We start from the raw sequence: 60,948 nt of genomic DNA on the forward strand, positions 1-60,948 counted from the left end.
GCGAGGTGGAAGAACGGTGTGCTCCCAGCAGCACAAACGGTCCAGAGCCAGAACAGTTCGGACCCAAGGACCCCGCCGACACCCCCCCAGGTGGCCGTGACCAACCGAGTCTGTGAAAGAAGAAACCATCATGTGAGTCCACCACTCCACACACAGAGAGACCACTCAAAGGTGTACATAAACAGCAAACACTTCCTGGCTTAATCACCAATCAGCTTCCCACCCTGCAGGCATGGAACACCCAGTTCAATTCTCCACTGCAGTGGAAGCTGATTAAACGACTAACATAACAGCTCAATATAATAAGGTGTGAGGGACACCACATTTACTGACTGTACTCATGTTAGTCACAAAACCTAAAGTACCTCAGGAAGTGTGCTGACGAGCGTGAGACCTCACCCCCTCCTCTTTCACAGACCATGGCATCAAACCTGGTACTGTCTCTGCATCCATGATGATGAGATGGTTCTCTAGACGTCAATCTCACCCGTTTGGTCACAAGGTCGAGTCTCTGGCAAATACACACTGTGTACTCCAGACTTAAATGCAACCATGCCCCAATCCATATAGATGCACCACAGCTGTGAGTCCTGACGAGCTGCACATGACCAGTCTCAGGTGATCAGGGTGAGGTCCTAATAACTCAGCCACACAGCCACTCAGTTCTGAACGCATGCCACCTGGAAGGAAAAACAAAAGACAGAAAACAGAGGACAGAAACAAAAGCCAGCCAGGCACCCCAGCCACAACATTTTCACATCATGTGGTCCTCAGAAAGAGAGTTTAGGTGCATTTGAGTGGAAAATAGTGTTAGTTGTTGACCGTCGCAGAGGATCAGCTGTTTTTAACGAGCAGATACGGAGCAGCTCAGCTCAGAATTCTAAATAAAGGAGGAAAAAAGCATAAAAATGTCTTTGTAAAGCTCAGTGCAGGTGTGCTGCTGTCACCGCGCTTTAAGAGGTAAGGACGAGTCGTAGCTGCTGCAGAAAACTGTGGATGAAAAGCTCACAGCTCGCTTAAAGTGGGCAGCTCAGTCGAACCTCCTGCCCACGGACCAAGTTTAATGCTGCTATCGACCCACAATGCAAAAATAATAGTAACGCACAGTGACATGGAGAAGTAATTTTAATCTGATTACTGATTTGGAAAGATTAACACATTAGATTACTCGTTACTAAGAAAAGTGGTCAGATTAGAGTAACGCGTTACTAAGTATGCATTACCAGCATCACTGCTGAAGACAGTTAAATAGCGATGGGAATCAAGCTAATATTAATATGTTATGTTATATTATTCTAAATTACATACCCGGCCATGCAGGTGCAGTTCGCTGTCAGGATGCAGTTGTTTTTGTTGTTAACAGTGACCCAGACTTTGTACATTTTAGTTCTCTTCTCTTGTCTATGCACCTCAGTCTTAGCCACAAAGTTTTCAATGCTGTAATCATGTAACAGTATGTCCTGAACATGGTTGTCTGTTACATAGCTGCAGGCATCCAGTGTCTTGTAGGATTTCAGGCTCTCCAGGGAATAGAGACTTGGTCTATCAATCAGGTTAGAATGGATGTCTGGCCACTGAAGTTTGGGCCATTTTTTCTCATCATTTATCCACTCACCAGCATGTAACGCGTATAGGTCATTACGGCCCAGTTTCACTGGGGTTTTTTTCGTCCTCCCGTCACAAAGTGATTAAAATTTTGATTACTTTTTTTTTAAACTCAGTATTACTAACCCTAATCCCAACCCTAACCTTAACCATAACCTAACCCTACTCCTTCCTCTAACCATAACCACCCCGACCCCCCCCCCCCCCCCCAATGCACGTTTAATTACGTGCACCCATCATGGAATGAATTAGAAAAAATTGGTGCTCCCATGACAACTTTTTGCACTTTTCGTGACAATATGACAAACCAGTAGATTAATGTATACGAGGGATGTTAGAAAAGTATCGGACCTTTTTATTTTTTTCAAAAACTATATGGATTTGAATCACATGCGATTACATCAGACAAGCTTGAACCCTCGTGGGCATGCGAGAGTTTTTTCACGCCTGTTGGTTACGTCATTCGCCTGTGGGCTGGCTTTGAGTGAGGAGTGGTCCACCCCTCCCGTCGGAATCTCTTTGTCTGAGAACTTCCTGAGAGACTGATGCTTTGCTTGATCAAAATTTTTTCCAAAACTGTGAGGCACATCGAAGTGGACATCATTCGAGAAATTCAGCTGGTTTTCTGTGAAAATTTTAACGGCTGATGAGAGATTATGGACTGTTGCTGTCGCTTTAAGGACTGCCCACTGAGCGGGACATCGCAACACGCCATGAGCCGCCGCTGTCTGCCTGTTTCGAGCTGAAAACTTCCAAATTTAACCCTTTGTTGACCCAGGACGTCGTGAGAGAACAGAGAACTTTCAGAAGAGGTCGGGATCAGCAGTTTATCCGGACATTCCACTGTTAAAGGAGATGTTATTAATGAAAGACGTGCGGACGGGTCCGCGCATCGGGACGCAGCCGGCGCCGCACGCCACCACAGGAAAAACACCTCCGTTGGAAGCCTTAAGGACAAGTTGGAACATGTCCAGCTGTTAAACAATTTCCCAGATACTCACTCAACTGAAAGCCATCAAAAGCCGCCTGGTTTTTACAAATGGTTATCAACACGGAGGTGTTTTTCCTGTGCCGCTGCACCGCACCGGCTGCGTCCCGACGTGCGGACCCGTCCGCACGTCTTTCATTAATAAAATCTCCTTTAACAGTGGAATGTCCAGATAAACTGCTGATCCCGACCTCTTCTGAAAGTTCTCTGTTCTCTCACGATGTCCTGGGTCAACAGAGGCTTAAATTTGGAAGCTTTCAGCTCGAAACAGGCAGACAGCGGCGGTTCAGGGCGCGTTGCAACGTCCCGCTCCGTGGGCAGTCCTTAAAGCGACAGCAACAATCCATAATCTCTCATCAGTTGTTAAAATTTTCACAGAAAACCAGCTGAATTTCTCGAATGATGTCCACTTTGATGTGCCTCACAGTTTTGGAAAAAATTTTGATCAAGCAAAGCGTCAGTCTCTCAGGAAGTTCTCAGACAAAGAGATTCCGACGGGAGGGGTGGACCACTCCTCACTCAAAGCCAGCCCACAGGCGAATGACGTAACTGACAGGCGTGAAAAAACTCACGCATGCGCACGAGGGTTCAAGGTTGTCTGATGTAATCGCACGTGATTCAAATCCATATAGTTTTTGAAAAAATAAAAAGGTACATTAGTTTTATCACAGACCTCGTATTTCGTGCTGCTGAATCACGACATGCCATGAGACTGGGTTAGGTCATTAAGACGTGTCCCATTCACTAATGTTAATTTATTAGCATAACTTATTTTATCACTCGGTGATAAACAGCTGTAGTACGCTGACAACAATGCTAGCTAACATTAAAACAGCAGCAAAATAACCACGGATAACCATGACAACCACTGAGACAGTTTAAGGGCCGCTTCACACATAGTGTGAAGCTTGGTCAAAGTGCGCATGAAGCAGGAATCATGTGCAAAATGTGTAAAAATCCTCCCTGCCTCAAAAGCCTTGTACACCTGTTGCTATAACTATTTGCGCACACCAGCAGCTGAAAGACAGAGTGTGCACTGTGTGAGCCCGTTGAACCCTCTCGCGGCAGGTGTTGGCCAAATTCCAGGTGACATGCACAAACATCTAACACCGCTCGTTTGGCACTTAGAAAATGTGTGGCCATTCGCAGCATTAGCACGACAACAGTCTGCAGACAATCATTGTCATGCTGGCAGTGAAATTTGTCTGAGTGCCCCATGAGTGTGGTTTTGTTGTGTACGCTAAACTGACAGGAGGTGTGGCCACCGACAGAAGCAGCTGTGGAGATCTGTGGATCTGGACATCCCAGCTGGACAACACGTACTGTGTTTGGACAGACATGGACTAACAACTGCCCACTGTGACGTGCATGTGTCTGCTTGCTGTCATCACGTGGACATACATAAAAACTGTCAAGGAAGGTTGAAATCCCTCTCTGCTTACTGATATTAAGTTTTGTAATCAATAATCTAAGTGATGTATTTTGTGACCAAGAAATGCAGTGAAAAATGTTTTAAAGATTAAAATGTTTATGATTAAGGAGAATTGATTAAAGTTGTGGTTAAAATGATTGAAGATGATTTTTATAATGAAGATATCAAGAGAATGCTGTGATTAAGATTATCAAAGTAAAATGAAATGGTTAAGAATTGAGAAGAATTTCTGATGAAAAAATGTTAAAGTAATGCTGTAGGATGTGTAATTGTTGAATGTCTGTGCTACTGATATTGAAGAGGAAGTTGGGTACTTTCCAGTGGAGCGGAGAATGTTTGGTACTTTCCACTGTGACAAAGAAATGATGTAATCTCGTGACTGTCAACATGACCAGACATGTCCAGCAAAAGAGTAAGAAGGGGAGGAGAGTCAGTTCAACTTACACATATACATATTAGGAGAAGAATGTGAGCAGGTGAGAGCGTGCACACCCATTGAAACATGGGGTATATAACGAAAAAAACAGGAAGGATCGGGGTTAGTCTTCTGCCTTCCTCTGCCTGGACCTACTGGGAGGATCAACCACACCTACCAAGCAGACTCCGGAACAAATGAATTCAACTGAAAGGAGAGAGGATCTGAGCACTTTTCATCACAAAAAAGAGACTTCATACTCCACTTTGGCTGAGCTAAATGCTAAAGAGGAATCAGCAATAGGAGATAACCATCTACCCCCACCCTCAGCCAGAAGATAAATGTTCGATATGGAGACTCTCAGGCTCAAGCTGGCGAGGAACATTCTAGCCCAGGTTACACATAGACGGTTTTGTCGGCGGGTAGTACGTAGACTGAAGTTCACGGTAGTTCCAGCTGTTTTCACGGTGGAAAGGGGTGGAGCATTTCGCAGGCGTTTTGAGCGCCATACTAGCTGCAAATACGCAGATAAAACGCCGCTAAATCCGCCAAATAAAGTGGCGTTTTGATGCCGTAGCATCCAGCACACGTCAGGCAACGGGGGTTAATACCCAATTCTATCCTTTACAATCGCAGGTTAAGACGCGCGTGAGAACGGCGGTGTTCTGCTGCCGCCGATAATGCCCTGTGTATCGCTGGATTTATCCAGGCAAATCCTGCGTTACTCCAGGAACTTTTGCATATAGGCACCACCCCCAGAGTATAATAGGCTGAAGCAGCTGTCACTGCAGGGGGAGGGAACTCATCTCTCATCTCTCCTTTCCTTTTCCCCTCCTCAACGTGTTGCTCGTCTCCACTACAGCGCTCTCCTCTGCTTCTGAACCAGACCTCTTGGTAAGTCCTTGCCGCTGCCAATTTTCTTTTAGGAGGCATACTGGAGCTTCTCTGCAAAAATATCTGGAGCTGGCCGCGAGTGAGAGGCCTGCATGCAGCGCGCTAGCGTTTTTGTATTGACCGCCGCCTATCGGCCGTTTGGAACGCCGTTAACCGGGAGGTGGCGTTTAGAACGGCGTACTGTCCGCTAGCGCCTCCGTTTTGTCTGCCTCTGTCGCTGGTTAAAACGCCTTTGAGGACGCCGATGTGGGCTCTATCGCCGTTTTACAAGCCATTGATTAGGGATACAACGCCGGCCGCCAATTACGGCGGTGTAAACTGCGGCACTACAGGAAGGGGTAGGATGAAACGGCGATTAAAAAGTATCAAACGCCGTTGTTCGAGTTGTCTCTGTCGTCACGCGAATTCTCCGGGAGCGCTCCCGGAATTATTCGACATGTTGAATAATTTTTTCGACGATTCCCGGTAAAGCCGGAACTAAGCCGGCGTTGACACTGGCGTTTGATCCTTAAGACGGCCAAAAACTCTTCCGGGACGCTTCCGGGAGCTCTTACCATCTTTGTGTAAACGGGGCTTAAGACTTTGTACAAAGTTTAGTGTGCCATCGAAGGATTAAAGGATAAAAAGATTGCAAGGCCAAGTAGTCTTCCCCTCTTTTCTGCATTCAGACTTTGGATTACAAATCAAGTTAAGTTTCCTTTGGATCGGACATTCAACTTCAGCTATTTACGCTGGTGGCAAGGAGAATGAAGTTGTCTGGCCGTTAGTGATCGAATATAGGTGAGACAGAGGCAGAGGCAAGATAACGTGGTCCACAATTTTAATTTTTTACTATATTTGTTTTTTCCAAAAAAAAAAAAAAAAAAAAAAAAAGAAGAAAGTGCATAAAGTACAAAGTACCCAAAGAGGTGGGTGGAGTAGTCTCTTTCCCAGCAGCCCCCCAGAGTGATCTTCCAGGCGCCTTTTTATCTGGTCTGGCTTATTGGGTTGAACCATTAGAATCTAAAAAGGTCAGAGCTGAAAAAACTAACTCACAAAACCTGTTTGAAAAACCTCCATAACTTTAACTAAACCAAACCCATTTAAAAGCCTACCATCATAAAACCCTGTACATAAAACCCTGAAACCAAACACCCCTGCTAACTAAAATCCATAAGCCAATAAACCCCTTAACCTGTCTCCCCCCTCACATTCTCCTGCCCTGGTCTGGCCCGGAACCTTAATCATGGGGACGTGTGTCTGGTGTGACCTCTTTGCCACCTGGACACAAGACAGAAGGTAAGGGAGACAGATTACAGCTATTCACTAAAACCCCACAATACACATCAAGACATAGTGATGGGATGATGACACCTCAAGGAGTGTATTGACACAATACACAAACTGTGTCGGCACTGTGTTGGTCGCTCAATAGTGACCCCTGCAGTAGTCACTAGTAAGATGGAAAAGTTACCGTGCTGCAAACGCAATATCAGCCTGTGAAATGGTTAATCACCAGTCCTCTATTTAAAATATGATCTCATCATTGCATAATTTAATGTGCTCAATTTGTGTGTCGAGTTAAGCTGTTCATGAGAAGAGTTTAAAATTTGCTTAAAACCTTGTTTGTGTAAATGCTAAACTGATTTGGTTTGTAAAATATAGCAAATATGTCTGTAATAAAATTCAGAGTTAAAATTTGTAACTTGTGTATGGAAAATTGTTAAAGCATATGAAATAAAAGACTGAAAATAGATTCATTTATGCATTTTTATTGAAGAACAAAGGTTTCTGAAGTGTCTTTGCTCCAAGGCAATTTCTCCTCTTACACACCAGTTCCCCTGCCTTAGAAAAAACTCTTTCACAGGGTACAGATGAAGATGGTGAGCGTAAACATTTCAGTGTGAGTTGATAAAGGTGTGGATATGTTTTCTGGTTATTCTTCCAGTATTGTAAAGGAGTACAAACATATCTAATTGGAAAAATAACAGTAAACAATGCTGAAAGGAGAAAAAGATTTCTCTTATTTGGCATCAAAAGATCAAAATTATTTTACACTGGGGAAACGTCTTTGAATGTGCCATGAAGTCAGTGGAGCAAGGTGAGGGCAAGCAAAAATCCACCAGCAAAACTCCATCCAACAAATCCGCAACATGTCGATACAGTTTGTTTCCAGGGCCCACTGCCTCCAAATCTAAACAATGGGTGAAAGAAAGACATTATTCAATCAAATTTATATTTCTTTAAAACCAATCATGTGCAAATTATTCAAATGTGCAAAAAGTTGTTAAAGTGCTGAGTGCAGTCCATTGTGCAAATGTGCATCAAAGTGCTTAGTGAACAGAGTAAATGTGCAAGTGTGAAATCACTTAATAACAAATTGGCTATTTGTTACATTTCCCCCCCTCCTATCAAAAGGCCATCCTTATACTTCTGCCAGTCTTGAGAGGCAATTGGCCACAATGTTGGTCTTCCCTGGTTTGTACTGGACCGTGAAGTTGTAGGGTTGCAGGGCAAGGTACCATCCTGCAATACGAGTATTTGCCTCTCTCATTCGATGCAGCCATTGAAGCACCCGATGATCCGTCTCCAGGAGGAAGTGACACCCCAGCAGATAGTAGCGCAAAGAATCAATGGCCCATTTCATCGCCAAACACTCCTTCTCCACCGCCGAGTATCTTGTTTCCCGGTCCAACAGCTGCCGACTCAGGAACACGACTGGTCTTCTTTCTCCATCTTTTACCTGAAGGAGCACTGCCCCCGGTCCCACCCCTGAGGCATCAGTTTGAAGGATGAAGGGCTGGTCAAAGTCTGGGTTTTGAAGTACAGGTCGAGTACCGATGGCGTCTTTCAAATCCTTGAAAGCTCTATCACAGTCCTCTGTCCAACGAACATTGTTTGGGGCAGAGTTCTTAGTTAGGTCATTAAGGACCTTTGTTCGGTCAGTAAACCAAGGGATAAACTTTCTGTACCATCCCACAAGTCCGATAAACCCCCTCACTTTCCTTTTTGTAGTAGGCACCGGAAAGGAGTGAATGGCCTCCATCTTATGGACCTATGGCCTGATTTTCCCAAAGCCAATAGTGTACCCCAAGTACTCTACTTCCCTGTGCACCACAGCACACTTGCGAGGGTTGATGGTCAATCCTGCGGCCCAAATTCTCTGTAGGACCTCCTGGAGATGATGGAGATGTTCCTCCCAGGACCGACTGTATACCACAACATCATCCAAGTAAGCTGCCGCAAATTCATTCACATCTCGGAGCACATGGTCCATGAGCCTCTGAAAAGTGGCTGGAGCCCCCTGCAGACCAAAGGGCATCACCCGGAAGTGGTACAAGCCGACAGGTGTTTTAAAAGCTGTTAGTTCCTGAGCTTCAGGAGCCAAAGCAAGCTGCCAATAGCCCTTTGACAGATCCAAGGTTGTAATGAAGGAGGCACTCCCCACTCGTTCCAAGAGATCATCAATGCGTGGCATCGGGTAAGGGTCAAAGTTCGAGGTGGAATTCAAATATCTGAAATCAATACAGAAACAAAGAGAGCCATCCTTCTTTGGCACAAGCACAACAGGGCTACACCATTCACTGTTAGAGACCTCAATAATTCCAAGCTCTAGCATCAGTTGAATTTCTTTTATTAGTTCTGTAACCAACCGCTGAGGGATCCGGTAGCTCCTCTGTCTCACTGGAGCATCCTTTTTGAGCCGGATATGGTGTTGAACCAGGGCGGTAAAACTGGGAGTCTCCTGGAAAAGATCTGGGTCAAGAAGAGGGCATATATCATCCCACTGAGAAGGAGAGAGCTGCGACAAGTCAGTGGCAACAGGATTGGTAACTGAGACCGGAAAAAACTTTTCTGTCACCTCATCATCCTTCACCGCATGAACCAACAACTGCTGAGAAGGTTCTTGGCGAACAATGAATTGTTTCAGCAGATTGACATGGAAAAGTTGGTGCTTTTTAAGTCTCTCTGGCATGTAAAGTTCATAAGTAACATCACCAACACGTTTTGTAATCTCATACGGCCCATGCCACTTAGCCAACAACTTATTTTCACTGGTCGGTAAGAGCAAAAGTACCTTTTGGCCTGGTGTGAAAATTCGGTCCTTTGCCTTCCCATCGTACCAGGTTTTCTGTGTTGTTTGAGCCGCTTTAAGATTCTCCTGGCCAATGTCGCCATCGCCTCAATCCTCTCCCTCATCTTCAACACATACGCCACAATGTTGTCTCCGTCTGTCTCCTTTTGCTCCCAATGCTCCTTCAGCAAGTCCAAGGGTCCCCTCACCTGGCGTCCATATAACAACTCAAAACCGGTTGATGCCTGTGGGACCTCCCAGTAAGCAAAGAGCAGATATGGCAACCACTGGTCCCAGTCCTTGCCTGTAGAGAAGACAAACCTACGCAACATATTTTTAAGCGTCTGGTTGTACCTCTCCACTAAACCGTCCCTTTGAGGGTGATATGATGTGGTCCTAATACCCCTGACACCTAACAGCTGATAAACTTGTTGAAGGAGGTTGGACAAAAAAAAATTAGTGCCACAGTAAGTAAGTATCTCCTTAACCACACCCACCCTGGAGAACAGTTGCAAGAGACAATTGGCAACCTGTTTAGCCTTAATAGATGTAAGGGGAAAGGCCTCTGGGTAGTGTGTAGCATAATCTGACACGACCAAAATGTTGCCCACTGAGCTCCTCTCCAAAGGGCCTACAATGTCCATACCAATTCTCTCAAAAGGAGTACCTATAATTGGTAAAGGATGAAGCGGGGCCTGAGCTACTCTTTTGCCCGATGTTAGCTGGCACATCTCGCAAGAACTACAAAATCTGGAGACCTGTGAGTACATTCCCGGCCAAACAAACCGGCTCCCAATCCGCCGGAGTGTTATCTGAAATGCCATGTGGCCTGCCCAAGGAACTGAGTGACCGAGCTCCATAACTCGTTCTCTAAACTCCTGTGGCAAGGCTAAGGCTTCAACTTTACCTTTCACTTGATAGAGAAGACCGTTTTTGATTACATAACTTTCTTCATCTAAACAGCTAGTTGCCTACTTCAACACCTTCCTGCTCTTTGAATTTGCTGAACCAGGGCTTAAGGGAAGGGTCTTGTTTCTTTATGAGCCGCTATGTCTAAAGGAATATTCAATTCCACTGGACTAAGGGGCTTAGCCAGTGCCTTCTTCTGAGACCCAGCAAACGTCTCCCTTCTCCTTTGGGACTTAGACGTCCTTGTCTTTCCTGGCTGAGCCTCAAGTTTCTCATCACAAAAAGGTAGCTCCTCAAAATCTCCCCTCACTAACTGGGCTCTCGTGAGAACATTACACAGCTTAGCCGATTCAGAGGTACCCTGTCCCCCCTAGCTCTAAAACAGGTTCTGGCTTGCCCTGATTAGCCTGGACTAGCAAATCAGGAAGAGTTGGAATATCGTTACCAAGGATGATGGAAAAAGGTAGGTTTTTAGGTAGTGCAACAGAAACCAGATAAGTCTGTCCCCCAACAGTTAGGTAAACCTCTGCAGTAGGGGACCTGTGCTCATCTCCATGTATACAGACTAAAGGGGTTTCGTCAGTACACTGGCATTCAAATGGAACCAAACTAGACAAAACCACAGTCTGAAAACACCCGGAGTCTAGCAATGCCTCCACACGATGGCCATTTACCGGCACTGGTGTTGTGCGCCCCATCCTACGCTCTGTCTGTACCATTGCCGGCCTTAGCACAGAACAAAGTAAGGAATGCTTAGATTTCAAAGTTGGGCAATGGTGTTGTGTGTGACTAAGCTCATCACACTCATAACATCTGACCTCCTGTGGTGACATTCTAGAAGGTTTTTTAACCGAGCGAGACTGGGGGTAACACGGGGAGGGCCTATTACTACCATTACCCTGACCTGGACCAAAACCCCTATCACCCCTAAAGGACTTACTTGGCGGGACCTGGAACAGTTCCCGGCCGAAGAAGGTGGCTCTGGGCCCTTTACGAGCAGCTTTGAAGACCTCTGCTAAACGCGCCGCTTCTTCAGCGGTGGTGGGGTCGTGCTCCTGGATCCAAACCTCCATCTCAGGATTGACCATGCGAAGGAACTGTTCCATGATGAGGGTTTTGGAGTTTGCACGAACAGTAGACTTTTCTGGCTGAATCCATCTGTAAAACAGTTCTTTTAGCCTCACGTACAACTCTCGCGGCGTCTCCTCTGTCTCAATCCTTAGGGAACAGAAACGGCGTTGGTACATCTCTGCTGTAATCTCGTATTTTGCAAGGATGGCTTTCTTCACCTTGTCATAGTCCTCCGTATTTGCAAAGTCCATTAAAACATAGGCGTTATGGGCTTTGCCTGTAAGGAGTGGGACCAGTCGAAAAGCCCACTCCTCCGTTGGCCACCTGCACACCTGAGCCATCCTCTCAAAAGTAGTGAGGAAATGCTCCACATCATCTTCAGGAGCCAGTGGTAGTAGCTTTGGTTCCCGCTGTGGCCTGTGGTAGCTGTCATTATCTACCCCATCAACCCCTGCGGCCTCTGCTGGTGCCTCCACCAACTCGTCGTTTTGATGCGCAGATCACTCTGACTGCATTGTTAATAGCTGCTGCTGGACCTGTTGGACCTGCTGCTGCATGGACAACCAGCGCTGCTCCTGCAGGGACCAGCCTTTGTCCCCCTTCCTGTCTCTTGCAGCCTGGGACTCAGCCAATAACTTAACCAGGTCTGTTAGTTCCTCAAACTTCTCTCACCCCTTGACGCTGCCCCCTCAGTGTGGGCTTCAGCTGATTCGCCGTCATCATCTTCTGAACCTCTTTTTCCCCTTCTTTTCCTTCTCATTTTGTCTCACCAAGGCAGGGACCCACTTCTGACACCAAATGTGAAGTCGTCTGGCCGTTAGGGATCGAAGACAGAGGCAAGATGACGTGGTACACAATTTAAATTTTTTACTATATTTGTTTTTTCCAAAAAAAGAGAAGAAGAAGAAGAAGAAACAGTGCATAAAGTACAAAGTGGTCTGGCTGATTGGGTTGAACCATTAGAATCTAAAAAGGTAAGAGCTGAAAAATGAACTCACAAAACCTGTTTGAAAAACCTCCATAACTTTAACTAAACCAAACCCATTTAAAAGCCCACCATGTCTGTACATAAAACCCTGAAACCAAACACCCCTGCTAACTAAAATCCATAAGCCAATAAACCCCTTAACCTGTCTCCCCCCTCACATTCTCCTGCCCTGGTCTGGCCTGGAACCTTTATCATGGGGATGTGTTTCTGGTGGGACCTCTTTGCCACCTGGACACAAGACAGAAGGTAAGGGAGACAGATTACAACTATTCACTAAAACACCACAATACACATCAACACATACACCAAACACTAAAACAACCTTAAGGGCCTCTCACACTGAATACTTCAGGCCAATCCGTCAACGCGTCCCAATCCGTCAAGATGTGTTTTTAACGCATCCGACGCATGACGTCAGACGCGTCGCTTCAGAAGCGGCAAGGGGGCAGAGATTGCCACGTCACACTCTGGCTGTTTCCACAACCTGAAAAAAGTTCAGCGACCACCATCTTGAATTTGGGTCGCCTGATCCACGAAAAAGCTTTAAAAAACAGCAGTAGAACGATTCTCCCAGGGAGGGAGGACTGACGACTTGGTGGGATATCGATCGAACCGCGAGAAGCCGGCCTTCAGGCATCATCACTGGGAAGAGCGAAGCAGGCAGCCGGGGGGATGGAGCAAATCCACTCAGTCCGAAATCTTCCACTTTTTGGATATATGCAAAGTCCCAGTTTGCCCAACGGAGTTTAGTTCTGCAGCTTTATCGAGGTAAGAATAATGTAAAAATAAAACGTGATGTTTACTGAACTGCTGTGAAGGTTTAATGATCGGCTAACGTTAGCGTAGCCTTTTAGCACAGTTGATCTGAGTGAACACTTTAATTTCTAAATGGTTCAGTCTTTTTTATTTTTACCAAATAAAGCTACAGCTTTTTTCAGACACCACAAAAGCTCAGCTTTAAATAACTTATTTTTTCGGGCATTTTTTTTCCCTGTTTTTTTCCCTTTTTTATATATAAACTGTTTAGTGTTTCTTTATATTTAAAGAAATATTTTTATTTGTCCCAATCAGGAACATTTGCTGTGCAGACAACCAAACTTCCACTGATGAGCTGAACGCCGTGAAGTCCAGAAAACATCTCTGCTCTTCAAAATAGGACAGAAGTGTCTCAGCAACACCACCAGAGTTCAAAGCTGCAGAAGAGACCTTCATCTGGTCCCGAGAATCCAGCATAACATCACCTGCTTCTAAATAAAAGGCTCTTTCAACAGCAACTATTTTATTATTTTTAAAGAAGCTGTTTCATTTTATATTTTAACAATAAATGAACAGATCATTAAAAATTTCCACGAAATCAAAGTCAAAAGACATTTGCACAGGTAGAAGCTCTCCACTTATTGTGCTCAAATTCATATTTTAGAAACGACTCTGTCCTGATAACAACATTAAAGGCAATTACATATTTTGGCGAAATTACAAGTTGAAATGACTATATATATATATATATATATATATATATATATATATATATATATATATATATATATATATATATATATATATATATATAAATCATCATGAGGTTTATGTCACAGAAATCCTACTTTACAATCACACTGCAGTCATTGTTAAATTATTTCCTGTTGCATTTATAATAAACATTTGTATTTATTTACACTGTCTGTTTTTATGGTTGAAATGAGGTATAAATAATCTACCAGACTTAAAATAATGTACAAATGTCCATGTTATTTTGTCTAAAAATAAATGTCTGAGGTTCCTTATGTTAAACAAGAAATTATCTAATCTGAAATAACAGGTGGTTTTAATTTACAGATGAAAGGTTTCTAAACAATTTATTGATTTATTTCTAAACTTTTTTAACAGTAATCAGAAATTCTGAGGTAACAACAACAAAAAAACATTTCGAAGGATTTTTCTTCAGAAAACTGCTCCATAAATGAGCAGTCCTGTGACACGTATGTTTTGCACAGATCAGTGGTTTCTACACCAATCCATTTTGTAGAGATCAGTGGTTTCTGCCACTCGTCTTCCGTGTTTTGGACTGACCTGTCATTCCTATTGGACAACGCAAAGGTACGTCACAGCTCAGAGCATCGAAAGTTGGATTGGATTGAACTTTGACTGCGTCAGCCTGCTGACAAGCAGCAATACGCGCTCCCATCAGAAGCATCGGTTTAGCTCGGCTTTTGACGCGATGCTTCTGACGCATCTAAAAAGCAACGCGTCTCATTGAAAATGATGCTTTTTAGACCGATTTTTGACGCATTTCACGCATCTGATGTATTCAGTGTGAAAGGCCCATAAAACATATTGCACAACATTTTTGCACTTCCCAATTACAATTGATTGGTGACCTAATGTTTCCCTCGCTCCTCCAGGGCCCACTGGCTCCAAATCTAAACAGTGGGTGAAAGACATTATTCAATAAAATTTATATTTCTTTAAAACCAATCGTGCAAATTATTCAAATGTGCAAAAAGTTGTTAAAGTGCTGAGTGCAGTCCATTGTGCAAATGTGCATCAAAGTGCTTAGTGAACAGAGTAAATGTGCAAGTGTGAAATCATTTAGTAACAAATTGGCTATTTGTTACATTCTCGTCTAGCTCCTCACTGCCTACACATTTTGGTGTTGAGAGAGGGAGGTGCTTGGAGGTTGTGCTTTGCTAGTCCTTTTCTAATCTGTTTGATGTGGCTGTGTTGTTCCCGCTAGTTTTGTCCACCTTCAGTCAACTTTTGCCTTGATGTGTTCATATTGTTTTAACCTGCTTGGGATATTAGTGAGCTGATAAGGCCCATTTTTAATGGGCCAGTAGTAAACATACTGTCAGGGCGGGCGGGAGCCCGTCACCAGGAGCGGCTGGACCCGCAGTACAGACTCCCAGACTTGACTTAGGTGTAAGAGAAAATGTGATCTTTATTTCAGGCACAGGTTCGGTACACATGGGGTCAGTCAGCGTGGCAGATGTACAAATGATATCAGGCTGAGACGCAGTCATAAACAAGCAGGGGTCAGAGGCACAAGCAAACACTGACATCCGGGATGAAGCGAGAGGCATGGTCAAAGAATACAGAGCAAGGTTCAGAACAAGGCAAGACAAAAATCAGGATTGTGAATGGGCGCTGGAAAGTGTACGAAGACAACAATCTGGTGAAGAAGTGAAGGACTGTGGAGTTTAAATACTTGTGGACTAATTAGTGAGAAGCGAGGGACAGGTGGTGTAAACGAGGTGCACATGAGGAACAATCTAGAAGGGGTGTGGCTTCTGGCTAAAGAGTAAGACAGGGCAAGAGTGCAAGGAAGAGAGTGAGCAAAGTGGCGTGATGACAAAGACACGGGAGCAGGTGCAAGAGTGTGAGCGAACGGAAACAAAACAGACTGCATCAAAGTGAGGGAAAAACATAATGTCAGGTGCAGGGCGTGGAGTGAACAGAAGTAACTGGGCGTGAGACCAGGAATGAAGACATGATGGGAGGTGCAGAGTGGAAACAAACAGCAAAAGCAGAACAGAGATAAAATGGAAATCATGGTCAGAATGTAATACAACAGTAACCAAAATGAAACATGAGCATAAATACAAAAGCAAATAGAACTGATCAGAAAATCAATACAAAAGCAGAATTAAACAGGAACAGACTAATCAACAGAAATCAAAAGTATAACAGAAAACATATACAGATGAAAGCTAAATGAAAAACAATGAAAACACAAACTGGCTGAACAAAACTAGAACAGAACTTGACAATGGCTAAAGAATGGAAAGTAACAAAGTGATAAGAAAAACATAACAGAATAACTCATGATGAAAATAATTACTGATAAAGCTGAAGCAGACGGAGAACCACAAGGGGAAAAACAAGGGCTCAGTGCCCTGACCCAGCCAAATCCCTGACACATACCACTGTTCCAGCTTTTTTTAAATGTGTTGCAGGCATCCATTTCAAAATGAGCAAATATTTGAACAAAAACAATAAAGTTTATCAGTTTGAACATTAAGTATATTATATATATATATATATATATATATATATATATATATAATAGGTTGAAGAGGATTTGCAAATCATTGTATTCTGTTTTTATTACCTCCACCAAGGAGGTTATGTTTGCGGTCGCGTCCATTTGTTGGTTGGTTTGTTAGCAGGATTACTCAAAAAATCCTCAACGGATTTCAATGACATTTTTACCAGGGGTGTAGCTTGGCCTAACTTAGAAGTAATTAAATTTTGGTAATGATCCAGAACACGATCCAGATTCAGTAATTTTTTTTAAGGATGCTTTATCACTGCAGGATAGGGACAATGTCAACATTTTTGCATCGAACTTCATGAAGAAGGGTCACAAAGGCTGAACAAAAATTAAGTTACGACACAATAAAAATTTAGCATTTCTTTCTCCTCATTGAATAAACTTATTAGAAAATAAAAAAAACTTGTGTAGTTCATGCAGTTTCTCTTTATAAATACATTTGCTGAAGATCTAAGGGTTTAACCCTCTGGGGCCGACGGCGTTGTATATGACGGCTGAGACCAACCTTTACTAAATTACGAGGTCTGTCCGTAAAGTATAGGTCCTTTTTATTTTTTTCAAAAACTATATGGATTTCATTCATATGTTTTTACGTCAGACATGCTTGCACCCTCGTGCGCATGCGTGAGTTTTTCCACGCCTGTCGGTGACGTCATTCGCCTGTGAGCACTCCTTGTGGGAGGAGTCGTCCAGCCCCTCGTCGGAATTCCTTTGTCTGAGAAGTTGCTGAGAGACTGGCGCTTTGTTTGATCAAAATTTTTTCTAAACCTGTGAGACACATCGAAGTGGACACGGTTCGAAAAATTAAGCTGGTTTTCAATGAAAATTTTAACAGCTGATGAGAGATTTTGAGGTGATTCTGTCGCTTTAAGGACTTTTCACGGTGCGAGACGTCGCACAGCGCTCTCAGGCGGCGTCATCAGCCTGTTTCAAGCTGAAAACCTCCACATTTCAGGCTCTATTGATCCAGGACGTCGTGAGAGAACAGAGACGTTTCAGAAGAAGTCGGTTTCAGCATTTTATCCGGATATTCCACTGTTAAAGGAGATTTTTTTAATGAAAGACGTGCGGACGGGTCCGCGCATCGGGACGCAGCCGATGCGGCGCGGCGGCACAGGAAAAACACCTCCGTGTTGATAACCATTTGTTAAAATCCAGTTGGCTTTTGATGGCTTTCAGTGGAGTGAGTATATGAGAAATTGTTTATCAGCTGGAGATGTTCCAACTTGTCCTCAAGGCTTCCAACAGAGGTGTTTTTCCTGTGACGGAGCGTCGCGGCGGCTGCGCACGTCTTTCATTAAAAAAAATCTCCTTTAACAGTGGAATATCCGGATAAAATGCTGAAACCGACTTCTTCTGAAACTTCTCTGTTCTCTCACGACGTCCTGGATCAACAGAGCCTGAAATGTGGAGTTTTTAAGCTTGAAACAGGCTGATGACGCTGCCTGAGAGCGCTGCGCGACGTCTTGCACCGTGAAAAGTCCTTAAAGCGACAGAATCACCTCAAAATCTCTCATCAGCTGTTAAAATTTTCACTGAAGACCAGCTTAATTTTTCGAACCGTGTCCACTTCGATGTGTCTCACAGGTTTAGAAAAAATTTTGATCAAACAAAGCGCCAGTCTCTCAGCAACTTCTCAGACAAAGGAATTCCGACGAGGGGCTGGACGACTCCTCCAAGGAGTGCTCACAGGCGAATGACGTCACCGACAGGCGTGGAAAAACTCACGCATGCGCACGAGGGTTCAAGCATGTCTGACGTAAAAACGTATGAATGAAATCCATATAGTTTTTGAAAAAAATAAAAAGGACCTATACTTTACGGACAGACCTTGTATAAATAACTTTTTAATGATATGAGATAGAAACTTTTTTTTTTTTGCTCAAAAGTTAACTCCGTGGACTTTCAAGCCACCGTTCACGATCTTTATATTCCTCACTCCTCATTTGTCCCAGTTAACTACACCAAGACCTGGAGAAACTGCATTTTGTTCTGCCTGTAAGGGTCGAGTGACAATAAAAGTGAGTCTGAGTCTGAGTCTGATAAAAGCTGTGTGATGACGTGAGCAATGTCAATGTCCAATTGTAATTGGTTCACCGTCACATGGTTTTCCAAAATCCAATTGTAGGGCAGATTCACCTCACGTGACACACCAAAGATTGTTTTTAGGAGTGATGTGTTACTAGTTGGCCTGTTTGAATAGCCTCCTGGCTGCTCCAATGCGCCCTGCGCCATTACGCACAGCGAAAGTGAAAGTAAGCAGACGGAGCAGACGGAGAGCCTCTCATACAATCTCATGTGCTCAAACAGTGTGTGAGTATCAGGATTGCTCGACTTGTTTTCCTGTGAATGTTACTGGATGTGCCTGTGGCAATCTCTCTCGCTCCGGTGTAAAGCACTGTTTACCATATCAATGGAGCAAGGGGGAGGGGCCGCTCCTCAAACTGAATGAGCCTTGAAGTGTGAATGTTGCTTTCAGAGCAGGAGAGAACAAACACACAGTCAACTTCATAGAAGTTTGTGATGTGACCTTTGTATAATAGCAGACAGAAATTGCTTTGAGATGAAGACAAACAAAATGCATAGACCATTTTGTATAACCTTTTGTTATACAGTCTTTCACACAAGAGCCCAAATTACCTTTATAAAGTGTCAAAACAGTTTTTTATTATAGTTTGCTGTGTGTTTTGAATAAATGTGTGGAAAATTATTTCTGCTTTACTTTTTCCTTTCTTATTTCTGATTGTAAACCTTTATTACACTTATAAAACACAACTATAGCATATATATTTTGAAATTACAGGTTGTCCTGAAAAAAGAGACATAAAACTTGATTGTGGGATGCAGGGAGAGCTGTTAACAGCAATAATAAAACATTTATCACACACAACAAGTGGGATGTTTGAAGGACAGCCCACGACAAAATTATTTGAGTAAAAATGTAATTAAATTTAATTTATTTTGATAAATAAATGTAATAAAAATTGAATTAAAATTGAAGGTTACACACCAAAGTCAGACTTTGGGTCTGATGCTAAGAATGTTTTTTTTTTTTTTTAATTTACATTTTTATTATGATTTATTATTATTAATTAATTGAAATTCAAGTCAGACTTTTAGCCTGATGCTTGTAGTGTAGGTGATCATGAGAAAAGTTGTTTTGATGAACTGTTGAAGACACACCTACAATTAATCACTAATATGAAGTCAAATGTCATTTTTCAAATGATCACTTGACCTTTTGAGCTCATGCAATCTTGAAAGGTCAAATTTAAGGTCACCACTGTGTAACTCAAATGGATGGAATCCAATATACATTAAACATGCAGGAATGGTTTTGTGTTAGTCAGGAATAAATTAGTTCCATTTTGGACAGAACTGATTCAAAGTCAAGGCAAATGGAAACATATATTATGGCATCACTGAATGACAAAGAATTAATTAGCATAAATCAGCACGTGTTGCACTCTCTGACTGTCTCTTGTGTTTTATATAATCCTGGCACAGAATTATTATACTATTAAAACAGACATCAATGAAAACCAGACTTCCTTGAAGAAGGTTAATAACATACGTGTTAGTCTAGAGCTCCCCCTATAGCTTATTTATAAAATGAGATATTTACCGTAACCCCCAACAGTTCTGTATTTGTGCAGCTGTCCAAGTCATCTGTGTCACTGTGTTGGCTGACAGCACAATAATACATTGCGCTGTCCTCAGCCTGGAGCATCTCCACGGTCAAAGATCCAGTCTGAGCATCGTTCTTCGTCGCTGGAAATTTCTCCTTCCTGAAATCACTTTCATATTTATATGGAGGAGTTGGAGTCGTCAAAACAATCTGTTTCATTCCTTCTCCTGGCAGCTGTCTGAACCAATACATCTGGAAAAAAGTAGCACCCTTAGTATGACTGCAGTCCATCGTGGCAGATTGACCTTGTTCCTTCCACAGCAGGGGGGTCTGGGTAACATCACTTCCATCACTTAGACCTGTAAAATATCCAGAGAATTACAGCATTTTACAATCAAAACTATATTATACATTGAAATGGTTTAAAATTTGACACAAGTTAAAATAATCACTTCAGTACCTAGAACACAGAGGAGTATGACCTTGAGCAGTCTTGCTGCCATCGTTATTGTGTTTCTGATCATGAAGACCTCAGAGACCAGTTGTCAGTATGTGATGGGAGGGGCTGACTTGCAGAGACATGAATGGGAGCACTGCTGCCTGTCAGCTGGTGTATCAAAACCCACATATTGTATCACAGTGTATCAGGGAGTATTTGTGGTACTCGAGGTCCCCCTGCAGTACACCAGATAAATAGAGCTGTCAGAGTTGTGCAGGGGTTTTTTTGTTCAGCTACACAGTACGTTTGTATCACTGTGTTTGCTCACAGCACAGAAATACAAGCCGCTATCTTCTGGCACCAAGTTCTTGACTGTGAACGTTCCACTGAAAGCATCAGGCTTAGTGACGGCGTGTTTCTCCTCACTGAAGCCACGTTCATAATCAGGCTTAATGTATGGAATAGTGAAAAGGACTTGTTTCATTGTTTCTTCTGGCAGCTGTCTGAACCAATACATCTGGAAAAAAGCAGCATCCTTAGTATGACTGCAGTCCATCGTGGCAGATTGACCTTGTTCCTTCCACAGCAGGGGGGTCTGGGTAACATCACTTCCATCACTTAGACCTGTAAAATATCCAGAGAATTACAGCATTTTACAATCAAAACTATATTATACATTGAAATGGTTTAAAATTTGACACGTTAAAATAATCACTTCAGTACCTACAACACAGAGGAGTATGACCTTGAGCAGTCTTGCTGCCATCGTTATTGTGTTTCTGATCATGAAGACCTCAGAGACCAGTTATCAGTATGTGATGGGAGGGGCTGACTTGCAGAGACACAAATGGGAGCACTGCTGCCTGTAAGCTGGTGTATCAAAACCCACATATTGTATCACAGTGTAACAGGGAGTATTTGTGGTACTCGAGGTCCCCCTGCAGTACACCAGATAGATAGAGCTGTCAGAGTTGTGCAGGGTTTTTTTTTTCAGATACACAGTATGTTTGTATCAATGTGTTGGCTCACAGCACAGAAATACAAGCCGTTATCTTCTGGCACCAAGTTCTTGACTGTGAACATTCCACTGAAAGCATCAGGCTTAGTGACGGTGTGTTTCTCCTCACTGAAGCCACGTTCATAATCAGGCTTAATGTTTGGAATAGTGAAAAGGACTTTTTTCATTGTTTCTTCTGGTAGCTGTCTGAACCAATACATCTGGTAAAAAGCAGCACCCTTAGTGTGATTGCAGTCCATCATGGCAGATTGACCTTGTTCCTTCCACAGCAGGGGGGTCTGGGTAACATCACTTCCATCACTTAGACCTGTAAAATATCCAGAGAATTACAGCATTTTACAATCAAAACTATATTATACATTGAAATGGTTTAAAATTTGACACAAGTTAAAATAATCACTTCAGTACCTAGAACACAGAGGAGTATGACCTTGAGCAGTCTTGCTGCCATCGTTATTGTGTTTCTGATCATGATGACCTCAGAGACCAGTTGTCAGTATGTGATGGGAGGGGCTGACTTGTAGAGACATGAATGGGAGCACTGCTGCCTGTCAGCTGGTGTATCAAAACCCACATATTGTATCACAGTGTATCAGGGAGTATTTGTGGTACTCGAGGTCCCCCTGCAGTACACCAGATAAATAGAGTGTCAGAGTTGTGCAGGGGTTTTTGTTCAGCTACACAGTACGTTTGTATCACTGTGTTGGCTCACAGCACAGAAATACAAGCCGTTATCTTCTGGCACCAGGTTCTTGACTGTGAACGTTCCACTGAAAGCATCAGGCTTAGTGACAGCGTGTTTCTCCTCACTGAAGCCACGTTCATAATCAGGCTTACTGTTTGCAGTAGTGAAAACAACTTGTTTGATTGTTTCTTCTGGCAGCTGTCTGAACCAATACATCTGGTAAAAAGCAGCACCCTTAGTGTGATTGCAGTCCATCATGGCAGATTGACCTTGTTCCTTCCACAGCAGGGGGGTCTGGGTAACATCACTTCCATCACTTAGACCTGTAAAATATCCAGAGAATTACAGCATTTTACAATCAAAACTATATTATACATTGAAATGGTTTAAAATTTGACACAAGTTAAAATAATCACTTCAGTACCTAGAACACAGAGGAGTATGACCTTGAGCAGTCTTGCTGCCATCGTTATTGTGTTTCTGATCATGATGACCTCAGAGACCAGTTGTCAGTATGTGATGGGAGGGGCTGACTTGTAGAGACATGAATGGGAGCACTGCTGCCTGTCAGCTGGTGTATCAAAACCCACATATTGTATCACAGTGTATCAGGGAGTATTTGTGGTACTCGAGGTCCCCCTGCAGTACACCAGATAAATAGAGTGTCAGAGTTGTGCAGGGGTTTTTGTTCAGCTACACAGTACGTTTGTATCACTGTGTTGGCTCACAGCACAGAAATACAAGCCGTTATCTTCTGGCACCAGGTTCTTGACTGTGAACGTTCCACTGAAAGCATCAGGCTTAGTGACGGCGTGTTTCTCCTCACTGAAGCCACGTTCATAATCAGGGTTACTGTTTGCAGTAGTGAAAACGACTTGTTTTATTGTTTCTCTTGGTAGTTGTCTGTACCAGTACATCTGGTAATACTCTATTCCCTTATTGTGGCTGCAGTGTATCGTCACATTTTCATCCTTTTTGTTCCACACTGTGGATTCCTGGGTGACATCAGATCCATCTGTAAGTCCTGTGTGGAGAAAAGTTTGAGAGGTGAGTGGGATTCATCATAGCTTATATTTAGAAGAAAATTTAAGTTGTGTCAGATGTTTGGTGTGGTTGATCTGGCTGTAAATGACCTGGAGTCCACAGCAAAAACACAAATAATGTGATGAAGCCACGCCTGATGATGATTTCCATGTTCAGAAAACACAAACTGCCAGATTCCTAAATCTTCAGAGAAATATGATGAGATGTAAAGGGCAGCGTCACTGCATAATGTGATGTCATCCAGCAAAGGGCTGTATCATAAATTATGATTCGGTACTTGAGTGCCCCCTGCAGTACATCACTCTCATGCTCAGATAGAAATAACTCCTATTTAAGCTTTGAAAAAAGGCAAATTAAAATGGAACTGATTTCTCCCAATAAAGTGAATGAAATAAGTTGATAGCCATCACAAATTACACAGGAGATCAGGTCCCCTGCACCAGCACATCCACAACACTGCAGAATTTCACAGCTCTATTTATTTTATTTTATTTCTCTCTTTTGGTCAGGTTCACCACAGCAGATCTGACTGACACTTCTTGATGCAACTGTAGACATACTTGTAGAATAAGCCACAGGTGGTCTTGAACTGAGATGTTTTAGTGCACAAGCCACTTGCACCAGCACAGCCCTATCTCTTCCTGAATGTTTACAAGGGCCCCTTCATACATAGTAGGAATAAGTAGGAATCAGGGTCAATCACAGCGAAACAGCCCGAATGAATGACGCACAATAACATCAAGCCAACGTCGGAAGGGGCAGGTGTGAATGATCCCGCTGCGATGGTTTTGTGCACGCTACCGTGTTGCACCACATCACGTCGCTGCTGTGGAGAAGAGAACAAGAACACCACCAGGAAAATGGAGAGTGATGTGAACTTGTTCACTGAATGGCTGAGTGGAACCAAGAAGAGAGGGCTCCTTGGGCTCCGGTGGAACTTGACAAATGGAGTTGGCAGTTCTTGCTCTTTATTTTTGTTGTAATATGTGATAAATATCTTATTATTTGGACTCGGGCTGATACAGATACATTGGGCATGATAAAGGGCATGATACATAAACAGACGTGATAAGGTATACTTATCATCCCAACAACCCATCAACTCCTCAACTACAACTGAACTTGGAGGTAGACTGCCTGACATCTGTTAGATTATTTTATTGTGGTGAGTGATCTCAAAAAGAATTGGACAGGAAAAGGACTTAAAAGTTTAGATGTTGTATTGAAAAAAGTTCAAGCCCTGATACAGAGAGTCATCTAACAGCACTGGGGTCTTTGAACCAGATTACATGCAGTCACCTAGACCAAAGAGCCCAGATCTCCTTCCTATGCTAACTTTTGTTTCTGTGCCTAAGCCGGCCTCCATGTGGGCGGCCCTTAGCCTGTCTTGAATCAGTTTCTATGTGCTTGGCTGCAAAGTGAAGTAGGTGGGTATTAGCGGGTGTCTGCTGGTATTGGCGGGTGTCTGCTCACGTTGCGTTCAAGGTTATGTAAAAATCTTAGTGTTTGTGTATGTCTGGAATATAGTGTAGTGTCATGCAATAACTCAGAGTGTTCCATCATGCTGTCCAAATAGATGCGAATACTTTGGTTTTATCAATTAGACAGCTATAAAAAATATTAGCTTATAAAAGGATTAGATAGTTGAGCCAGATACAAGGATATTTCGTGTGTCAGCCATTTTGAAAAGCAGTTAGGTTAAGATCAGATACTTACAAGGACATTTTGGATGTGTGTTGGCCATTTTGTGTTATGCATCATGGAACACTCTTACACATCTTAGTGTCACTTTTGGAACATGATCATTCAGTAGATAGTCTTGTGGACAGCTTAAATTCAGCACTCACAACCACATTGGACATGATGGCTCTGCCTATGCTAAAACCACACTCTTCTTGGTTCAGTGATCATTTCCGTCGTCTCAAGCATAAGTCTCGAGCAAAAAATGCCATTTTTTCTACAAAATTTTCTATGCCTGCATGGCGTAATGTTATTCTGGCTATAAGCATATACTTTTGGATATAAAACATGCCTACTACTCCAATCAACCAAAACAAGAATAATTCAAAGTTCTTGCTCAACATGCTGGCAATGCTTAGTCACAGACAATCACCTGTAAGTCACTTTCCATTTAGTGCTCAGATTTCTTAGATTACTTCAAAAAGAAAATAGATAACATTAGATCTGTTATGTGTCGGACGCGGGCGGAGAACCGACCAGCGTTTGACAGGACCCAGCAAAAAGGAAACAGAGCATGGTTCAAAGGATAACAGAATTTAATGACATAACAGTGAGTGCTTAACAAATAAGTGCGCGGTCTGGCGAGGTGGAAAGACGGTGCGCTCCCAGCAGCACAAACGGTCCGGAGCCAGAACAGTTCGGACCCAAGGACCCTGCCGACACCCCCCAGGTGGCCGCGACCAACCGAGTCTGTGAAAGAAGAAACCATCATGTGAGTCCACCACTCCACACACAGAGAGACCACTCAAAGGTGTACATAAACAGCAAACACTTCCTGGCTTAATCACCAATCAGCTTCCCACCCTGCAGGCATGGAACACCCAGTTCAATTCTCCACTGCAGTGGAAGCTGATTAAATGACTAACATAACAGCTCAATATAATAAGGTGTGAGGGACACCACATTTACTGACTGTACTCATGTTAGTCACAAAACCTAAAGTACCTCAGGAAGTGTGCTGACGAGCGTGAGACCTCACCCCCTCCTCTTTCACAGACCATGGCATCAAACCTGGTACGGTCTCTGCGTCCATGATGATGAGATGGTTCTCCAAACGTTGATCTCACCCGTCTGGTCACAAGGTCGAGTCTCTGGCAAATACACACTGTGTACTCCAGACTTGAATGCAACCATGCCCCAATCCATAAAGATGCACCACAGCTGTGAGTCCTGACTGAGCTGCACATGACCAGCCTCAGGTGATCACGGTGAGGTCCTAATAACTCAGCCACACAGCCACTCAGTCCTGAACGCATGCCACCTGGAAGGAAAAACAGAAGACAGAAAACAGAAGACAAACAAAAGCCAGCCAGGCACGCCAGGCACCCCAGCCACAACAAGATCAAATTTATCCATGCATGCCTTCGTCCCGCCACTGCACCGGGTTACTGATGTGGATGTAATCGCTGACACCCCACATAGATTTACTGAATTTGATATTATCTCAATGTTTGCACTGACAAAATGTGTAACTTCTGCTCAATGCACAGCATGTCTTTTTGACCCTATACCACTGAAACTGTTTAAGGACCCGTGGTCTACTCTTGGGCTTGCTGTATTAAGAAATCAAACCTTGACCCCAGTCTCATGAAATATTATAGGCCAATATCAAACCTATCATAAAATCCTTGAAAAAATAGTTTCACAGCAGCGCGTGGGCCACCTTACTGAGACTAACCTCTTTGAGCCACTGCAGTCTGCATTTAGAATGCATCATTCCACAGAGACAGTTCTTACTACAGTCAAAATGATCTCCTGCTAGCAATGAGTTTGGACACCACCACAGTTCTATTACTTTTAGATCTTTGCTCTGCTTTTGGCACGGTGGATCATTGTATACTGCTCAGTAGGTTGGAGTATCACTATGGGATTGCTGAGAATGTCCTTGTATGGTTGACATCCTACCTTGCCAGTCGCTCTTTCTGTGTCCTGTACAATCATGTCACCTCAAACATGAAATACAGGGTTCCACGGGGATCCGTTTTAGGCCCCCTACTTTTTTCCCTTTATATAGCATCCATTGGACATATACTGCGATTTTATGGAATGGTTGATTTTCAAGTTACCACTGGGTAGCCGATATGCACACGTGCAATGATGTCATATCTGGGGCAGTTAGGGAAACCCGCATGTTTGACACATTCATGCCAAGCAAATTCCTCACGTGTGGTCACCGTTTGGAGCTGTGAAAGGTACAAATTGCTTTTAAAATATTTCTCTTGGTGACAGCAGAGATACTGTTATTGTTTATTGAGGACACCGAACACACAACACAGCTCTCCCTAACCAGACGTCTTGGTGGGAACATTTCTTGAAAATGTCCCATTACCTTTCACTGCTATGCTGATGATACTCGGCTGTACATGCCGATAACTGCTGGCAATCTCATACACATCAAGACTTGAAGATTGTCTTGCTTCAAGTGAAAAACTGGATGTCTAGCAATTTCTTACTTTTAAATTCGGAGAAGACAGAAATGATGGGTCATTGGTCTAGCGAGACATCAACATCAGTTTGACCACCTAACACTTAATTTAGACCTAGGTGATGTGACAGTCAGATCGCCCGCTGCATGTTATGATCTGATGGTCTGTCAAGGGCTGCAGCGTGCGTGTGCTCGCTTGCTGCAGCCTGTCACCAAGCGATATATGTTTTTATTTATGTCCACGTGATGACAGCAAGCAGACACATGCGCGTCACAGTAAGCAGTTGTTAGTCCATGTCCGTCCAAACACAATACATGTTGTCCAGCTGGGATGTCCAGATCCACAGATCTCCACAGCTGCTTCTGTCGATGGCCACGCCTCCTGTCAGTTCAGTGTACACACCAGTGCCACACCGTGGGGCACTTAGACAAATTTCACTGCATGACAATGATTGTCTGCTGACTGTTGTCATGTTAATAGTGTGAATGGTCACACTTTTTCTAAGTGCCAAATGAGCGGTGTTAGATGTTCGTACGTGTCACCTGAAATTTGGCTGACACCTGCCGCGAGAGGGTTCAATGGGCTCGCACAGCGCACACTCTGTCTTTCAGCCACTGGTGTGTGCAAACAGATGTAGCAACAGGTGTACGAGGCAGCTACGATTTTACATGTTTTGCACACGATTTCTGCTCCATTCGCACTTCATGCGCAAATTGACCAAATTCGCACAATGTGTGAAGGGGCCTAAAGTCATGACTGTATTTTTAAGAGATTCAGATATTTGGGGCAGAGCAGAACCTTCTTTGAAACAAATTCATTCACTAAAGTTGGAAGCAGATGCGAAAAGTAGAAATTCTGGAGGTGTTTCATGTGTCTGTAAAGACTGTGTCAAAGGAAATGTCCAACTCCAGATGTCCAGATAACCAGCTGCAGGCACATCACTGTCAAATGGACGTGGAGGAATGTAAAATAAAATGTAAAAATATGGCTTAGAGTTTATTTTAATTAAGGCTCACATGTATTCTGTCACATTAGTTCATACATTATAAATAACAAAGGCATCGCAGGTCAAGGCATCTGCCTGAACACCCTGCTGTTTGCATTTCACCTGATGCTGAAACTCAATCCCAGGCTCAGTGATGTGGGACTTTAAGGCTTCTGCTGGCCTCTACGTCTGCCTTAAGGTAAATAAGCTGTGTCCCAAGACCTCTTCCAGCAGAACGGAACCAACCTTATTACTGTGCAGGTCCTGATACGCCTCAGAGCTTTTCAGATTGTTCACTGCTTCAAACGGCCTTGTTTTTGCTTATAACTGACTTTAGAATAATTTAAGAGGTTTTACCTTGTCATCTGATGGTTAATAATCCCATTAATCCATTTGATCACTTTGGGTGAAGAGAGTCCATTTCAGACAAGCTGCTGACCTTCGAAATGACACGTGTAGTGGAGGCAGGGCGGACCAATTTTTAGGGGGGGACCATTCAGTCTGCGACACCGGTTCATACCAGAAGTCTCACCCATAATTCACACAAGGCCTCATGGGGGCTAGGAATAAGGTGGATACCTTTCATCTGTCACATTTGTTCATGCTAATGTTGATGATAGTTGTCTTACGAATGTAAAATGGTAAAAACTTTTTTTGGGTGCATTAGCAGACACAGTGTCATGGCAGAGTGGTTCAGATGAAATTCTTGTGATAAATAAAACATTTAAAATCCAGACTGCAGCGCCACAGAAGGCAGGTCTGACATTGTTAAGGTCTCATGTTGTAAATGTGTGTAAGTGCAGCTACACAAAGAGCTGCAGGTGGGAGAGTCTTTGCATTATTTATGGCCCCTTCACACATAGTGCGAAGTGTGGACAAAAATGGGAAAACAGCACGAAACAGTTCGAAATTAGCACACATGAGCAGGCGTGCACAACACCAGCGCAACGGTTTGTGCACGCGATGGTGTCTTTCGAGCAGAAACACCACATCACGCTGCTGATTTGGAGGAAAATGAAAAAACCAGCTGTATAATTAGTGAATATCACTGAGTTGATATAAATAATACATAAAGGGGGACGCAATACAGAACTCCACGGTTAAATAACCCTGGTTTAAAAAACCCCACAACATTCACAGGATTTGAACCCAGACAGTAACTCTCCCACTCGTCCACAATCACTGTCTTGTAAAAGAAATGTGAAATGTCTCTAATCAACAAGCAGACAAACGTATTTTCTAAAAAAAAAAAGAAGAAAAGTGCCGTGATAACTGATCAAACAGCGTTTGCTACAGTGTATTTCTGCTGATATGTGACTGAAAGTTGGGTATTTGTCGTACTGTTGGCCTGTCATATGGTCCTGCGGTGCCCCGCTCACTGTCCTCTCAGACAGACGTGATGTTCAGATCACTTGCTGTGTGTCCACATAAACTGACGCTGCTTTAAATGTTGTGTGTAGACGCCTGTGTGACGTCCTCCTGCTGTTCAGGAAATCAAAAAGTGCACAGTGACAGAGTTTTCACATTATCAGGTCAGGTCCACCACAACACAGAACCACCTTGGATCCTGGATGGCAACCACCCAGCCAGATAACTGGGCCATCCCCACCTCTTGAAAGTAGCCATCTGTCAGCTGCAGTCAGGTGATACATAAGAGTCTCGTAGTCTGGTGAAATGGACACTGCATGTGTAGCGGCTGCACTCTGCGTTGTGTTGTTATGACTCCGCCCATTCGCTCCCCTCGGGACGCAAACTCATGATCAGACATGGAAGTCGGACTCTCTAACCAGAAGGCTAAAACCCAGGGCTCTGGCCTTGTGACCAGAGAATCCTTTTGAGCTGTTGGGAGTGAGGTTTACTAACTACATCTGCACAGCGACACCTGCTGGCCTCCGTTACACATGTGACACAAGAATTATCTTTTGGAATTATCTTTTGGGGTACGCACGTTTCTACAGCTATTGTTCTACTGTGGACATGTAAAGGTGATGCTGGGAACTGTAGTGTGAAAACAAGAAGTCATCAGAGTGATGTGCACATCAGAGACACACTTATGAACATTTAACACACCCACGCGTTTGCAATTATATGGATGGATATTAAAATGATGCGTAAACCGATTTTGATTGTCAAGGCCACTGTTACTGGAGGTGTGCACAGAACAGCGGTAGGCCCAGAGCACAATACGGCGAGAACCCAGAGGTTGTCTGTGCACACACAGGTGCTAACCACGCTGCACCTGTCAAAGTTCCATCAATGTTCAAGTCATATGTGGAGGCTGCACAATGCCCGATGGGAGGGAAGGGTGATGGGGGGGGGGGGGGGGCGCGCTTGTGTTTATTCATGTAATTGTCCTGAACGAAAACCAGAGTGGGCACAATTGGACATGTGCACATTCAAATGTTTTTATTATTATTATTAATGTCTTTTTTTATTTTTGCTTGATGGTGAGCTGCAGAGCTTCTTTACAGGCTTCCTGTGCTCTGTATTTGTCAGTAAACGCGTTTGTAAATTGTGAATGGTCAGCAGAGGCGCACCTCACCTTTTTAACATCAGTGTGTGTGGACTACAGGACAACTGGCGAGCAGCTTGGTAGAAGACAACTGTTATGATTATTTATTAGAAAGTGGAAGAAACACAAGATGACTGTCAATCTCCCTCAGTCTGGGATTCCATGCAAGATCTCACTTTGTGGGGTAAGGATGATTCGGAGAAGGCTCAGAACTACAGAGGAGGACCTGGTGAATGACCTGAAGAGAGCTGGGACCACAGTCACACAGATTACATTAGTAACACATGATGCTGTCATGGTTTAAAATCCTGCAGGGCAGCAAGCTCCCCCTGCTCAAGCCAGCGCATGTCCAGGCCTGTTTGAAGTTCACCAGTGACCATCTTGATGATCCAGAGGAGGCATGGGAGAAGGTCATGTGGTCAGATGAGACCAGAATAGAGCTTTTTGGAATCAACTGCACTTACCATGTTTAGAGGATGAGAACAACCCCAAGAAAACCATCCCAATCATGAAGCATGGGGGTGGAAACATCATACTCTGGGGGTGCTCTTCTGCAAAGGGGACAGGACGACTGCATCGTATTGAAGGGAGGATGGATGGGGTCATGTATTGCGAGATTTTGCCAAACAACCTTCTTCCCTCAGTAAGAGCACTGAAGATGGGTCATGGCTGGGTCTTCCAACATGACAATGACCCCAAACACACAGCCAGGGCAACTAAGGAGGGGCTCCATAAGAAGCATTTCAAGGTCCTGGAGTGGCCTGACCAGTCTCCAGACCTGAACTCAATATAAAATCTTTGGAGGGAGCTGAAACTCCAAACCTGAAAGATCTAGAGAAGATCTGTATGGAGGAGTGGACCAAAATCCCTGCTGCAGTGTGTGCAAACCTGGTGAAAAACTACAGGAAACGTTTGACCTCTGTAATTGCAAACAAAGGCTACTGTACCAAAATGGTAAATGGTAAATGGACTGCATTTATATAGCGCTTTTCCATCTGCATCAGACACTCAAAGCACTTTACAAATAATGCCTCACATTTACCCCGATGTGGGGGTGCTGCCATCCAAGGCGCTCACCGGAAGCAGTAGGGGATTAAAGACCTTGCCCAAGGGTCCTTAGTGATTTTCCAGTCAGGCTGGGATTTGACCTGAGGATCTTCTGGTCTCAAACCCAACGCCTTAAAGTAGACCTGCATTGAAATAAATGTGGTCAGATCTCAGAAAGAAATAGCTGATATGTATTTATAAGACACTTATGAATGCAGTAAAGTAAATCTGTAAGCCCAAATTTGTAATTCAGCGGAGAAATCTTCATTTAAAAATGACAAATTTGCAGCTAAAATTTGGCCCTCAGCGAAAACTGTTTGTACATCCGGGTCATTGCAGTGACGTCCGGCAGAAGACGGCGTGCTCCCGCCTTCAGTCCGATCCCGCATTGAAACTGATTTTATCTGTTAGTAATGTTACTGTTATACACACCCTGGTTTCAACATCCAAAAGTAAGCTGCAATGAATGCGAGATACAGCTCTGCATGCTCAGATCAGCGGCGACATCGACAGCGGGTAACGTTCTTCCCTGATGCCTCTCTCTCTGCCTCCGCTGCGCTTACTGAGTCTGCGTGCTCGGTAAATGCTGAAGCGGGCCACTCACATCGCCCCCCGTGTCTGCTGTGCAGCCGGCACCACGTCCCTGTCTACTGAATGGAGGTGCAGCCAACTTGGCAAAAGTCCAGAGACTACGCTCGCTGTTTTGATGCGGAGCGGCCGGTGACACCTGTTGCTGCAAGGACAGACTTTCCGCAGCGCCGGTAATCGGAGCCGCAGAGCTCCGTGGCCGCTGAGAGAGGTTTATATCTTTTTAATGACTTGGATTCTTTGCAGGTCCCGCCTCCGTACCCCGCGACGGTAACACCGGAGGCGAAAGAAGGTAGATTTTCAATGTGACACCACTCAGTCAAATGGGTGTATGAATAAGTTCCCCAAAATAATTTTCAAGCACAAATAAAAGAAATGTGTACTCACCAAACGTGCTGCAAGACAATATGAAGTTTTAAAAAAGTAGATCCTTCCGTATAAGACAAGAAAAAGGTGCAGATGCAAACTGACGTAAATCCACAAATTACAGTTGGCGCGCATAGTGCATGCTGGGATAGGGTCTTTTCCCTGACGTCTCGGCAGCGTCCCGGATGTGCTGACAGTTTTGCGGAGGGCTAAATTTTAGCTGTAAATTTGTCATTTTTAAATTAAGATTTCTCTGTTGAATGACAGATCTGGGCTTGCAGATTTACTTTACTACATTCAGAAGGATCTTATGTGTAAATATAAGTCATTTTTTGGTCCAAAGATCTGACTGCATTTATTTCAATGCAGGTCTACTTTAACCATTAGACCATGAAAAGTTACCAAATATTAACATTGATTTTCACAGGTGTTGAAATACTTATTTGCAGCAGTAACATACAAATAAATTATTAAAAAAAATCATACATTGTGATTTCCGTATTTTTTTTTTTTTTTTAAAGATTATATGTCTCACAGTGGACATGCACCTAAGATGAAAATTTCAGACCCCTCCATGATTTCTAAGTGGGAGAGCTTGCAAAATCACAGGGTGTTCAAATACTTATTTTCCTCACTGTACTTATTTCATGCAATAAAATGCAAATTAATTATTTAAAAATCACACAATGTGATTTTCTGGATTTTTTTTTTTTTTTTTAGATTCTGTCTCTCACAGTTGAAGTGTACCTACAATAAAAATTACAGATCTCTCCATTCTTTGTAGGTGGGAAAACTTGCAAAATTGGCAGTGGATCAAATACTTATTTCCCCCACTGTACATACTTCATTGTTTTATTTTTTTTTAACTTGGTACAACAATTCTGTTCCATTCCACTGAGGAAAAAATGCACTTTTGAGTTCTCTAACTTTTAACAGCTGACTGACTGTTGCGTGATTATAAACACATTTGCAAAGGAGCCATACTGAAGATAAAGACTCATATTTTTTTAATGAACAACTTGAGTGATTAGAGTCTTTATTCAAAGCCGGAAGCTGCAGGTGTGGCAGAAACAGAGTTTTTGTCGAGAGTTGAGGTTAAGTCGCAGCACAGTGCAGACTGGCTCCACAGAAATACACAGCACTGTCATTTAATGTCAGATTGGAAATTGTGAGGGTCCCATGTTCACGTCCATCTCCGTTAAAGCTGATTTTGTCCCTTAAATCATCTTGAGGGAATGCAGAGTTTACATTCAGATATCCCAGGAACTTCAGAGCTCTGTGGACGTCTTGTTTGTACCAGACAATCTGATCGTAATGTTGAATACTGTGTGAGCAGGTAATCTGACTGGAAACAGACTCTCCAATGGTCTGTATAATGAAAGGTGGCATTTGAAGGACATTGGAGGAACCTGTGGAGAAATCATAGATTACAATTAAACATTCATTGTGAGCTGCTGTAAAGTGTTTCCTGTGTGGAATGTGTGTTTTTTTTTCTCACCAGTAATCCACGGCAGATACAATAAGAACAATATTAAGATTGTGAATATCATCTTCAACAACTTCAGCTGTGAGTCGGTTACAGAGGGAAGTGTCAGTCACTGTGTGGTGTGAGGCGTTCACAGGCTGCTGGTAATCGCAGTAAATGCAGGTGTTTGTGGGAGTGTCATGTGATTCCTCCAAAGTATTAACTATAATCACTAACGATCAATATATTTCATATTCTCAACTGAAAACTGAAAACAAAAGAAGTTGGCACAAAATTGTTCATGGTATAAAAAGCAAATGGAAAAAGGTTGACAAGGCTTTGGGGGGAAAAAACAGTTTGATGAAAAATGTGGAAATTTACTGATTCTCAAAAAATTAAGTTAACAATTTGCATGGATGTATCGGTAGTGCATCTGGAAAATATTCACAGCGCTTCACTTTTCCCACATTTTGTTATGTTACAACCTTATTCCAAAATGAATGAAATTCATTTTTTTCTCAACATTCTACTAGTGCAGCAGATAACATATTTATATTAATATTTAATTAATGTTATAATTAATATTTACAGAGGAATCCTACAAATATCTGCTGCACTATACATACAATACCCCATAATGAATGTGAAGGGTTTTTTTTTTTTTTAATATTTGTACAAATTTATGGAAAATTAAAAAAAAAAAAAGAAATCACATGTACATAAATATTCAGCCTTTGCCATGAAGCTCAAAATTGAGCTCAGGTGCATCCTGTTTCCACTGATCATCCTTGAGATCTTTCTACAGCTTAATTGGAGTCCACCTGGGGTAAATTCAGTTGATTAGACATGATTTGGAAAGACCTGTCTACATATAAGGTTCCACACTTGACAGTGCATGTCAGAGCACAAACCAAGCATGAAGTCAAATGAATTGTCTCGAGGTACAAATCAGGGGAATTTTAGCTCCACCACGACTCTTCCTAGAGCTGGCTGCCTCTCTAAACTGAGCGAGGGGGAGAATGGCTTTAATCAGGGAGTTGATCAAGACCCCGATGGTCACTCTGTCAGAGCTCCAGCAGCAATCTACCAATCAAGTCTGTATGGTAGAGTGGCCAGATGGAAGCCACTCCTTAGTTAAAGGCACATGGCAGCCCACCTGGAGTTTGCCAAAAGGCACCTGAAAGACTCTCAGACCACGAGAAACAAAAAAGCTCTGGTCTGATGAGACAAAGATTCAACTCTTTGGCGTGAATGCCAGGCATCATGTTTGGAGGAAACCAGGCACCATCCCTACAGTGAAGCATGGTAGTAGCAGCATTATGCTGTGGGGATGTTTTTCAGTGGCAGGAACTGGGAGACTAGTCAGGATTGAGGGAAAGATGAATGCAGCAATGTACAAAGACATCCTGGATGAAAAACACACAAGATATCAAAGGAGTGGCTTCAGGACAACTCTGAGAATGTCCTAGAGTGACCCAGTCAGAGCCCAGACCTGAATCCAACTGAACATCTCTGGAGAGATCTGAAAATGTCTGTGCACCAACGTTCCCCATCCAACCTGATGGAGCTTGAGAGGTGCTGCAAAGAGGAATGGACAAAACTGCCCAAAGATTGGTGCGCCAAGCCTGTGGCATCATATTCAAGAAGACTTGAGGCTGTAATTGCTGCAAAAGGTGTGGCGGTCCTAGAGTGATTTACTCCCCGGGGTGAAACCCCCCACCCACCCCCACCCCCGCACACTAACATGGCCACCACCTCCGCCCCACCACCCATGAAAACACTAACTTCGTCCAGAACACCCACAATCCCACAAATTAACTCACAACAGCTATTTTCAAGAACAAATTTCCGGTTTTAATGACTACTGCAATAACAAACACAAAGAAATTGGCACAGTCTAATGTGTCATCATCCATGGACTTATCTGCAATGATCATCTCAAAAGTTTGCAGGAGGCATCATAATTGTTTGCCACAGTGCTCACTATCTGTGATGTGAAATTCCATCAAGTAGGAGCATTTCTGGGCAACCTTGAGCAGCCTGCAGACTCAACAAAAGACATTCTCTTTGTGGATTTTGAGAAAAATGTGGCAAACCCAGAGAGTGATGCAAAAAATATCCTGCACTCAGATAAGCATTTAGCCCCCTGAGACAGAACCAGATTCAGTCTGTGTGCATAGCAATGCACAAACATTGCACTGGGGGCTGTTGCTTTAACTTTGGCCTGCAAACCATTGAGAGCTGAAGTCATGACAGCAGCCATGGCTTCTTCGTAAGGAAGACTATCAAATGGCTTTGCCAAAATCCGGTCCACAACATTTAAATTGTATGCCATTATGTGCAGCTTGCTACCTAGCTAGCTCGCTAGCTGGGACTGACGCGAGGCTAGTGTGTCCGCCTGTGAGTGCTTTGTGACGGTGGAGGAGCTCAGCAGCACCCGCTGCTCGGTAGGGACAGAAACTGCGATAGAAGTCAGAAAGAGTGATAGAAGTCAGTCTCCAAACACAAGCAGCTACAAAAAACAAACACCAGAAATAGAAGCTTGATTTGTCGCTAGTCATTTTTAACAAAGAAAATCCCGCTAAGAGGATTAGGAAAGTCTCTGGTTCAACTCAGAACAGAATGAAAATTAAAAAATGCTCCCACGGATGTTTACACCAAAAGATCGCTGATTCGCTCATTTCACTGTCAATCAAAAAGGGATTCAGCCTCAGACAGATCATCCAATCATCATGCAGAAGCTGAGCGTCCGGGCCAGCCGAGGCCAGCCCACTGCCCCATAGACCCCCAGACACGCTGAGCGTCCGATGGGCGGGACAAAGCCCAGCATTTATCCAATGACTCGTCTCGCTTCGCTGCAGTCTTTGTGTCGCTATTGAACTCTGTGGACCGTTTAAAGCACTGTGAAGCTGCGGGTTTGAGTGAGAGGAAAGCCGTGTCGTTACCAGTGATAAGAAGCTGATTCTGAACAAAAGTTGAGCGCGTTGTAACCACGAACCCCCCCACCCTGTTTTTTTTTTGTTTTTTTTGACCGTTTTTTTTTTTTCCCGCACGGTCATGCCGCCCACCCCGCGATGCCACCCCGGGCAGCTGCCTGGTCGCCCCGCCTCCAGGACCGTCCCTGTCTGCAAAGTATTGAGCAAAGGGTGTGACTACTTATGTACACGTGATTCTTAGTTTTTATTTTAAAAAATTGCAAAAAGAAAAAACTTTTTTTCATGTTGTCATTATGTGGTGCTGTGAATAGAATTTTGAATGAAAAAATGAATTTACTCCAGTTTGTAATAAGGCTGTAACATAAAATGTTAAAATGTGTCACTAAACTGTAAAAGTCTGATGGTATTTACTCAGTAATGACTGACTGGGAATTACTTGAAAAGATTCATGGAGTTGTAGTTTGAATGATCGTATCAGTCAGGTAACAGTTTTAACTTTGTCAGTGTAAAACGTACCCACAACACAGACGTACAAACATCCAGTCTTATTGTATATGAGATAAGTATTTGGTTGCTGTTTATCTTTCAAGTGTTTTTTTTTTTTCTTCAGGGTCACCACAACAGAACCCCTACAGAATTGTGTTGGGATTTGGCACAATTTTAATACCAGGTGCCCTTCCTGATCAGAGTCTACTTATGCCCAGAGAAACAGGCACAGTCTCTGGTCTTCCTAAGAGGTCTCCTATCCAAGTTCTAATCAGGACCTACCCTGCTGGTCTTGTGAGATCTAATGGGAACAGATGGAACAGCTGCTGAGATAAATGTCTGGTACCGCTGTTATAACTGTGCACAGTTTGTAAGCCTCATTAAATACATTTGTTTCACCAAGATGACTCGGCACAGAGATACAGTCTTTGTCATGCAGTACCAGAGGTTTTGTTACCACAGATGTTCCACAGTGAACGCTGGTCACAGAGTTATTAAAAATCTGCAGGCATAAGGAACCTAAAACACACAAAGAGCAGCCAGAGTCTATAAATAAATCTCATTATTAGACACAGAGAGGTCACGCAGCATTTCAGGCAGGTGGCAGCGTCGGGCCATCAGGGTGTGCCGGACTGGGATCAAGATCTCGAGGACAGAAATTCAGAAACCAGACAAGGTGCGGATGAACGTGGGAAAACAAGGCTCAGAGACTTGTGACTGTCAGAAAAAATACTCCAGCTGATGAATGATGTGTGTTTGTGTGTGGTACACTCCACGTCACATACACACAAGAAAACACAACAAGCGAAACAAAACCAGAGCAGTACGGAATAAAATAAAAGTCAAAAACTCAGGAGAATCACTAACATGCGTGAAAATATTATCCTGCCCCCTGGTGTCAAAGAACAAAAGCAACTAATTAGTAGAACAATAAAAGAGTAATTAGCAAGTTCAATTGACATTCAGGTTTTCAAACCACCAGCTGAAGAATTTGTGTGGCTGGCAGTGTTGCCGCAGTTACTTTGAAAAGTTATTTCATTAGTTACTTTATACAGTTACATTTTACAGATACTTTATACAGTTACTTTATTAGCAGCTGCGATCAACTTGTCGGCTCCTCAGTGTAACGAATAAAATAACTCGTAATCTGACTTGGTTATTTTTTAGGACAGAGTACTCAGAAAAGCAACTATTAGTTACTTTGCTGATTACGCAATCGTAACAGTAACCAAGTTAGATTACAAGTTACCTTATTAGTTACAAACTGTCAGCAGCTGCTAATAAAGTAACTGCAGAAAGTTGCTAATGAAATAACCAAATAACGTAACTAATAAAATAAGTTTTCAAAGTAACTGGCAACACTGGAGATGCTGGAATTGAACGCGTGCACCAGCCTCAGCCGACTTTATATACTCAAGAAAAATAGTAGTTAAACACCTTTGATTTAATTTCCATTTGTCATGAATTGATGTAAAAGATTTAATAGTTCTTCTTGTACAAAAGATTAATCTTTGTGAGCCCTTCACCTTTTCCAAAAGATCGTATTACTGGCAGGTGTGTATTATCGAGATGCTGAATAAATAACATGATTATTGCACAGGTGTGCTTTAGACTGATCACAATAAACAAACAAACAAATAAATAAATAAACAATTGTCCTTTAACAATTTTTTTGCAATCACTGTTTTTATTCTAGTTGAAGCCAACCTACATTATACAATTATAGACGTTTGATGAGGTGTACCCTTGGCCAAGACCTCGGTGAACCCCATCCTGACCAGGTCCGCATAATCACGGGTACACCGAAATAAAAAGTCTATAACTGCTTTTTTATATGGCGAACAAGAAAATTGGGAGTTTGTCAAACATACTAAAACTGAAAAATCAATCTCAAGTTTCAACTCTTTATTATTACTGTCATACTGCACCAACTGACATCCCATCGATCGACTGGAGATGCCTGTTAAGTCCGTGATGAAGAGTCATCAGGCTTGTTTTCTTATAAAGTTCACCATTCGCCTGTCTAGCTTGCGGGTAAAATAGATCAAGTACTCCGTCAAGCATCCGTCTGTCATAAGTTTCAAAGTTAGGGGCATGTCCCTTTTCAGTGACGTATTTGCCAAACAGGTTGGCTGCTGACTGTGTGATTTTCTGCAGGTGTTCTTCACAACTTTTTTGTGTAAAATTCATTGTAAGTCAGCGACGCTAACAGACGCAAACCTGTCATCTTCCATCTTGTCAACAAACTGCCAACCAAAGTATGCGTTGTATCGCGTTATCTGATTGGTCGTTATCGATAGAAGGCAGTGCTCGATTAGCTAGCGCTACGCTGCACGCGAGGTGTACTCGTTTCGCATGCGCAGTCTACTCAGCTCCACCAGTGGTCAACTCGGCATGTGGTACAGCTCAGAAAGTGGCGCATGGGCCAATCAGAAGTTGGCAAAATCCCATACCATATAATAAAATCAGAAGGATACATCATCTTGGTTTTGTTGTTGTTTTAATTTACTATTATCATTATTATTGCTGCTGTTATTGCTGAAATAAAAGTGTAACAAAAGTGCAACTGAATGTGTTGTTCTTCTTCTTATTATTATTATTTATTATTATTGTTGTTGTTGTTGTTTCTCTGAAGCAGGAACACTGACATGTTGAATGCATGTCCTTTGTTAATGTGCATAAAGTACTACACAAATGACGCTTTTGTGTGTGGCTGCAGACATATCAAGAGTTGTAGGTGTTTGCGTCAGTTTTTGATGCACTTGAGTTTTTCCACCGTCTGAGTGTTTGTGCACCACCGTGCGCACTCACAGTACAGAAATACAGGCCTGTGTCTTGCAGCACCAGATTATTGACTGTGAAGGTCCCACTGTGAATGTCAGACTTGATTGCTCAGAATTTCTCCTTACTGAAATTTACAAACTCATGATTTTTTGGTGCCAGTTCTTGTTAACATAATTTGTTCGATTGTTTTTCCTGGAAGCTGTCTGTACCATGACATCTTATAGAAAGATACATCCTTGGTGTGGCTGCACTGCATTGCTGCATTATTGCCAACAATTTCCCACAATGCCGCTGTCTGTCTGACATCACTTCCTTCAATCAGACCTGTAAAACAATAAAAATCACCACCGTGAAATTTTGAAACATTTGTTTTCATCACATCTACAGAAATGCTAAATAAGTGAAATTGGGTAACTTCTATTTGTAAAATAAGACAGATGATGTTATAAATTACCTGCAGCAAACAGCACAAAGACTGATAATTTGGAGATGACGTGTGTGATGATCAGGTCCATGTTCTCCAGAACAAAACTAACAGTCTCATGTAGTTAACAGATATAAAGAGCAGCAGGTGGGCGTGTCGCTGCAGCCTTTTTTGCATGACATCATTTTCTCTGCTTGCCTGTAATTCACTGGCCTTCAATTATCAAGTATGTCAACGTCAGTTTTTAGCAGAAGTTGTAGTCCTCATTTGTTGAAGTTTGTCTCCCCCTGCTGGTGCAAAAACTACATGTCAAATCTTTGCGAGTAATATGGGATGCAGGTTTGATGTGCACATACATGGCTTGCTTAAATAAACAAGAAAAATTATTTCAGCATGAAAGAGGAACAACAACCTGCAAAAAGTGTGCTATAATCCTATAATCCTTTAGAATTTTGAACAATCTTTTCTATAGAACACAGAGATGGTTTCTTTAGAAATTCTATCGAAATTGCATTATAGAAATCGTGTTCTGTAGAACTTTATTTTTTTTAAAAAAGCCTATTGAAACAAAACCCTTTATAGGAATTCTTGATCTGTCAAACTTTCTTCAGAGTAAAATACATACATTTTGATAGAAATAGTTTAGAGAGTACTCTACAGAATTCTTATTCTATACAATTTTCTTTATAAAATAATACTCTACCGAATTTTCAATGAAAATTCCTTAGTAAAATTATTAGGTAGAACTTTATTTGGACAAAAAAACTTTTGAACATACAGAAGTCTTGTCACAAAAAACCTTTTTCTTTAGTTTGTTGGGCACATTTGTGAATTTGTTGTGTAACATAGTAAGTAGCATGTATGGCGATTACCATTCAAAGAATATCATGGTAGGAATATGGGGAATGTATATCATACACATATTAGAAATATTTCAATAGTGCACGAAGGTCATGCAAGGTAGGGTGAGGGCACTGGTGTAGCAATGGCCAACTTTCATTAATTTTCTCAATTTCTTTCATCTTCATTTTCTGTAAGATATTTTTTCTGTAGAAATAACATGGTTTTCCATGTACTGATATTCTATGGAAAATTATGATTTCTATAGAATAATGTTATAGAGAAACAGCTCTCAAACATTTCTACACAGTAAATTTTGCAAAGTAAATTATACTCTTCCAGGATAACAGTTCTGTCACAGGGTAAAATCAACTCTATCATGCTGTGAGTGACACTTGTTGGAGTTGAAAAACGTGATTTTACAAGACAGTACGGCTGATTTCACTCTATAATAGAGTGTATTTCACTCTATTTGGACTGGGACCAAATGTTATCCTGGCAGAGTATAATTTACTGTGTATAGAACCATTTCCTTATGTGCAGGCAGGGGCGTAGGTTTGCATATGGACCATAGGGACAAGTCACAACCAATATTTTGGGATGGCAAAATAGTTCCTACCAATATTTAGAATTTTTTTTTATATAACAAAATCATTCACTATTTTTTTGCGAACTCGATACTATAATTTTAGTCGTCACGTTTCGTGTTTTCGACGTGCCAGAGTGACAGTGTTACCCATGTTGCAATTTCATTAGCTCACGTTCTTCTCACATGGCCGTAAACAAAGCGCATCTCGTGGCAGGCAGTGCTTCATTTGTAAAGTGGGAGGTCCCAGAGCGCAGAGGATGGGTGGCTCCGGTGCAGTGTTGCCAGATGTACGATAATTATCGTATTTGTACGATAGTTTTGCCCTCTGTCCGATGTACGATCAATAAATGTACGATCAATAATGGGAAAAAATCCAATATGTACGATAATTTCAGTTGGTTGCCCAAACACGCATCTCTCTCTGACACCCAAGAATCATTTTGCAGGTGTTGCACTCAGGCGGCATCAAATGCTGGCTTTGGGCGACCGGGACAGTCATTTGAAAGCCCGCCCCCTCTCCATACAAAGTAATGAGTTCAAATCCAATCTCTGCCGTGACAGGAAGATTCCCCAACCAACATCTTTTTTTTTTTTCGAAACTTTATTTCAACAAATGCAATAACAAACGAACAAAACACAAGAGCAAAGAGATATACAAGAAAAATAAAAAAAAGTTAAAGTTCCTTATGGAGGTGTCAACATTTTTTTCTGTGTTCAACAAAATCTGCACAAGTGGCCATGGCATCAGATGACGACAGCGACCTCGAGGTTGAATTCGACTCTTTCTAGTCTGGTAATTAACACGTTTGTGCCCCTTCACAGAAAAAAAAAAAAATCTTTCTAGTCTGGTAGTGCATTTGCTTGTGCATTTGCGTTCTTTTTGTGCCATAGTTTCCCCATTACTATAATTACTGTTTAAAAATGTGACATAAAATTCTTTGTAAATTAAAAAAAAAACGCTAAAATAGCTACGTTGTATGCGTTTTGTTTGTGTACGATAATTTCTCCCAAAATACGATAATTTTGAGGTTTTGGTACGATAGTTTCATATTTCATATCTGGCAACACTGCTCCGGTGCAGAAAAACAAGAAGGGCGGGGGGGAGGGGTTGCGAACAAAACTGTGCGCCACACTTAAAATAAACTGCACACCCACACACACCTTCACAAATGACACTAACACCCTGCCTTTTCCTCAAAAATTACTACATTTATGTTTGCTGTCTGTACTTTTCTGTCACTTTTGCGCTCTTTTTCATACTTTTCCCTCGTTTCAAAAGTCACCGAACGCACTTTACCGTAATATATGCAACATATAGCACACTGTTGGAAAGCACGGGTTCTTGGCTTGCTGTCAGTGTTGAAATTTTTCAGCGTGAGGGCTTACATGAGAACTTACGGTAATGAGAATCAGCGGCGCACTAGTGTGAAACTTCCATGTTTTTCCTCTGCGTTATGACATCACAGGCTTCGTTTACCGTAATACACCATATATCATTGTAAAGCCCTTTTTTTTGTTGGCAAATTAGGTTGCCAGATACCTACAACTGCATTATTGATGAAGAGAATAGATTATACATCTTGGTTGCAAAAACTTTTTTTTTTTTGTTAGCTCCACAAGTATTTTTTTTGTTGTCTTGTTCTCTCAGGTGTAGGCCTATAGAATAGATTTGTGATTTTGGGTTTGTTATTTAAGCTATTTCTTTGTCTGCCTACACACTTAATAATGTAAATAAAGTGTTAAATTATTCAGCATTATGTCGTCATATGTTATGTATTGTGCTGTACTTGTGCGTCTAATGGTATGAGTGGGTTAGGGGGTGATGGTGGTGGTGGGCAGGGGGGCCGGGGGGGGGGGGGGTGGTATTGTCCCTACCAAAGCTGAGACCAAACCTACGCCCTTGTGTGCAGGTGACACCCACGGATCACGTGATATGTGCTCACGTAGCCATACTGGACGGCAACTTCGGCATTGCATGAGCACCAAATGACCCAACCTTATGTTTAGCAGGTGTGCTCTTTTCGCTTTATTTACGACTGTCTACACAAATTATACCAATATGGTGTTTCATTGCTGTATAGGATTGCACAAGCCATCAAAAGAAGGGCTCCAGAGTACATTTTTATCATTTTCCCGGTGATAAAGAGCGGTGTGAAAAGTTTTAAAGTTTTCCACCGCAGCTTCATGCAGTTTTTCTTATGCTTATTCTAGAATAATTTGTCCCTCAAGGAGCTGTTGTTTCTACAATCACCAACCTCCAAACCAAAGGTAAGGTAAACAATTTCCTCCATTAATTGTGGGTCAGTGTTTTTATAGTTTTCTGACTTTTTTTCTGACTGTAAAGCTGGTCACATCTGTGGACTTTTCTGCCAAATGTATATGATCCTTGGTCCGGACTTTAAAGATGGCTTTGATTTGATGGAGAAAGTCAGCATGATCTCAAATTAGAAAACACTCCAACCTTCAGAGAAATAGTAACTCTGCATGTCTGGGTGTTTCTCTCTAGGCAGCCACAGTCCAACACCCCGGGACCAGATCCAGATGTAGAGACGCTGCCATGGTCAGGTGCATAATGAGCATGTTTTTGATAATGGGAGGAAACCCATCAAGGAGAACATACAAACTCCACACAGAAACAAACTGGGCATGTGTTTGAGGCCCACACCTTCTTGCTGTGAGGTAAGAGGACTGCCCACTGAGCCACCATGAGGCCCAGTAATATCTGCTTTTTTTTTGTGTGTGTGTGTGTGTGTGTGTGTGTGTGTGTGTGTGTGTGTGTGTGTGTGTGTGTGTGTGTGTGTGTGTGTGTGTGTGTGTGTGTGTGTGTGTGTGTGTGTGTGTGTGTGTATTTGTGACTCAAAAAATTCACCTGAAAATGTTCTTATCTGTTGTTCAATTTTTTTTTCTTTTTTTAAAATTTAACTTTGTTCACCACTTGTCATTTTGGCACAAAATTCATGCTATCTGCCCTATACTATGGCGTTTTAGGGCCACATTTAATTTTTTTTTTTTTAGACTTCGAAATTCATATTACGAGAATAAAGTCGTAATTTTAAGACTTTGAGAATAAAGTCCTAATTTTACGAGAAAAAAAAACTCGAACTATTACAAGAATAAAGTCATAATATTGTGAGAATAAAGTCGCATTTTATGAGATAAAACAATTTTTCCGGTCCACACACATCAGCACAGTTAACGTAGGCTAACGCTATCATGTGGAAGCAGGCTTAGAAGGTTTTTTTCTTTTCTTTATTTTTTTTATTTTTGGAAACAGAATTAGAAGTAGTTAACTAAATAGTGCCTCAAACTTGGGTTTCGGAACAAGCAAAACCGTTTTATAGAAGTTTGACGTGGATGCGGCGCAACAGAGAGAAGTCACAGAGGCTGTTTTGTGTGCTGTCAATGTTTCATTTCCGGAATCAAGCTTTTTTCTCTTTTACAATTACAAGTTTTTTTTTTTCTCGTAAAATTACGATTTTATTCTCGTAATACTACGACTTTATTCTCAAAGTCTAAAAAAAAAAAAAAAAAATTAAAAAATTCAATGTGGCCCTAAAATGCCATCATAGGGCCCTATCATATAAGTACTGGTTTATGAATAAACGACTGACTGATTACAATTGTACAATCACACTAACTATACATTCATAAAACATACCTGTGCAAACACCTTTTGATAATCCTATACATATCCATCCAATATTATCACTCAGAAAATATAGGTAATTCGTTTCTTTAATTTTAGGGAAAAAACAAAAATATTAAAAACAATTTTTAATTTTCAATTCAGGTACTGGTCTTGTAATACATATCTGTGGTTTCAGTTGGCCCGTTAAACTCCATAGCATGTATTACCAAATGCAGAAACACACACAGAGCCGCTAAAAACAATACTTCACTCCCCCTCCAGGGGTGAACTAATAACTTTCTAGGACATGATCTGTTAAGTTCAATCAGTCAGAGGCTCAGCATTAAGAATTACAGGACTGGAACAAGTATCAAGGTGGTTCTACTTAAAAACTTAAGTTCATTTTCTGCCTTAAAAATGTGAGTAAACTCAACATCAAAATAGGTTTTGTGTCAAAACAGAACTTTAAAATATAATTAATATGTATATCAAATTAAAGAGTATTTAGAATTTAATCTTTTGTTCTGAAGCAAAACTCATTTTGAAGATGAGTTTACTCATGTTTTTTAAGGCAGAAATTGAACTTAACTTTTTAAGTACAACCACTTTGAAAGTTTTTACAGTGAAACAAAAACAGGAGTTTTCATTCTCCGAGAGGTCAGTCAGTTAAAAGTGTTGAATCCAGTCTTATTGAATAAAACAATGCCCTCAGCGCCTCTGAACTCTTCAGCGATGTCGTCAAATGTGCGACCTTTTGTCTCCGGAAGGCGGATCCAGATGAGTATGAAGGCGAGCAGAGCCGCGGTGGTGAAGAGAAGGTAGACGTACGAGCCGAAGACTTTCTGTGTGGGAAAGACGAGGAGCAGTGAGCGTGTTAATGTTCCATCTACCACGTGTATAAATGGTTTATTATAATTTAACTAGACATCTGTTAAGATTCTGTTAAACAAAGAAGCATCACAATAACAAAAGGCAGAAAAGCCAATAATAACAAAAAAAACAAAACACAAATCTGTCAAATTTCATGGTCTTAGTTTCAGGTTGGAAAATCCTATTTCCCCAATAAACTATTTTTTAAACTGATTTAAAGTGACTTTAACAGTAACAGATTTATGCTTGTGTTATAAGTTACACATATTTAACATATTGGCCGGATTTATAGTCTGTATTTCATAGCTGTGTCTCCAAGGTGCAAGAAAACCAGCAAAAGAAAACAAGAAACGTGCCTCAAAAGATTGCCCTGAAGTTTTGAAAGAAGAACCCACCAGTAACGGAGGAAAGACGAGCGCCAGAACAAACTTCCCTCCCCAGTTCAGCATGCTAGTTAAAGTCATAGCCATAGGTCGGCCCGTCTGGTCAAACAGCTCAGCGGCGATGAACCAGGAGATGGGCCCAGGACCTAGCTCATAGGCTGAGATCAGGCTGAAGACCAGCAGGACTTGCAGGATCCGCAGCACTGGAGTCAGCTGCTGCACAGCAGATATGAGTGTCACATCAGCTGCAGGTGGAACTGTCGCTCCATTACTTGAATTTTTTTTTTTTAAAACCAGTTTGTCAGATGGTGGATAGAACACATTTTAAAACAGCAAACTGAGTGAGTTGACCTCACCAGGATAGAATCTAGAGCTGTCATGAGCACATTGCATGTTGCTATGGAGATGAAACCGATGAGGAGCAATCGCCTCCTCCCTGCTCTCTCCATCAGCAAGAACTGGAGAGGAAAGAACACAACTTTTTTTAAAACATTTGCATAACCTTTTAACATTTTCCATTCACATAGTTTATGTCTCCACAAGAAGACGAAACATCAGAATCTTTGTGACTCACTGCCACAAATGTGAAGGTCACGTTTACAGCTCCCACACCCAGAGTCAGGCACTTCGCCTCTTCAAATCTGGACTGGAAAATCCTGGTGGAATAACTGATTTTCTAAAAGAAAAGGCATACAAATTTATTTTTCTAACCCTAACCCTAACGCTTATTGAGTGTTGTTAGAAGGAAAGGTGATGTAACACAGTGGTAAACATACCGCTGTCCCAGCTGTATTGAAACGTGTTGCAGGCATCCATTTCAAAATGAGCAAATATTTGCACAAAAACAATAAAGTTTATCTGTTTGAACATTAAATATCTTGTCTTTGTGGTGTATTCAATTGAATATAGGTTGAAGAGGATTTGCAAATCAGTGTATTCTTTTTATTTGCATTTTACACAACGTCCCAACTTCATTGGAATTGGGGTTGTATTTACAGAGTGCGCAGTAATTATTTAAACAAAATTAGGCAGGTGCATAAATTTGAGCACCCTTGTCATCTTATTGATTTGAATACATTTAGCACTAATTATTGGAACACAAAATTGGTTTGTTAAGCTCATTGACCCTTGACCTCCTTACACAGGTGAATCCAATCATGAGAAAGGGTATTTAAGGTGGCCATCTGCAAATGTTTCTATTGAGTGGCAACATGGGAGCCTCTAAACAACTCTCAAATGACCTGAAAACAAAGACTACTCAACATCATGGATTAGGGGAAGGATACAAAAAGCTATCTCAGAGACTTCAGCTGTCAGTTTCCACTGTGAGGAAAATAGTGAGGAAATGGAAGACCATAGGCACAGTATTAGTTAAGGCCCAAAGTGGCAGGCCAAGAAAAACCTCAGATAAGCTGAAACAAAGGATGGTGAGAACAGTCATAGTCAACCCACAGACCTGCTCCAAAGACCTACAACATGACCTTGTTGCAGATAGTGTCTCTGTGCATCATTCAACTATACAGCGCACTTTGCACAAAGAGATGCTGTATAATGCTGTAATGCAGAGGAAGTCTTTTCTGCGTACGCGCCACAAACAGAGTTGCTTGAGGTATGCTAAAGCACATTTGGACAAGCCAGCTTCATTTTCGAATAAGGTGCTGTGGACTGATGAAACTAAAATTGAGTTATTTGGACATAAGGAGCGGTATGCATAGCTGAAAAAGAACACAGCATTCCAAGAAAAACACTTACTACCTACAGTAAAATTTGGAGGTGGTTTCATCATGCTGTGTGGCTGTGTGGCCAGTGCAGGTACTGGGAATCTTGTTAAAGTTGAGGGTCACATGGATTCCAGTCAATATCAGCAGATTCTTGAATCATTGAGCTCTGCATGGTCAGGCTCCCCCTTATATTAGAGACTTGTTGTGTCCCTACACTCCCTCTCGGAGCCTGAGGTCATTAGACCTGAACCTCCTCATGGTCCCATGTACCTGTTACAAGACCAGAGGAGATCGCTCTTTCCAGACCATCGCACCGAGGCTCTGGAATGATCTCCCACTTTCTGTTCGCTTGCTTGCTTCTGTTGATGCATTCAAGAGTAAACTCAAAATGCACTTGTTTCTCCAAGAATTTTAATCTACAGTGGAGGGAGATGTTTATGACCATCATATTTGCTTTTTATTGCATTGATTGTATGTGTTTGTATGTATTTTTTACTACCTTTTTTGTGCAGAACTTTGTGGCTTCCTCTGTTTGTGAAAAGTGCTATATAAATAAATAAAATTTACTTACTTACAAAGTTGAAGTTGCGCTGGGGCTGGATCTTTCAACAAGACAATGACCCTAAACTCTGCTCAAAATCTACTAAGGCGTTCATGCAGAGGAACAAGCACAATGTTCTAGAATGTCATCTCAGTCCCCAGACCTTAATATTATTGAAAATCTGTGGTGTGATTTTAAGTGGGCTGTCCATGCTCAGAAACCAACAAACCTGAGATGTTTTGTAAAGAAGAATGGTCCAAAATACCTTCAGCCAGAATCCAGACTCTCATTGGAAGCTATAGGAAGCGTTTAGAGGCTGTTATGTCTGCAAAAGGAGGATCTGCTAAATATTGATGTATTTTTTCTGTTGGGGTGCCCAAATTTATGCACCTGCCTAATTTTGTTTAAAGAATTATTACACACTTTCTGTAAATCTTATAGACTTGATTGCACTTCTCAAATATCACTGTGTTTGTCTGCTATATGATATATTTAACTGAAATTGCTGATCCAAACAACCAATGATTTCTAAAGGAAAATCATGGAAATCATCAGGGGTGCCCAAACTTTTACATATAACTGTATGTCAATATGTCATAGAATCCAATGGACATTGACATTGTTTGACCTGTACTTTGGAGACCAAGCATTTAACACTGTCAGAACTGTTCCATTTATTAATCCTATTAGCACAACCAGTTACTCCATAACATTCAGTCACAGATAGTCCAAACTATACCTTTTTGGAATCTTTATGATCAGGCAAATAATGTGGTATAGTTGTTAATATGATTGGAGCATCTTTTAATTTTGACCCCTGCGTAAATCTTCAACTGACACCTACCTGACCACTGATTGAAAATTCAAGTGGCCAGTCGGTTTTTTCAAAAGAGGAATGTCTAAGGAGTATTTGTGCCAAATTTGGTGCTTGCATCACCATTTGAAAGATTGTTTCAGCTATCTGCTGCACTACACGTGAGGCAAATAGAGAAAACTAAACCTTAAATTTGAGGCACCCAAGATTTTGATAAAACTGTTTTGTTTGATTTTTATTAGTATTATCACTGGGACAACAGGAATTTAAAATTTACGTTTGACATGTCTACTAAAAAATTGAAGACAATTTTTTTCATATTTCTTTAAAGAAACATAAAAATGATGAAGTTGCAACAGTCATAAAAAAAAACTAAGGATTTCTTCAGTGGCGTACTGTGCAATCACTCAATGATCAAATGATTTTTAAAATTTAAATTTTTCCTGGTCACCTTATAAATTGACCAGTCAAAAGTTTGGACACATAAAGATGCATTCTTTAGTTTAGGTGTGTCCTGCAATTTACGGTTTACAAAAATAATCAGGTTTTATTTTAACATATGTTTAATTTTATTACAGAGTGATATGTAAACACCTTTTAATCATTTAATGTGGCTCATACTTCTCCATATATCTACAAGGGCTGTCAATAAAGTAATGGTCCTTTTTATTTTTTTCAAAAACTATATGGATTTCATTCATATGTTTTTACGTCAGACATGCTTGAACCCTCGTGCGCATGCGTGAGTTTTTCCACGCCTGTCGGTGACGTCATTCGCCTGTGAGCACTCCTTGTGGGAGGAGTCGTCCAGCCCCTCGTCGGAATTCCTTTGTCTGAGAAGTTGCTGAGAGACTGGCGCGTTGTTTGATCAAAATTTTTTCTAAACCTGTGAGACACATCGAAGTGGACATGGTTCGAAAAATTAAGCTGGTTTTCAGTGAAAATTTTAACGGCTGATGAGAGATTTTGAGGTGATACTGTCGCTTTAAGGACTTCCCACGGTGCGAGACGTCGCGCAGCGCTCTCAGGCGCCGTCATCAGCCTGTTCAAGCTGAAAACCTCCACATTTCAGGCTCTATTGATCCAGGACGTCGTGAGAGAACAGAGAAGTTTCAGAAGAAGTCGGTTTCAGCATTTTATCCGGATATTCCACTGTTAAAGGAGATTTTTTTAATGAAAGACGTGCGGACGGATCCGCGCGTCGGGACGCAGCCGACACGGTGCGGGCGGCACAGGAAAAACACCTCCGTGTTGATAACCATTTGTAAAATCCAGGCGGCTTTTGATGGCTTTCAGTGGAGTGAGTATATGAGAAATTGTTTAACAGGCAGGACATGTTCCAACTTGTCCTTAAGGCTTTCAACAGAGGTGTTTTTCCTGTGCCGCCGCACCTAGAGCCTGAAATGTGGAGGTTTTCAGCTTGAACAGGCTGATGACGGCGCCTGAGAGCGCTGAGCGACGTCTCGCACCGTGAAAAGTCCTTAAAGTGACAGTATCACCTCAAAATCTCTCATCAGCCGTTAAAATTTTCACTGAAAACCAGCTTAATTTTTCGAACCGTGTCCACTTCGATGTGTCTCACAGGTTTAGAAAAAATTTTGATCAAACAACGCGCCAGTCTCTCAGCAACTTCTCAGACAAAGGAATTCCGACGAGGGGCTGGACGACTCCTCCCACAAGGAGTACTCACAGGCGAATGACGTCACCGACAGGCGTGGAAAAACTCACGCATGCGCACGAGGGTTCAAGCATGTCTGACGTAAAAACATATGAATGAAATCCATATAGTTTTTGAAAAAAATAAAAAGGACCGTTACTTTATTGACAGCCCTCGTATATATGTCCCGTCCTTCAAATATTTGTTACGTGTAATTACTGCTTGGTTGTTTTTCTAGATATGTTTTAAAGTAGGCATAGCTGACCACGTTGAATCCAGACAGCTGGCTGCCCAAGTTGATGATGAGGACAATAAAGATGGGCTGCCTGTAGCTTTGCTTTTTGAAGAACTCCGTGGTGGTGATGCTGGTCTGAGTGTGAGCATCTTCTTCTTTCATTTCTTCCAGCTCGGCATGAACCTTCTCAACACTGCTTCTGAGTCTGAGCAGAGCTGCACAGAACATCTCATAAGAGCAAAGATTCTACACGAGGTTTAATGTCAAAGATGCTGGAGATAAAAACCTGTGATCATCTCTATGTAACCTCTCTATGTGTAATCTCTATGATCAAGCTCCATTTTAATAAAAAAAAAGAACATTAAACTAGAAGACAGCACTTTTTAAAATAATCCTCAATGGGACTCACCAGCCGCTGCCTTGCTGTCTTTGTTCCGGTTGATGAGCAGATAACGAGGACTCTCAGGGCAGAAAGGCAGGACCAGGTATTGTGTCAGGGCTGGGACAAGCGACAGAGACAGCATCATCGCCCACAAATGTTCTGTACCCAGCACTGTCTCCAGACCAGCCACCTGAAACACACAGAGAGGTCTGTTGGACCTTACAGACACATCTGTCTTTGTGATGGTGAAATAATAAATTAGAAAGCCTCTCACACTGTATGCAGAAGAAAAAAGCCCAAAACCCGGAGACCCAGTGCTTACCCCAAGATACCTTAGCAGGAAATGAAAGAGTCTACAACTTCCCATGCACAGGACACCAGTCCACTACAGGTTGCCTCCCCAACCAAGGCTGGTACACATTTATACAGCTACTGATACAATACAGAAGTGTTTTGTCCAATTACAGTAAGACAGACTGGATGCCTCAATCATATGCCTGGGACTGAACCCCAGTCTTCAGGTTAGTACTTCAGCTCTGGTGTTACAGAGGCAACCTGTTATTAATTAAGGTTGTACTAGTACAAATGTGCATGTTTGAGGTGAACTGGTTCAAAATCACATATCTGATTGGGTGCCTCAAACCAGCAATAAGGGATCCTAAATGTCACTGTCTTCATACAACCAGTAGAGGGAGCAAAATATCCAAATTAGAAAGGTGGCTGTTTTATTCAATATATTGAAAGTATTCCCACTTTCAATGTGGTTGGAAAGTGATGCACATTGTGATAAGGAGAATATTGAATTACCAAGTGCCTGGAGAGAACATAATATCTTGCATGGCTGCTTTTTTATTGGTTTTTCTTATGCTTGAACATGCTATTCAGCTGTACATTTTAGGTGGTCTAAAACACAATCATATTCATGTGATGGATGAGAGAAACACACTAGTTTTGTGTTTGACATACCTCATTTTTTGAACAAACAAACCCATGGGTACCATTATGTTCATTTGTTTTTGTTTAATTTCTGTGCATTGCATTGGGAATAGTTTGTACTATCTGTTGTGCTTAGTTATTCATGTTATAGGATAACATATATGTCATAGAATCCAATTATTCTTGACCTTGTTTGACCATTATGTTGGAGACCAAGTATTCAATATGGGCAAAACTATTCCATTTATTAATCCCATTAGCTCAACCAAAAATTTGCATAATTTTTTGATCATTGTCACAATTTTTGCTGTTTTTACCCCATGATGGTGTAATATTCAGTCAAAGATAGTCCAAACTATACCTTTTTGGATTCTTTGTGATCAGACAAATTCTGTGGTATTCTTGTCAATAAGACTGGAGTATTTTTAAACTCTGACCCTTGTGTAATCTTTAATTGACCCCTACCTGGCTATTGCTACCACACTGGGATGGTTAGCATACATTTTTGTGTAGGCCATGGTATACTGAGGCTGGATTGCAAGTGTTGTTTGGGAACCTTAAGTGGTATGGGTTAGGTACAAATGGTCTTTGAGTTGAGGCACAAAGAAAATCTACTTAGGGTTTTCTTATGTGTAGGTTTGAACAGATGGACAGACAGGAGCAGTTCCAATATTCCCATTATAGGCCTGTTACCCAGTGCGACATAAATATCATTTCGAACATATCTGCTAAAATTTGGGTTGTGTTGTTACCAGCCCACAATCACCAACACAGTAAAGACATTCAATCAGAAACTTTCGGGAAAAATGTCATTCGGTTCTCACCATTCCCACCAGGATGCCAGAAGCAAAGGACACCTGGTTCAGAGTAGCAAAGGCTCCTCTCAGATTGGTGGGGGACACCTCCTGGATGTAAAGGGGATTGAGACTCATCGCCAAACCACAGAACAGACCAAATACCAACCGTCCCATGATGAGAACTTCAAACGACTGGCTGGCCTTAGAGGTGGACATTAGACAAGTTCCCACTACAGACATGCAATTTGCTATCAGGATGGAATTACGCCTGGAGAGGAAGATGAGCAAAATGAATAACAAAATATACTTTAATAGAAACATGCACATTATATATAGAAATATGTGGTGTTGCCCTGCCGTAAGTGTCTGCCAGGTATTTGACTCCCAGAGAACTTAACAAGGCTCCAAAGTCCTTAATGCTGACTGAGAGTGACCACAGGAGAGTCAGACTGTGATCTGGCATCAACTGGTTATGTCTGGCTCTCCAAGTTTGGTTGTAAAACTCTTCAATGATCTTAAAAGTAGCAACAACAAAAAAGATGACAATGGCTTTTTTTTTTTTTTGCTTTTTTTTGGTGGTTGTTGCTCAAATATTCTGGCTGAAATGAGTTACAGAAAAGCTGACTATAGCTAGGAGGCTTTTTGCTTCAAGATATATTTTTAAGTAGCAAAGGACACTAAAGAGAACCACTAAGCCACTAGTGACTTAGTGGTTAGCGCTGAGGTCATGGGATCGATACCCAAATGTGGCCTTTCTGTGTGGTGTCTGCGTGGGTTCCCTCCGAGTGCTCTGACTTCCTCCCGTTTCCAAAGACATGCAGGTTAGGTGAATTGGAAACTTTAAATTGTCCGTAGGTGTGTGTTTGCGAGTGTGAATGTGTTTGTCTATATGTGGCCTTGTATATACCCCTGACTACTGAGATAGGCGCCAGCCTCCCCGCAACCCTTAATTGGAGTAAACAGGTAGAGAAAATGGATGGATGGATGGATGGAGGACACTAACGATCAGATATGATAAACTATTTGTACCTACAGCTTGCTGATAAATCGTTCATGCTGTTGTGGTCTGTTCCCTGTCTGTGTGTTATGTCCCTGTGTTAGTTGTCATTGTGTCCTCATGTCACAATTGTTTTCCTGTTTGGCACACTTTGGCCATTCTTGAGTTCCACTTTAGTTTTCTGCCTTTCTTCTTTGGTTTTGTATTTAGTTACTTTGTGGTCCCCCTTTTAGTTTGATTATTAATTACGGTATTTTTTTTAGGTTCCACTCATCCCCAAAGTGTGTGTGTTTGAAGGTCTGTCTCTGTTACCAGTTCTTCCTCACAGCTGTTTCACATTCCCAGTCACACTACCTGTCTCTCATCTGCTTGTCTCTGTGTGACTACTTAAGTTTGTCACTGTGGGTTCACAGTTGCTGCATTTTTCTGGTTCATAGCATTCCTGTCACATTTGTTTTCCTGCATTGTTCATATCTGCTTGCCCTGGTGTTGCTGCTGACCCTCATCCTGTGCTCCTGTCTGTTTGGACTGCTCATTACCATTGGACTCATCAGCATATGGTAAATAAATCATTGAGTTTTTTCCTACACCTGTCTGGTCTGGGACTGCATTTTTTGGGTTTAATCTTACCCTACCATAACACATGAGTTCTTCTCTGTTTTACTCACCTTGGCTGAAGCATTGACGTTGCTCGTATGGTAGCCAACCTGTAAGGAGCCGAGCACTGCTGCCAGGATGGAAGTCAAGAGCGTGGCTGTCAGATGGCTCTGTAAGGGTTTGGACAAATTGCTTCTTTAATAGCAGTTATATAAGAAGACTTACTGTATGATTTTGGGTCCTGCGTTCTAACTGGTGACACAGGGTCGCTCCGGAGGATCCTTGGGTACCACTTTTACAGTTGTATCGGGAGACTACGATGAGGCATGTTTCTTGCATTGTGAGAGAACATCAACTACAGCATTTTGGTCACATGACACAACTCTTTGTGCATGATCCAGCTTGCAGGTTCCTCAGTGTTACATACACCATCTAACAAGATAGATGGCTGCTTTTGGATTGTGGGGATGGACTGACTGTCTGCCTGGATGATCACCACTTAGGACCCTGGGGGAGGGGTGGACGTGGTGCATGCTCCCAGACCAGACATGACCTACATACAAAGTTCACCCTTATATAATGCCCATCTGTTTTCACCACATGTCACAGTTAGTTAAAGAAAGCCCTTTAGATGTCCCTCTGACCATTCACATGCTCCAGCTCATCCTGAGGGATCCCAGGCTGTCACAGGCTAGTTTGGATTTGAATGTACCTGGAAAGATCCAGTGGGAGGCGTCCAGGAGCAATCCAATTGACATGCACAAGCCATCTCAGTATCATGGTTTGGAATTTTGCTTTATGTTTGCTCTGTTTAATTATTTTGCTTGGTTAGTTTTTCTCTGCATGTTAGTTATCTTGTTGGTCTCTTTCCTCCTTGGGTTTTCTCTGTCCCTAACTCTCTTGTCTTCCTCTTGGTGCTTGGTGGTGGGTGTTTCACTCTGTCTGGCCACACCCTCATTCTGGTGCTTTCTACACATACCTGTTCCTAATTTATAGCCCATCACCTGGTTGTATTTAAGGTTTACAGGTTTCACTAGTCCCTCGCCAGATCGATGTGCCTTGTGCCTCTTTCCAGCTCTGTTCCTGTGTTTTCTAGTCCTGCTTGCCTTGTCATTTTTCATCACCTGCCTGTGTACCCGACTCCGCCTCTGCCTGATGATTTTTGTACTGCTGCTTGTTTTGGACTACCTCAATGTGTACCGACCTCTGCTTGGTAACTCACTAAACCTTTTTGAACTACAGAGCTGTTTGTCTGAGTCTTGCATTTCTGTCCAACCATTCCTGACCATCGAACCTGAGAGATTGATCTGCCCAGCGATGGATGCAGCAGACTCAGATCCATTTCAGCAAGCAGTACGCCCCCACAGTCAGCAGCTAGCACTTCAAGCTGATCAGCTGACCACACTTAGCTCTGGAGTTAGCAAGCTGGCTAAACACCAGGACTTGTTCATGTCCTCTGTAAGCACTCAAATGCAGCAGCAGCTCTTGTCGAAGTTGCATCATCAGACCAACCTATGGCTACCGGCACCTCTCTTCCGGGTTCATCAGCAGCCACACCTGCTTCCATACCCATACCTGGGTTTTGCAATCAGCTGTCTCAACCAGAACAATTCTCTGGAGAAACAGGTGATGTCAGACCCTTCATCATGCAGTGTGAGTTACACTTTGAACTTATGTCATCAATGTTTCTGTCCGAAAGGATGAAGATAGCATTCATGATAACTCACCTGGCCGGTCGAGCAGCGGCATGGGTCATGGCGGAGTGGAGTCGTCAGTCTGCTTCCTGCACGTCCCTTAGTGCCTTCACGACGGCTGTGCGGCAGGTGCTACAGCCATCCCTGGGACGTGAAGCTGCGCGCTCATTGATGAGGCTGAAACAGTGCGGCCGCCGCATCACAGACTACGCTATAGACTTCCAGATTGTGGTGGTGAAGAGTGAGTGGAACCCAGCAACGCTTCTCGATGTGTTCTTCCAGGGGTTAGCTGAGAACATCCAGGATCAATTCATTGCCATAGAACTCCCCGAAGATCTTGACCAGCTCATTGCACTGGCAGTCCGGACCAACCGTCAACTGGCAGAGGGTCCTCATCATGAAGTTCGTCATCCCGCTCACCAATCTGCCACGCTGCCAACCCGCTCTTCTGCCTCCAGCCGCTCTATCTCCCACTCTTCCCTTCACAACATGGAGGAGCTGATGCAGTTGGGCAGAACACGTCTCTCAGCTGAGGCGCGACAGTGGCGGAGAGAAGAAGGCTTGTGTTTTTATTGTGGATAGTTGGGTCACATGATCTCCAGTTGTTCAGTCAGGGGTGCCACCTCGCGGTCCAGGACCGAATTGCAGGTGAGTCAAAATTCTATTTCTCCCTCTTCAACTCAGAATACAATTCCTGCTAATTTAATAGCCGACCATTCATCCAATTCAGTATTTGCATTTGTCGACACAGGCTCAGATGCTAATTTATTGTTGTCATCTCTCTCCGGGACGCACCGTCTTAAGCTGTTTCGGCTCTCGTGCCCTCTGGTGGTGCATGTAGTGGATGGTCATGAAGTAGGTCAAATAACCCACTGCATGATTATAGCTGGTAACCATTCTGAGTCCATTAGCTTTCATGTCTTTGATAATATGACTCAGCCGGCAATCTTGGGGCACCCCTGGCTCCAACAACATGGTCCCAATTTTAATTGGTGAAAAGGGCAGATTAGTTCATGGGGGCCGGCATGTAAAAACAACTGTCTTATGAAACCAGAACCATCTCCACCCAGTTCTAACCCGGATTTAACCAGGGTACCTCCTTGTTACTATGATTTGGCTCCCGTTTTCAGTAAAGCTAAAGCCAAGTCTTTGCCACCACACTGACTACGATTGTGCTATTGACCTTCTCCCAGGGGCTTGTCCCCCTCGAGGGAAGTTGTTTTCTCTGTCAGCACCTGAATGCACCGCAATGCATGAGTATATTCAGGAGTCTCTCGCGGCTGGTTTAATTCGTCCATCCTTCTCGCCCGCAGGGGCAGGGTTCTTCCTTGTCGAAAAGAAAGTCACTCCGTCCGTGAATCGACTACCAAAATGAGACGTCCTGCATTCTTTATGAATTATACACTGATGTTGACTTGCAGCAGGTGGCTGTAAGAGCTCAGCTCAGAGGTATGGAGTGACATTCATGCCATTAATGTCTGAAAGGAAATGCTTTTGAGAAAAACTACAGATTTTGGTCATTTTTATTTATGCCCAGAGATCAAGGATCCAGTGACCAATTTCAAATTTATTTACTCAATAAAATGTTATTGACATAGAAAACCTGTAAAGCCTACTTTTAGTACATAGAAAATTCACAGGAGGTATTGATAAGGGAATTGATAAGGAATTGGATTGATAAGCGGAATGGATATCAATAAAATCTTATCACTACCCATCCCAAGTTTAATTAATATTATTTACGTTAAAATGTGTTAGTTATGTCAAAGACATTTAAAAAACAGAGATGTTTAAATGTTTGAAAAAAGATTTTTAAAATATGATAAAAGGTCAAAACAGAAGAAAAGAAAGTTCTTTAAAAACACGTTTAAAATGTTTACAAAAGCTGTAAAATGTGTAAATGCGTAGATGGTTCCTTAAAACGCACAAATACTTTTAAAATGTGTTTAACGTGTAAAAGAATAAAAAGAAACACATGACAATGTTGAAAGTGTGTGTATGTGTGTCGGGGAGCAGATATTCATTTGTTCTCTGAGGGGGGCTCACTCTCCCACACTTTGAAAACCCTTGGTTTAGACAATCTACAGTATAACTGTATGTTACAGAGTTATAGTGTACCAACAGCAAAAATCAATTTCAGTTTTACAGTCGTCAAAAGTTAAGGTTGCTCCAATTCTGGTAAAACGTGGCATAAATTACTGATTGAGCTAATAATGTTATAAAAACAATTTGTTTGCCCATGTGTCCTATGTGCTTACTTATCGTGTAATATGTCATAGAATCCAATGGACATTGACCTTGTTTGACTTTTACTTTGGAGACCAAATATTCAATACAGCCAAAACTATTACATTCATTAATCCTACTGGCTCAACCAATAATGTGCATCCTGCCCCCCACCCCCCAAAAACAAAAATCAAAAAAGCTGTTCAGTATCAAAAGAATTCCTTTCACAATTAAGTAATTGCTTGTAGAACTATGGGATTGCACCGTGTATTTCAAACAGCTGCATAATGTGCATAATTTAAACAGCCACAAATGACATAAAGCAAACAAACCTCCTGTGGTGCCATTTGTTTGACTCAGATGCCTCCAGATGAAAAAGCATTTATTTCTTCTGAAGTCCTCTGCTCTTCTGAATTTAGCTGTCGCTGGACATCATGTGAAGTAAAACAGAAAATTACCAAATAATATAATTTCAGAAATATTATTGTACACAACAGCAATCATAAGAACAATAGCATTACAAAATAACTTGTCTGTCAACTTCACATACATATAATACTGTGTGTGACCGTACGCCATGTTACAGGAGGAATATGTTCACTTTTTGTTTGTCATTTTAGTTAAAGTGTAGGTGACACAATATGCAATGTTTTTTTTTTTTTTTTTTTGAGTATTTAAGACTAAAATTAAACAACAGTTTGAAATTTATCCTTTCCTGGTGCGCAGTTACTGAAGAGATAAATATTCGGATTTTGAACTGCACGCCACTAAAAACCAGGAACTGGCGAGTCCCGACATTGGAGAAGAAGGAGAAAGTGATATCAGCACTGGATCCATTATTGTAATAGTCCCATTAATTTATGGATTAATTTATGGATTTTTATGGGCTACTGACAGTCCCGTTTCCACTAAGTGGTTCGGAACTGCACGGTATATTCGGTGTCAGAATGGTTCATTCTCACCGGCAGAATCCTTTTGATTGGCAGGTGGAACATTTATATTGACGAGTGTGCATGTACGGTGCTGTGGCTTCTCCACTCGACATGGAGGCAAAACTGAGT

The 60,948-nt window shown here is 42.1% G+C and overlaps 1 protein-coding gene and 3 gene segments (V, D, J or C); all 4 read right to left on the reverse strand.

Moving 5' to 3' along the window:
* Positions 1-20,499: 20,499 nt before the first annotated feature.
* LOC117532001 lies at positions 20,500-21,995 on the reverse strand. The segment is given in 3 exon segments: positions 20,500-20,710; positions 21,504-21,799; positions 21,901-21,995. Coding segments are annotated over 3 exon segments (420 nt in total).
* LOC117532002 lies at positions 21,990-22,696 on the reverse strand. The segment is given in 3 exon segments: positions 21,990-22,115; positions 22,205-22,500; positions 22,602-22,696. Coding segments are annotated over 3 exon segments (420 nt in total).
* Positions 22,691-23,404, reverse strand: LOC117532003. The segment is given in 3 exon segments: positions 22,691-22,816; positions 22,906-23,201; positions 23,311-23,404. Coding segments are annotated over 3 exon segments (417 nt in total).
* Positions 23,405-46,699: 23,295 nt separating this feature from the next.
* LOC117531883 (solute carrier family 2, facilitated glucose transporter member 1) lies at positions 46,700-60,284 on the reverse strand. Its single transcript, XM_034195075.1, has 10 exons — positions 60,220-60,284; positions 56,039-56,137; positions 54,730-54,887; positions 54,401-54,644; positions 52,668-52,830; positions 52,289-52,473; positions 47,865-47,966; positions 47,647-47,748; positions 47,303-47,506; positions 46,700-46,879 (listed from the first exon to the last, which is right to left on the reverse strand). Exons 1-10 carry the CDS (start codon positions 60,232-60,234, stop codon positions 46,700-46,702), a joined length of 1,452 nt encoding a protein of 483 aa, XP_034050966.1. The 5' UTR covers positions 60,235-60,284.
* Positions 60,285-60,948: the final 664 nt, after the last annotated feature.

Source organism: Thalassophryne amazonica, chromosome 19 (assembly GCF_902500255.1).
Source record: "Thalassophryne amazonica chromosome 19, fThaAma1.1, whole genome shotgun sequence".
NCBI lineage: Eukaryota > Metazoa > Chordata > Actinopteri > Batrachoidiformes > Batrachoididae > Thalassophryne > Thalassophryne amazonica.

What these genes read in the sequence shown, in the direction of transcription:
- LOC117531883 (XM_034195075.1), bottom strand. An exon ending in CTGGCATCCTGGTGGGAATG is followed by an intron (nt 52,831 to 54,400) that starts GTGAGAACCGAA and finishes TGTGTGTTTCAG; the next exon opens with GTGGCTGGTCTGGAGACAGT. An exon ending in AGCTGTCTGGATTCAACGTG is followed by an intron (nt 47,967 to 52,288) that starts GTCAGCTATGCC and finishes CTTTTCTTTTAG; the next exon opens with AAAATCAGTTATTCCACCAG.